At 43.9% G+C, this 72,089-nt stretch overlaps 2 protein-coding genes and 2 pseudogenes across 3 annotated transcripts; 1 reads left to right on the forward strand and 3 right to left on the reverse strand.

Annotated features, from left to right (window-relative positions):
• Positions 1 to 22,450: 22,450 nt before the first annotated feature.
• On the forward strand, positions 22,451 to 29,346 carry LOC123190755 (putative wall-associated receptor kinase-like 11; annotated as a pseudogene).
• Positions 29,347 to 31,724: 2,378 nt separating this feature from the next.
• LOC123190756 (probable inactive receptor kinase At2g26730) lies at positions 31,725 to 36,269 on the reverse strand. Of its 2 annotated transcripts, none has more exons than XM_044603465.1 (3): positions 36,078 to 36,269; positions 32,522 to 34,054; positions 31,725 to 32,430 (listed from the first exon to the last, which is right to left on the reverse strand). In XM_044603465.1, exons 2-3 carry the CDS (start codon positions 34,005 to 34,007, stop codon positions 31,868 to 31,870), a joined length of 2,049 nt encoding a protein of 682 aa, XP_044459400.1. In that variant the 5' UTR covers positions 34,008 to 34,054; positions 36,078 to 36,269; the 3' UTR covers positions 31,725 to 31,867. The 2 variants fall into 2 exon arrangements, with proteins under 2 accessions (XP_044459400.1, XP_044459401.1); XM_044603466.1 differs by having other exon boundaries at positions 32,522 to 33,861; positions 36,078 to 36,205.
• A 13,287-nt stretch (positions 36,270 to 49,556) lies between these two features.
• LOC123191961 (probable inactive receptor kinase RLK902) lies at positions 49,557 to 54,343 on the reverse strand (annotated as a pseudogene).
• A 12,183-nt stretch (positions 54,344 to 66,526) lies between these two features.
• LOC123190758 (probable isoaspartyl peptidase/L-asparaginase 2) lies at positions 66,527 to 69,383 on the reverse strand. The gene is made up of 2 exons (XM_044603467.1): positions 68,846 to 69,383; positions 66,527 to 67,343 (listed from the first exon to the last, which is right to left on the reverse strand). Exons 1-2 carry the CDS (start codon positions 69,239 to 69,241, stop codon positions 66,738 to 66,740), a joined length of 1,002 nt encoding a protein of 333 aa, XP_044459402.1. The 5' UTR covers positions 69,242 to 69,383; the 3' UTR covers positions 66,527 to 66,737.
• Between the last annotated feature and the right edge of the window lie 2,706 nt (positions 69,384 to 72,089).

Raw genomic sequence — 72,089 nt, forward strand, 5'->3', positions numbered from 1 at the left:
ACTAAAATAACACTTCCTTTTTTTAGGTACACGTGTCTTATGTGACAAGTTTAAGTTTGATAACAATGAAAAACATGTAAAACCTTGCCACATTGCCTTTCTTGGACATGTGTAAAAAGTTTAAGTTTGAAAACAATTGAAAAACATGTAAAACCTTGCATCATTGAATTTTAATTTTAAAATAAATTTGAAATATTGCAGTGAATTTGTAGACCATCTCCAAATCAACCATCTTCAACAAATTTTGGAAGTTTCATCACATGCGTGTTTTTTGGTCATTAGTACAATGTGGACCATTTTCAACATTTATTGCAAGTTTTGTCACGTATGGCATTTTTCGGGCATATGCGACACGAAGAAACAATTGTTAATACTTAAAAAGCAAGGACAATATTTTCTAGATCTTTTGGGATATCATTGTGATATCATTGTGATATTATTGAAATCTCACATAACTCACGCGGCCCACCCCTCCCTAAATCCCGCGATTACAGCGCCTCATTCTAACCACCCGGCCGTGCCATCCGCAGCTCCCACGACCGCTGCAAGATCAGATCGGAGACGCCGGGCTCACACAGATTACAGGAGTCGCCGGCCACCACCCACCGCCATGAGGGGGCGGACTTCAGTGTTCTTCTCGCCGCCCCCTCCTCGCGTGAATGCACCGTTTATCCTTGCTGCCATCTACCGCGCTATAGGGGCACTACTAGTTTGCCACGCACTATCCGCGGCCATCAACTCGGCGCCGCCGTCTCCGAGAGAAGGTATTTCCTGATCATAGTTTTTTTAATCGTTGTCGGCCGCTCTTTTAGTAGTTGAACCCTCATAGGGTTTGCAACGTGGTTAAGCAATTGGATACCCTTGTTAAACTATGCTTGTTTTATGCACGACCAAATAGGTTGACTCCTAATTTTGTTATACATCTTTGAATTATTGTCTTCAGATTAATTGACCCGGTTTGCATCATTGCATACGAGCCAGCAATGTCAGTTTCAGATAAAAGTCTTCGTAACGAAGAAAAGCCTCGTAGAACTCAAACTTAAATTTGACAGCAAGACCATAGCCAAACAAATGTTGAGCCCATTCAAACACAAATAGGTAGCATCAATTGATACATGATCTTGCTCATGCTCTACTTTTAGCATCATTTGATACATGTTCAGTTCTTATCATAAAGTGGATATATGAACTTTTGGCAATCATGAGCATCCTCTACTTACTGTTATAACTAATGCATCCCTAGTACAAAAATTGAATTGGCAATACGGTTGTATTGGCAATCATTTGCATGCTTTACTTTTGGCAAGAACTAATGCATAGTTGAGTTATAATTGGTCATAGATATGGCTGGAACATCTTGAGTTATCATCACGGTCACATAGAGACTCTAAACCATCACCAGATATGTTGAGCCCATTCAAACACAAATAGAAAGCAACAATTGATACATGTTCATGCTCATGCTCTACTTTTAGCATAATTTGATACATGTTCAGTTCTTACCAGAAAGTGGAAGAAGGCACTTTTGGGAAACATGAGCATCCTCTACTTATTGCAATAACTAATGCATCCTCAGTACAAAGCTTAAATTGGCAATAGGTAGAATTGGCAATCATTTGCATGATTTACTTTTGGAAAAAAACTAATGCATAGTTCAGTTGTAACTGGTCATAGATATGGCTGGAACATCCTGAGTTATAAACTAAACATAATCATGCCAAGCTATAAATACCATAGTCATAGTAGTAGAGTTCCTAGCATGCATCACCGTACGATTCTAGAATGCCAGAATAACACAACAAACATAACATAGACCACCGTACGATACTTGAGTTGCTATGGCCTTGTACAATGCAAGGTGATTAGGGGAGGTGTTTAGAGAGATAAACCAGGCTTTTCTTAAGCACCGGTGCTTATTTGTATAGGATAGACGCTTAACTAGGCGTCTGTCCTGTAGAAATAAGCAATGGTGCTTCAGAAAAACCCGGTTTATTTTTCTAAGCACCACCCTTAGCATCTACCATTGTACAATGCCTAACATGCATCAGCAAAATAGTACTAATAACAACTTAGACCACTTAAGAATATTAGCAGCAAACACTTAGATAAACGGCAGATCACACCCACCATAGACCATACGACATAAGTTCTTACACACCATAGCCCATAAGTTTTAGAGTCGACCAGCGAATATAGATAACATAACAGGACACGGCGGTCCTAGGGCAGCAGCAACACTCTAGCAGCACATCACTTGTCTCTCTTGTTCAGCAGCGGCGCGGCGGGATGTAGTAGGGCTCATTGACAATGACAATCTTGAGGAAGCGCCCGTAGGCCACATGTTTAGCCAGAGTACTGGCCTTATGCTTCCTACTGTAGGAGTTACCAGTGGTGACGGCATGATGCATCAAGCCATCTATGCCGCCCTTGATCGCCTTGCCACAGAAGGGGCAGCCAAGCTTGCCATAGAAACGGTACTTGAATTTTCCAGCAATCAGCTGCCTCATGATGTAGCGGCTCTTGCTGCGCCTGATGTCCATGTCATACCCCACAAATTGTCATCCTCCTGTGAATTAGTACACAAAAAAGAACTCAATTAATCTATTCTGCTAGATTGCTCTTAATTAGAATGTTTAAAAAGTATAGACGTGTAACATGACAACTATCTACTTGCTGGAAATAAGGCGTATATGCACATACATAATTGAGCCAAATAATTTGATATGCATAAATATGGACGATGGAATAGTTGCATTGATAGATTAGTGCACAAGAAGTACATAATTAACACATGAAAGAATCCATGATGTGGCTTGGTTTAATGATACTTGATACTTGTTACAGGTGTAATTCTGATTGGAATCAGAAAAAAGGCTTCATTATACTCCTCCATGTTACACACAAGGGGTGTTTCTTCTATCTACTAGAATCAAGAAACCATAATTATTTCTGAGAGCAGCAATACTAATTCTCCAACATTGTTAGCCCCTGATAAGTTTCAGAAGGAAATTGATAAAGGAGCTATGGGCTACTATCTTTATCCCTTATCTTGTGACTATGATGATACCGGTGAGGAAAATACTTTGGAGGAACTTAACTTGGAAAAGGAAATGTTGTCATGCAAAACAAAGTGTTTTTTGTCTATTTGTTGGAATCAGAAATTGAATTCTAGTTTAACAAATATATGCTAAGATTAGCAAATGCAGTTTTCCTGTCCCTCAAGTAGAGTGTTTAGGGCATGTTGTCTAAAAAATGATTCATTCTAGTGGTCAGATGCTCAAATTGAGTCCTTCACAACGTTGAAGAATTGTCTGGTCACTGCTCTTGTTATGGCTTTGCCTTATTTGACCCTACCATTTACTTTTTAAACAGATGCATCAGGTCAAGGTATTGGTTCTGTCCTCATGCAACAAGGCAGACCAATTGCCAGAAAAGGAAATGTTGTCATGCAAAACAAGGGTTGTCAAAGAAATAATCAAGTGGTCAAAACAGGATTCTTACCAATTAAAACTGAATGTAGATATGATAGTTAAGAAGGAGATGAGTCGACGGGTGGTGTTTTAAGAGATCAGTATGGCAACTTTGTGTCAATTCAGTAAATTGCCATTATATTCCAAATGCATCATCTGCCTGCTTGATGGAGTCGGTGGCAATGAAAGAAGGCCTATCTTTGGTAGCATTTGTAGGGTATCATCAAATTATTGTAGAATGGGATTGCTTACAAGTTGTTCAAGCTTTTACTGGAGGTAACACATGGTGGAACGAAGGATCAAGTATTATTGCTGATTGTTTTGATCTAGTTCTGGAGATAGGAACTGCCGCATTTTCTCACTGTCCTCGGGAAGCCAATGGTGTCGCACATGAGATCGCTAGAAATAGCTATGAGAATCATCTATCTTGTATTTAGGTTGATTACCCCACTTCTTTCATTCATGTATCTCTTGTGAACGATGTAAGTTTGCTTAACCAATAAAGCATGCGGTGATGGAATCAGATAATGAATCTTTGTTTTAGCTATACTAGTGGGTTTTTTCTTCTGTCTATTCGAATCAGAAAATGAATTAGATTCTAAAACCACCATCCAACAAGAAAATCTATGATAGATCCCTACAATCCTACATGTACGCAAACATTATGACTGGGCTAGTACATGGGTAGAAATACCTCATCAATACGTGAAGAAAATGATTCGGATTCAAAAACCACCATTCAAGATGCAAGAAAATCTATGCTAGATCCTTTCAACTAGCACACCCATATGAAATTGATGCTCATGTACTTAACAAGAAAAACCCCAATGCCATGAAAAAATAGAATACTTGAAGGAAAAGTAAATCTGAAAAACTAGAGTAGTACCTCCGAGAGCTCGTCGATAACATCCTCGTCGAATTTGCTGCCCTTCCTGGGATCCACAGCCATCTCAAACTCTATCTCGTCCACGTCGCGCCCCCCTAGAACTCCTCCTCTATTTTGTCATGGAGCCTCGCCTTCTCCTCGTCCAGATCTTACCCCACCTTCTCATGCATAGGCTCTCCGACCGGTAGCTCGACGGCTGGGATGGCAGCGGGAGGAGGCACAGCAGTTGCTGCACCGCCAGCCGTCGCCGCTACGGCGGACTCAGCCGCTGCTACTGCGGCGATAGCCACGACAGCTGACTGCTCTCCACCGATGGTTGCCTCTGGCTCATCCGCCGCATCTTCACGGCCGCGCTTCATCGATTGTCGACGAGAGGAGGAGGGACATGTTGGAAGGGAGGAGAGGAGTGGAGTGGTGAGGAAGGGAGGAGGGTTTGGGAGAGGACGAGGTGGTATGGCTGGAGTGGGAGAGGACGAGGGTTTTCTACCCGATTTGGGGAAGAAAATGAATGAGCTGCCTCTTGGAGTTACTGAGGGGTCGAGGTGGGTGATTTGTCTCACCTACCAGGGCCTTGCACAGTGAGGACGCGTGGGGTTTGCCCCGCGCCGTGCACCTCGCGTGCGGTTTGCCCCGCACCGCCCTTCAAACTGCTGACACGTGAACACCAGCAATGGTTACACATGATAAATATGGATGAATTTCTTAAATCCGAGGGCACGTAATTTGTATCAAAATGCATCATCAGCCCAGCGGTAACACCCTGCCGATCACATACTAATGCCCTTGGTTCGAAACTTAGTCGGGCAGTTTAGTTCCCTCTTTTTTGCCTATGGGGTTTTGACATGTGGATCCCACATGTCATTCACACACACGGAGAACACGTACAAACAATCTTGCCGGACATGATTTAAATGGACGCAAAAAAATTCTACTTCTTTGTATCAACATGAGAAGGAAGCATGACTAGTTTGGTAAGGTTGTCGGCATTTGTATGGATTTTCTAATACGATTAAATGCTTAAAATACTTCTCGGAGGTGACCCGACAAGCGCACGTTGTCGATCCTCTGGGGTGGCCATGCCCACAACAAGGAAAATTTTGGTGTCATTCTTAACATGGCCAAAAATTCACCTCCTTCACCGGCGGCCGTTCGGGTAGAAGGTAAGGGTCCGTGTGGAAGGATAGGTTTTTCTCGACATACTTCAAATGGACCTATATTATTTCTACACCCTTGTACCAACATGAGAAGCATCCATGACTAGTTCCATTGATTTTCGATGTTTTTATTAATTTTCTAGGGTTATCACGACGATAAAACCCTAAAATATTTCCCACCGCGTACTTTCGAGTACTTTCATCCGCGTACTTTCATTAGTACTTTCGAGTACTTTCATCCGCGTACTTTCGAGTACTACATATGTATGCGCCATTAGATCAAGACAAACGAACGGCACCAAAAAATTCCAACTACTGTAAAAGTTGTACTCTTAATTACACCACAAAATTTGATCCGTATACTCGGAAATTGTCGTTTTCCATACTTAAAATTTTGTTTTCTTCTTTAATGGAGAAACATGTTCGTGTCTTTGCTATCGATATGTGCATGTTACGTGAAATTTCCGAACAACATTTTTCAATTTATCCTGCCAGCTTAGAATTGTACTCCCTCCGTTCCTAAATACTTGTCTTTCTAGGCATTTCAACAAGTGACTACATACGGAGCAAAATGAGTGAATCTACACTCTAAAATATATCTACATACATCCGTATGTAGTAGTCATTTGAAATGTCTAGAAAGACAAGTATTTAGGAACGGAGGGAGTAATTGAGAAATCTACTCAGCTTACCAATTTGTAAAGGAAATATTGATTTACCTGCTCTAAGTGGGCCGTGGGCTGCGAATGACCACCTGGGAGTTGTTCTCTAAAGAAAAAGGAAAGAAAGAGCAGCGCCTGGGAGAGAAAAATGGAGTTCTTCTCAAATAAAAAAAATGGGAGAGAAAAATGGAGCGGCGGATGGCAGAACATCCATTTGCTAGTGCGGCGGTTGGCCGGTTGCGCTAGTCGTCGGCTGGGGGTTCTGCTCGGCAGCACGATGTCTGGCGGCCGGCGTGGCGGTTGGCCGGTTGCGCTGGTCGTCGGCTGGGGGTTCTGCTCGGCAGCATGATGCCTGGCGGCCGGCGCGGCGGTTGGCCGGTTGCGCTGGTCGTCGGCTGGGGGTTCTGCTCGGCAGCACGATGCCTGGCGGCCGGTGCGGCGGTTGGCCGGTTGCGCTGGTCATCGGCTGGGGGTTCTGCTCGGCAGCACGATGCCTGGCGGCCGGCGGGGCGAGGGTTGTGGGTATGCAGGAGGCCGGCATTCTGGTGGCCGTGACCTCCCGCGGTTGCAGGTCAGTCCGCCTCTTCTCATTTCTTCCCGAGGTTGGTTGGAGGCTTGGTGCTCATTGCTCATTTAGCGGCGGGGATCGGAATCAATGGTAGTGATAAGCAACTCGTCAAAAATGATGCTTTTTCATGAATACTCCCTTTGTAAATTTTTATAAGAGCGATTAGATCACTAAAATAGTGATCTAAAAGCTCTTTATATTTTATATTTGCTTACAGAGGGAGTACTAGATAGAAGATTGATGCCCCGAGTTCCTTTGGTTCGATCTTGAGTTCCCAACCGTGCACTCGTGCAGTGCAGGGGAGGGGGGGGGGGGGGTTGATGGCGAGCAACTTTCTTCTTTCGCTCTCGGCCGGTTGGTGACCAAAATTGCCATTGCCTGGGAACCTTCAGCGAGGTCTTCAACCTACCTACCTACCGAACACACTCCATCCACGGAAACAACAGTAGCCAAGTTGGACACGAGTTTGAGTTTCCACATAAAACACAAGATTGTCACGTCACTGATTATTATGTCGCATTCATTCCCCTTATTACCTTTCTTACTACGACATGGACTTTTCGTTGTACCAAAGAGACATCCATATTGGAGCTCAAGTTTATAACGAAATAAGACGGTAATTCAGCTACTAGACAGGAAAGATACTTATATTGACTAGTCTATAACTCTATATCTGTGTAGTACTCGTTGGCGTTTAAAGTCAACTAAGAAGACCAACAATTTTGTCTACAAAATAATTAAAGAAGACATCGATGGGTTACTAGTACGACTATAAGACTGCATCTCCATTGCAACAACAACAACACATCCCTGTTTGGATACTCAACTTAGCTAGAGGTTAGAGTTAGTTTCTAGCTCATTACTAACCCTGAACTAACTCCATCCAAAGAGTTGTTTGGATGGCAGGGTTAGATTGACAATAAATACACTAGGAGAACTAGCTCCAATTAGCACCTCTTGGGTTGGATACTATTTTTTTGTGGTGGGTTATAGATGCAACTAGCTCAAACTAGCCCTCATGTTTAGATATACTTTAGGGCTATTTGAGCCCGAACTAGCTCAAACTAACTGTAACCCGTGGATACAGCAGCAGATAATTTGTAAGAATGAATTAAACTCCTTCTGGCCCATAATATAAGATATTAATTCATCTAATATGTGAGTATATTGGATGTTATAAGATACTCCCTCCGTTTCTAAATATTTGTCTTTTTAGAGATTTCAAATGGACTACCACATACGGATGTATATAGACATATTTAAAAGAGTGTTGTACTACATCATTGTGCAATTGTTGTTTAGCTTCTAATATTAACTTGGTGCTTTTAGGTACATATGTCATTGGTAAAGATCTGCGTTTCGACCCCTTCTGTGTATGGGGCAATGAGATATCGATGAACCAGCATCAAGTGAGGAAGCTAATAAAGATTGTTAGCAAAATGGGTCCAAAGATGACAATTAAACTATTTGTTTACACTTTATCCAAGACAACAGCGAACTGCAGGATGGTAAGTAAGAACTCTGCAGCCTTCTTTTTACTGCCCATAATGAGTTGTGTTAGATGACAATGTCTGAATCTTTTTCCTTTGCAGTGGTTGCCAAAGCAGTTTACTCAAGATTACTTCTCAAACTACATGATTAGTGGGCATATGCAAAGGTTAAAGTATTTCTATCAGAACACGATGATTATCTAGATGTTTTCATGAAGACCGTGAAGGATGGGCGGTCGGCCATCACAAGGGGTTGGACTAGAGTCGTGCGTGCCTTCTGCATGGAGGAGGGCACAATATGGGCATTCCGCATCACCTTGTTCAACAACCAGAATATATTTCACCTCTTTCTTTACCGTCTTTAATAGTACAAGTATACAATTGTGGTTCATCATTCTTTATTTGGTTTTTATGTAATTCTTGAACAAATGTACCTATGAATCGAATAATGCATTGGTTGTTTGAACCTGATGGATATGAATAAAACTATAGCATACATTCAAATTCAAATCCAAATCCGGTACAATTTGGAAAAGCAGCAATTAAATTATGGTGAAATTACGCTCTCTAGGTTGTTACGGCACACATGGTTGGTAAAATACAAACGTTTGTGATATGCACCTTAATCGGAGACGGTTCACAAAGAAGAAACGTGTGCAAGCATGCACACAGTTGCCGTTTGCAAAGCATGTGCGATATTAGACAATATCACAAACGGTGCAGGTAAAATAAACGTTTGTGTTAGTTGCCTTATCGTACACGATTCGCAACCATGAATTGTTTTTGATGAAGTATGCATCGTAAATGTTGCACAACAGAATAGCGTGTGCGATAGTTATCATGTACGACGATGTTACGACGGTCCGACGTTTCGTAATCCTGTCCGACACTCGTACGACGATTAGCTAATCTTCTTAACGGTGAACCGTTTGTGATGGGTCGCGCATCATACACGTTCTATAATAGTGAACCATTTGTGATGGGCGGCGCATCGTAAACGTAGCACCACAGAATACCGACTGCGATGGCAATGCGAGCAGAAATGAGTAGGAGTACTGTAGGGGCCCTATCCCTGACGGTTTCTGGGTCATGTGGGAAGGACCCCCCCCCTATCGCCCACACTCACTTGGCGACGGTTCCAAATGCCGTCGCGGAAAGGGGTTAAAAACTGTTTGTTTAGGACCGATGCGCACCAGTGATAGTTGCAGAACTTTCGGGGAAATCTTGTTGTTAGAAAATATGTGAACTTTGCCTCGAGACAATTAGTCAGGCTTCTGAATTTGCTTGTATTCTATACAAGTTTGGGCAGTTCATTATTGTTGATGCCTCATCCCTCTTCCTCACATGATAGGAACTTCTGCCTGTACATCTCAGATTGAATTTATAGGGCACCAATCCATGGAAGCAGTTTTCGTGTCGGTCAACATGGTTGGGGGCGTGCCATGATCTCCCATTGCGATGCAGCTGCTGTGTAGGTCAGTGATCTTGTGGGACAAATAAGGTAACATCATACTTCTAATGGATCTGTATCTGCTATAGATCGTTAGTCCTTTGCAACAATTTAATAAGATAACAAAATCAAAGGTGTGGCCTCTATTTGATGAGCATGGTCTGCTATAAAATCGAGAAGAAGATAAGGATTAGTACAGGTCTGCACCTACCTGCAAGAAGATAGCTTGAGGTGATTCTTTTATGTTTTCATGATATAGAAGTGTAGGCTCTGTTGGTACCAAATTTTGTTGATGTTGTGGTATAAAATTTTGTTCTAGTGATTTGTCTCGTGTGTCCTACAAGTTGGTTCCTACAATCAGTTGCATTTTTCTTATATGAAATTAATGTGCCGTAGTTTATCAATAGCACCTGAATTGGGCCATCTCACTTTTCATAAGCTTTACTAGCACAAAAGGCACACTAGATTTTCGTCTGAGTTGGTTTTTTATATTGTGATATATTTACACAATGCATTCACCATGTAAATCACAGGCATGCGTCTATATTGGAAAGGAAGCGCTCAAATCTGATGTGCATCAAATACTTAGGTCAATTGGTGTCTGTTTTTTGTTGCCCTCAATGTGTTTTAGTTATGATTTGCATCCTGGCGTGTTTGACAATCTGGGTAGATTAATTATGCTCTCGGTCATGGTATGCCTGATTGTACATTCTTCATGGTTTATGGATTAATTCCTTTGGAAATATCAAACTTGTTGTGTGAATTTGGATCCGTCAATGTAACTGATGAACATAGACTACAAAGAAAGTAGTTTGATATTTGTCATCTTGTCGATCCATGCCATGTATGTTATAAACATGTTTTACAAATAGTCTTGGTGTAAAGTGCAAATTGGTTTCCATCTAATGGCAGCTCTCTCTCTCTCTCTCTCTCTCTCTCTCTCTCTCTCTCTCTCTCTCTCTCTCTCTCTCTTCCATGTCTCTGTTTTATAGATGGTAGAGCAACCTATCATACATACACACTGAAATTGATTCTGTTGAAATCTTATTCACATTTTCTTTCTTTCTTATTGAGCCATCAAGCAATGGTTGTAATGAATAATTTATACTGGCTACATCCAGGAGATAAAGAGATTCTAATGTTATAGCATACATCCATATTGATTTACATGAATGAGTCTGAGGACAAGATCGCTGATGCATCTCGCCCAAAACTAGTAATCCCCCTCCCTAAACACCCCAATTGACCACAAATCTTATTAAAAAAGGTCTTATTTAAGTATATGTGTTATTCCAAGGTTGGTATGGTTGTTAGATAGTGAAATGTGGTTTACAAAATGTCGATTCCATTGGTGGTTCTGTACATAACATGGGCTAATATCGTTTGGTGCAATGTCCTGATTCATTATGGCACTCTGAACATTGAAATTTTCCTTCAATTGCTTATCCGGTGGTGACTCCTGCTGCGCTTGCATTGTTACTGAAAATAGCAATTCAGAGTGTATAAGACAGCCATAGATAGCAGTATTTTTTTCCTGAGCAGAGCCTTAGATAGCAGTTGATTCAGGAAATCATGCATAGTGATTCACCAGTGTAGACCACCAATTTACAAACAACACTAAATATGGAGCACGCTGCCACAATGTTGTTCATTGTCCAATGAAAGTTTTTTCTTATATGAAAGACAACTTTAAAATTTACTCGGATGTGCTCTGTATTCATTTGTTGGGCAGTGAACACAAATTCTTGTTCTGTAACTCGACTACATTATAGAATAAACAGAGGAAACATAAGGGGAAAAGTTCAATGCCTCGTATCTGGTTATTGTATTTGTTTATTTGAACCTTGCCTGCTTATAGTATATACAATTCCAATGATTTTTCTGTTGGGGAACGTAGTAATTTTAAAAATTTCCTACGCACACGCAAGATCATGGTGATGCATAGCAACGAGAGGGGAGAGTGATGTCTACGTACCCACGCAGACCGACTGCGGAAGCGTTGACGCAACATAGAGGAAGTAGTCGTACGTCTTCCCGATCCGACCGATCCAAGCACCGTTACTCCGGCACCTCCGAGTTCTTAGCACACGTACAGCTCGATGACGCTCCCCGGGCTCCGATCCAGCAAAGCTTCGGGGATGAGTTCCGTCAGCACAACGGCGTGGTGACGATGATGATGTTCTACCGACGCAGGGCTTCGCCTAAGCACTACAATGATATGATCGAGGTGGAATATGGTGGCAGGGGGCACCGCACACGGCTAAGGAACGATCACGTGGATCAACTTGTGTGTCTATGGGGTGCCCCCTGCCCCTGTATATAAAGGATGGAGGAGGAGGAGGCCGGCCAAGGCTAGGTGCGGCCAGGATGTGGAGTCCTACTAGGACTCCAAGTCCTAGTAGGAGTCCACCAAGAGGGGAGGAAGGGAAAAGGAAGTGGAGGAGAAGGAAAGGTGGCGGGCCCCCTTTTCCCTAGTCCAATTCGGACTAGAGGGGAGGGGGGCGCAGCAGGCCCTTTCTCCTCTTCCCATTAAAGCCCATCAAGGCCCAATACTTTTCCCGGCGAATTCCCGTAACTCTCCGGTACTCCGAAAAATATCCGAATCACTCGGAACCTTTCCGAAGTCCGAATATAGTCGTCCAATATATCGATCTTTACGTCTCGACCATTTTGAGACTCCTCGTCATGTCCCCGATCTCATCCGGGACTCCGAACTCCTTCGGTACATCAAAACTCATAATATAACTGTCATCGAAACCTTAAGCGTGCGGACCCTACGGTTCGAGAACAATATAGACATGACCGAGACACGTCTCCGGTCAATAACCAATAGCGGGACCTGGATGCCCATATTGGCTCCTACATATTCTACGAAGATCTTTATCGGTCAGACCGCGTAACAACATACGTTGTTCCCTTTGTTATCGGTATGTTACTTGCCCGAGATTCGATCGTCGGTATCCAATACCTAGTTCAATCTCGTTACCGGCAAGTCTCTTTACTCGTTCTGTAATACATCATCCCGCAACTAACTCATTAGTTGCAATGCTTGCAAGGCTTAAGTGATGTGCATTACCGAGAGGGCCCAGAGATACCTCTCCGACAATCGGAGTGACAAATCCTAATCTCGAAATACGCCAACCCAACATGTACCTTTGGAGACACCTGTAGAGCTCCTTTATAATCACCCAGTTACGTTGTGACGTTTGGTAGCACACAAAGTGTTCCTCCGGCAAACGGGAGTTGCATAATCTCATAGTCATAGGAACATGTATAAGTCATGAAGAAAGCAATAGCAACATACTAAACAATCGGGTGCTAAGCTAATGGAATGGGTCATGTCAATCAGATCATTCATCTAATGATGTGATCCCGTTAATCAAATAACAACTCTTTTGTCCATGGTTAGGAAACATAACCATCTTTGATTAACAAGCTAGTCAAGTAGAGGCATACTAGTGACACTCTGTTTGTCTATGTATTCACACATGTATTATGTTTCCGGTTAATACAATTCTAGCATGAATAATAAACATTTATCATGATATAAGGAAAAAAATAATAACTTTATTATTGCCTCTAGGGCATATTTCCTTCATTTTCTCCTGTGTGTCAAGTACATGACCAAACTCACATTCTGTGCATGTCCTTTACTATCTTGGAGCTGCTTCATGTATAAAAGCTTGTGGCATACTTCAAGGAGAAATTGTCAAATCCACGACCGTGAGGGACGAGGGAACGAAGAGCGAACACATACTCGTGCAGCAGCCATGCTCCGCTGGACTAAGACCCTCAAGTACACCACTGCAACAAAACAGGTGATGAGGAAACCTTTGGAGAAGACTCCATGCTTCCTGATGGAGTAGAATTGGCCTAGGAATATTGACAACTGTTGTATCAGTGTAGAGCTGATTGCTCCCCTTGACAATGTAGAATAACTTGTCTACAATGTAACTTTTCATCTGAAATACATATGGATGATTTGAAATCTTCAACTTGATGGATGTGTTTCCGAAATGTGAGTGTTTCTCTAATTTCTCTAATTTGCTATACAGTGTAGCAAATATGTTACTTTTGTTTGCCTTGTCATTTAGTGGACTAAACTTCAGTTAAAGTTAGACAACACAATATGTCTAGTCTACAAATTCAGACATTTAATTCTTCCTTTTTTTAGGTTCTAGACCACAAGAACATAATTTGTGAAATTCCACTGGAGCAAGGATCTTTTCATCCTAACTCTGTAAAAAAAGTTGTCTCGAAGAAACCTCATTAAGATGGCCAACAACAAAACTCAATTTTGACTATGAATGTGACATCCTTTTAGGACCGCCAATTTTGATAATAATTATATTTTAAATAAGCAATCCAGAAGTTCTGAAACCCTTAGAGCTGTTCTAACTATAGATTGTAATTGATGATTAGTGTAGGGAAATGTATGTAGCTCAACCAAAACCTCTACAACAGGCACGCTACACAATTTGATCAAGATGTAACACTGTACATTCGGTCACACGATCAATGTAATTTGTCAGAAATCCATTTGGGTCACTGTTGCACCCATTTTCCTATCCTTGCGGCTGTCTCATCAAGTCATCCTCCTGGCCTCCTCCTTGTTCTCCTCCTCCAGGCATCATGTGCGGCGCCGGAAAGTCCATGGAGCATGTGATCAGGTTTATGTGATCCAAGCCAACGGCAGAGCCACCATGGTCGTCCTTGTAAGAGACAATATCAGATTCAGGCATGGCCACTCCCATCCTTCTGGGCGATCCTACCCGCGGCAGTCCGCGGCGGCCATGGATGTCCTTCCGACCCGATGTGGCCATGGGAAGGAATGGACGGCGTTTGGGCGCGCGACGGACATGGCTGTAGTTTCGCTCGGTGCAGTGAACGCTCGACCAGGAACGTGGCCACCAATCACATCACGGACGGGGAGAGTGCTCCGGCTGCTTGGTCATGATAAAATTTGATCGGATCACCGCTGGACGGGGAAGCAGCAGCTAGCACGATGAGCCTGGATCGGATCACCGCTCGGAAGCGATCGCAGATGCATAATTGACGGGAGCCGGGATCGCATGTTGATTGGAGCTGAGCGTTCGCTTCCAATCCAAGCCGAGAGAAGCCACGAAGGGAGCGCAGGAGCAGATACCGTTAGATGAGGAGGTGGGACACGTGGGAGTATCTGGGAGAGGGTATGCACGAGATTGAGTTTGCAACCGGTATGCATAGAATTTTTTTTTCCAAAAATAGCATTCTCACACATATTTGCATGCAATGATTAGTTACTATATGTGCAACCCCTCAAAAAAAAGTTACTGTATGTGCAATCTCACACATGTATATTTATTTATATAGAAATGCAGACAATACACGTATACACACATATGTACATATACATATACAAACGTATATATCATTTTGAGGGAAGAGAAGAGGGTATTTAAACCCATATTTCTAACTCATTTGTGTCTAGTAAAATCATCACACTAGGTAACTTAATATTAGAATTATTCCGATAAGTTATACGGGCCATAAATGTTCAAAATATACTTATAAAAGCAACGGAACTTTGGACTCGAATTGGGGATCAATCGTTCTGATAAAGGCACCGCACAAACATTGTTCACTCATAAGCTGCTACCGACAACAATAATAAAATATGTTTGACAAAATATTAGATTAGAGATGAAGAAAATTGCACTATTATTAGAAATACGCAAGAATAAGCATATAAAAGTGGATATTTCGCAGAAAAGTGAAGCGTCCTAAGAAGAAATGAATAAGTGGCTTTAGTGTTACAATTAAAGAATAAAGAAAATAAAAATAAAATAAATTTAAAATAACAAAGTTTTCTAAGTAAGAATGAATTAGTGGAATTGGTAATACCGTTTCAGAAGAAAGAAAAATGAAATAAAAACTAAAATCAAAACAAAATATTGAACTTTTCTAAAAAAGAATGAATTAGTGGCATTGTTATTACCCTTTCAGAAGAAACAAAATGAAATAAATAAATAAATGGCAAAATAATGAAGTTCTCTAAGCAACAATAAATTAGTGGCATTGGTACTGCCCTTTCAGAAGAAAAAATGAAAAAAATAAACATGTTTTTTATGAAAGGGTGACCTAGTTGCATTGATATTACCCTTAAAAGAGAAACAAAATGACCAAACACTAAATCCAAAATGAAAAAACCTACACACAATTCACACCGGAATTGCGCTTTGTTATAATATGCAAATATAAACATATAATAGTGGATTGTTTTACAAAAAATGAAGTTTTCTATAGAAATAATGAATTAGTGGCATTGGTATTCAATCCATCGCGTCTCTACTTGTCCAAATGAGAATAATGAAGTTTTAAAAAAATCAATTACTAGTAATGGAACTACCCTTTAAGAAAGAAAAAATGACAAATTTACACAGAACTTACCACAAAATTGTGTTTTTTACAATATGAAAGAGTAAGCGGATAATTGTAGAATATTCATAGAAAGGAAGTTTCATAAGAACGAATGAATTAATGGCATTGTTATTACCCTTCAAAAAAAGCAAATAAAAATAAAACAAAATCAAAATAATGAAGTTTTCTAAGGAAGATTGAATTAGCTGCATCGGTATTACCATCTAAGAAGAAAGAATGAAAAAAAACAAATAATGACAAAATTTGCACACAATTTGCACTTTTAAATAACATGCAAAATAAGCATATAATAGTAAGTTTTCCAAAAAGATTTCTAATTGGGAATGAATTAGTTTTATTGGTATTACCCTTAAAGAATAAATAAAACTTAAAAACAATCAAAATATTGAAGTTCTCAAAGAAAGAATGAATTAGTGTAATTTTTTACCCTTTAAATAATGAAAAAATTTGTGAACAATTAATATAGAAATTGCATATGTTTATAATATGCAAAAATAAGAATATAATAGTGCATTTTCTAATAAAAGGGAAGTATCCTAAAAGATATGAATTTGTGACATGTGTGTTATGATTAGAAATGAAACAAAATAAAACAAAAAGAATTTAAATACCAAAGTTTCGAAGAAATAGTGCATTGGTGGCATTGGTATTACTCTTTAAGGAAAAAGTAAATAAATGAAAACAATAAGGTTTTCTAAGGAAGAATGAATGAGTGACATTGATATTACCCTTTAAGAAGAAAGATAATAAAATAAAATCAAAATCAAAATAATTAGCTTTTCTAAGGAAGAATGAATTAGTGCCATTGGTATTACCTTATAAGAAACAATAAACTAAAAAATCAAACAATGAAAAAATTTACACATAATGTATACAAAATTTGCGGTTTTTTATAATATGCAAAAATAAGCATATGATTGTGGATTTATCAAAAAATGAATTTCCTATGAAAGAATGAAGTAGTGGCATTGGTATTACCCTTAAAATGAAAGAAAATAAAATAATAACCAAATCAAAATCAAAATCAAAATAATGAAGTTTTATAAATAAAATAGAATTAGTGACAATGGCAATACCCTTTAAGGAAAAGATAAAGAAATTAAACTAAATAAAAATTAAATAACAAAGTTATATAATAAACATTGAATTAGTACCATTGGTATTTCACTTTACGAATAAATATAATGAAAAAAAAATTACACAACCTTACACTAAAATTGCACTTTTTTAGTATGCAAACAACAATCATGAAATAGTGTAATTTTCGCACATATTACATAGTATTGTGTGTATACATTTACTTGCACTCACCCAACATCCAATAAATATGTACAAAAGAAGAAGAAAATGAAGAAAAATAAATAACAAAAGAAGAACACATAAAAACAGAAAAAAAATTAACAAAGGAAAAGAGATTTTGGTGCTGGGTGGTACACGTAATGGGCTTCAACCCAGTAGAATATCAACTGAGCCGAATATGTGGTCAGTCCAAACAAAAACAGCCCAAACAGCTCACAAAACAGTCTAGGGAAAAAACAGCATGAATCTCAGAGCAAGAATCAACGGCCAAGAAATTGACTGACCCAAATTCAAAATTCAGGCGACTTACGTATAGCTAAGTGATGTGAAAAACATCCGCGTGAGACACTTTCTCTATGGACCATCGGATCAGCATCCAACGGTTAGGAGCACGCCGCCAATTATTTATATTCTCCTCCTCCTCTTCCCCAGCCCTAACCGGCTACCTCCCCCCCCCCCCCCCCCCCCACACCACCACCACCACCATCACCACCACGTCATGCGGCCGCTGCCCTGGCCATCCCTCTAAGCCCCGTATGAACAACTCCGACGCCCCCCCCCCCTCCCCCAAACATAGGTTTAAGTTTTGGACTCGCTCTTGTAGGCTATCTCACTGGCTCCCGCTCCTACACAGCTTGGCCTTGCAGTGGCCGGTGCCTCACACCGTCCCCATCTTTGGCCTCCCGATGCGCTTTGCAAAGAGTGACTGGTGCCACACACAAAATTAGCTACACCTGACGTCTAGCAAAATCGAACATATTTTTATACTGAGAGTACTCTATTCCATATATAATACTCTCTCCGTTTTTCTTTACTCCGCATACTAGGTTTGTCTAAAGCCAAACTTTATATACTTTCAACAAGTTTGTAAAAAAAATATTAACATATACACCATCAAATAAATATATATCATTGGATTCATCATTGCATATATTTTCACATCTGATAAATTTGTTACTGTAGATGTTCGTATTATTTTCTACAAACTTGGTCAAACTTTATAAAGTTGGACTTCGGTCAAAGTTAATATTCGAAATAAATAAAAATGGAGGAAATATTAGTATATAGTGGGTATACATCCTTTTGAATGTTGAGCTTCCTAAACTGACTAGGTTTACAGAGAGAAAAAAAATCTTCAACTGCAAGAGTAAATAAATACCATTATATATATACCACGAGACATCTTTTTATAGGGATGTTTGGTATTGCAGGCATAGATATTTTCTGTAAATTTGATCAGAGTTTAGGTAGTTTCACTTTTTGAAAAAAAATGTGTGCAGTATATTATGGAACCTAGAGAATATATATTAGAATTTCGAAAATACAATTATTAGTTTATTTCTAATAGTCGAGTGCCCGCAATGCATGTCACCACTAACGTGTGATAATTTATCAAGCGTGATATATATGCACGCCCGAGCACCATGCACGCACGCATTTGCATGTATCACACAATATACAAACAACACTTTCTCTTCTCTTGTTCCCCTTGCCGTTGTTCTCATACCCTCTTTATGCGGAGCATCCTACGAACATCATTATGTTAAGAGTTCCATTGCGAAGAGACACGCCCAACTTCTACTTCAATCATACTAAGGTGAATTTCATCCTTAATACGTGCCCTCTTAGTTCCCTCGAGGATGGTATAGTACTTGACCGTCCTATCATGTGCCCATATAGGTTTGATCCCAATGATGAACGTGCCATGGAGGAGGTTATCCACAAGCGAGCACCTACACCATCAACGAGAGAAACCTGAAAACGGAGAAGGAACCGCCAAGGAGAAGGCGAGGTTCCACCTGCACCGGCGAGTGTCCACGAGAAGAAGACAGGTTGCGAGCTTCAGGACACCCCGTGCGCACGGGCTCCTGGACCCGGCCCGTGCACACAGTACAAGCCCGTGCGCACGGGCTACTGTGTTAGGTCGCTGGAGATCCCGTGCGCACGCGCTCCACTTACCCCATGCACACGGGGCCCCTGTATGTTGTTGTGGGCTTTCATGTAATCCCCATTTCGTCCCTCCTTACCCCCTCATGCTTTGGACCTATGTATACTCCACTTCCTTCTCCATTTAGCTAAGAATATATCTAGACATTAGAGCTTAACTCATGTATCTCCCCTTGTGGGATTCCTCTTATGATTTTCCTTTGTGTTCTTCGTGTTCTTCGCGTTCTTCGGGGAATCCCTCTCCAATTCGTGAAAGATCTCCACTTACAGTCTCCACCCTACAGTACTCTCCTTTCCTCTTGGCTCTAGTATCATACTGTCTCCTCCATGATATTGGCACCGTTATCGACCACCTTCTCATTCTACCATTTGAAGACCCTATTCATTACCCTCTTTTACAATGCCTCCCCATCCGGCCACTGCGCCGACCTCGTTTGGCCATGCCCATATATTTGATTTCTTTTTTGCAGGGGTGTAAATGGACCTGTCATGTTCAAATCAGGCGATATTGTTCCAATCTACACCGATGATTCCTATCGCCTTCGTTAGCCATTTCGGCTGCGGGAGGTGAGGGGAGCCACATATCAATGTGTGACATATAGTTAAGCCCCTCTTTTGTGAGATTTGTGTCCTGTTGTGGCAGCATCCCGGTGGTAGAAGCGCCATCATAGGGAATAAAAGTACATGGACCCATCATCCCCTTCATGGTACCGGTGTGCCCATCATGATCCACTCCATGGAACTAGTGGTTCTTAGTGTTTGCCTTTCATACTTTCGGTCTTCTTTGTTGTCAGTCCATCTACAAAGTATCAGTCTAACGATGTCCGGCCTTGCAAGAAGTGTGTTTCCGATTATGGTGAGTCCAACGGTTTGAGATTCTCACTTTTTCGGGTGGGCGACTCCTCTGTAGTTTTGGCGACAACAACATAAAAAGATTGGTTATGCTAGCTAGGGAACTCTGGTAGTTCTTCTGACCATTTCAATATATAAACTTTCTTTACCAAATCAATCAAGCTAAGTCGTTGTTCTAAGAAAATGGAACAAAACAGTCGCACAACATTCAACCTACCCATTTGAGCTTTTACTTTTTGGGTGCGCCTAGCACGCAAAGGATATACTCGCAGCGATAAGGAGCGCTTGCCCGCAGCTGCAGTCGTTCCCACATGGCTAGTACGAATACGACATTTCTTTTGCTAGTTTTGTGTGCTTTTTCTCAGAGCAATGATACACAGAGGTGGTTTTTTTGGATTGGGTGGAAATCAGGGTGAGGGGCCCCACCCCAGCTAAAATTCAGGCGGGGGGGGGGGGTGATTAGTTGGAAAGAGCCCATAATAGCCAGTAAGAGCCCGTGAGTCTACCATTTTCGTTTTTCTCAATATCCTTTCTAGTGTGGTATTTTTGTCGATCCAGTTTTGTTACCGGTTTCAATAGTTTATTCAATTTTGTCAGTTTATTTAACTTTTTCTCTTTTTTGTGTGTTTCCTTTGGAAAAACATTGTGCACCAGGTACAGGCTGGCCCAAGCCCAGGATGGGCCCAATTAAAATTTTTAAGGTCCCCCGCAAAGAAATATAATATTTTTAAGGTATATGTACAATAATACTTAGCTATATTGCAATGTGTTCTAATTTTTTATTTTATTTTTAGAATAAAAATATTTTTATATCAAAAAATATAATTTTCAAAAAGGTTTGTGTACAAAAACAATTTTTTGAATAGATAAAAATGTCTTCTATGTGATTTTTTTTAAAGTATGCTCCACCAACTATGAAAATGTCAATATCAATGTAAACCATTTTTAATCATATTTAATGTCCCTTTATTACACCACAAAATTTAATCCGTATACATGGAAATTGTCGTTTTCCATACTTAAAATTTTCTTTTCTTCTTTAATGGAAAAACATGTTCGTGTCTTTGCTATCGATATGTGCATGTTACCTGAAATTTTCAAACAACATTTTTCAATTTATCCTGTCAGCTTAGCATTTTATATGTGCATGTTCGTGTCTTTGCTATCGATATGTGCATGTTACCTGAAATTTTCAAACAACATTTTTCAATTTATCCTGTCAGCTTAGCATTTTATATGTGCATGTTCGTGTCTTGGTGCTCATTGCTCATTTAGCGGTGGGGATCGGAATCAATGGTAGTACTAAGAGCATCTCCAATAGCATGTGTATATTTGGATGTCTATATATTCATATAGACAATGGTCTAAAAAGATTCCCTCATATACACATTCAGTTTTGCATCAGAACGTCTATATACAGGGACTATGATAGGTGAGCCGTCGCTGGGGAGAGCAAGAAATCATGACTGCAGCTGAGTTTAGACAACGCATTCACATTGTTCAGGCGTGGACATTGTCAGGTCGATTTAGAGGATGTGTATATTTGGACGACCATATAGACAAGCTGTTGGACGCCTATTTTGGGTTCACGTTGTGAAAAACGAGTATAGACATCCATATAGACAAGCTATTGAAGATGCTCTAAGCAACTCGTTAAAAACGATGCTTTTTCGTGAATAGTTAGAAGATTGGAGCCACGAGTTCCTTTGGTTCGATTTTGAGTTCCCGACCGTGCAGGCGACGTGTTCGACGTGTTCGACGGCGAGTTGCATCGAGGTACTTTCTTCCTTCGCTCTCGGCCGACTGGTCACCAAAATTGCCATTGCCTGGTAGCCTGGGAACCTTCAACCTACCTACCGAACACACTCCATCCACCGAAACACCAGTAGCCAAGTCGGACACGAGTTTGAGTTTCCACACATGAACACAAGATTGTCACATCACTGATTATTATGCCGCACTCGTTCCCCTTATTACCTTTCTTACTACGGCATGGACTTTTCGTTGTACCAAAGAGACATCCATGTCGGAGCTGAAGTTTACAACGAAATAGGACGGTGATTCAGCTACTAGACAGGCAAGATACTTATATGGACTAGTCTATATCCGTGTAGTACTCCTGGGCGTTTGAAGTCAACTAAGAAGACCAACAATTTTGTCAACAAAATAATTAAAGAAGACATCGATGGGTTACTAGTACAACCATAAGACTGCATCTCCATTGCCACATCGGAACTGGCACATACATAACTCGTCGAGCGGACTGCTAGTAATCTAAGTTGCTGGAGATGACGATTCTTCTCCTTCCGTCCGCTCCTTCCCCACACGCAAATCTCCTCATTCCAACAGTAGTAGTAGTTCTGATGGTCGTTCATCTCCTCGTGGCAACAACAGTCGCCGGTGTCCCAGTAGCCTTGCCTGGGTGCCCGGAGGCCTGCGGCAACGTCACCGTTCCATACCCTTTTGGCTTCCAGCAAGGCTGCTTCCACGCGGGCTTCAAGCTGACCTGCGACCCCACGCGCCATCCGCCCAAGCTGCTGCTAGGCGACGGCGTGGAGGTGGACTCCATCTCCCTGGCGGACGGCACGGCACGGTACGTGACTAGCGTGCCCACCGTGCTGGAATGGTGGCTTAATGTAGAAAGTGACCGTGACTTGGCCTGGTTGGATCTCCATTCTGCATCTGGTTTGAGATGCAAAAGCTTGAATAGCTTCGCTTCCAGCGTTGGCGCAAAGAACAAAGTAAGGTGCAACTGCTCCGATGGATACGAAGGCAATCCTTACATCGTCCAGGGATGCCAAGGTACCACCACTCTGCCGACTTCACTCTGTTTTCCATCTTTTAGAATTTAGTTAAATCTTCTTATTATGTAGTACTCCCCCCGTTTCTTTTTAGTCTACATATAAGATTTGGTCAAAGTCAAACTTTGTATCACAATGTAAATAAGAATACGACCCTTCAGATTGCATCACAACATAGCAGCCACCGCCACCCAAACCTATTAGCCGCCGCCTTCTACCTCCCTGTCCTCCCTGTCCTCCTTTCCCCTTGTCGCCACTAGAGACTAGTGGCCGGCTTAAGCTCCAACAGTAGTCAATGAAGGTAGCGGCCGGAGATTTTCTGCTCCGGTTGCCTTTGGTGGTGAGCTGTGTTTGAGGCTGAGACTATGTCCATGCAGCGGTGGCATTTTCTGTCGGGCCGGAGGTAGCAACAAGTCAGTGGCTGCGATCCCGTTTGTAGATATGCCGCGAGAGCGGGAGCCTTGTGCGTCCCAATGAGGTGGTCTTCCCCTCGGGCAGGCGGGTGCCACCGTAGTCATGTGCTGCTAGGCATTTCTCCTGATGGGCTGTAGGGTCTTTGTTCTTCAGATCCGACGACAACGACAAATATGTTAGTCGGCCCATTATGCTGCCACAGGCGAGGAACATGAAGCAATTTGATAGAGCGGGACCGTTGGAGCATCCCAATTGGACTTTCCGCAGTGCCGTTAACATTCCTCTCTCGTCAATCTTCTTCGCATGTGTGATGATGCCATACGTTGTTTGGAGCCTTTAGTGGAGACCTACATGTGTGGCCCGACTGGCTACTTATGCGGGCATTTATCTTCATTTCTGTGGCATCTAACGTCAAGACCGTGTGACACATGCAGCTCATTGGATCACGAAAAGTGATGGCAATATTAGAGGATGATTTTGATTTGGTGGTGCTTCTTGAGTATCCACCATCCAGTCTCGAGCTCTAGGATGAAAGATCTAAGTCACACTCTAGTTGGTGATACCTGGCAATGATAGTGTGTTTGCATTGTTACCTTGTTGAAGGCATTGCTTGAATTTGCTCAGACTTGATCTTCAGGATGAAAATCAGGATCTGCCCTTCGATTGTTGGATCCAATGTCGTTAGTTCATGAGCGCCGTTCCCTTTCTGGAGGCGTTGTTGCCGGAGAACGTTTCTTGTAGTCTTTGTGATGCCAAGAGACTTAGTGCATATGATCGTTGTTGTAGTGCGGTCACTGCTATTTTGATCGCTTCAAATTTCTTTCATCACCTACGACATTTATGGTTTTGTATTACTTCGCTATTTGTTGGCGTGATTATTTGAGTGCATGCATTGGTTTTGGTTGTATGCATCCTAATTATGCAGAGGCCGGATATGTGCTCATTATGTTTGTATTCCCTTAATGCTTCATTTTGATTCAATAAAATCCACTCTTTATAAAAAAAACATAAGAATGTGTTTATGCTAATTATCAATTGCTCGAAAAAAAATCATAAGTTTCAATCACCAAAAGATTATCAGCTACTAAGATTAAAATCACACTCTAATCTTTGCAATTTAGAGAATTTATCAAGGCCTTTTTAGTTTATATGTTATATATGGAGTGATGATGACTATGATTGAATATAGATCTGAAGTCTTAAATTGTAACTGGCATTTAAGTAAAATGCATGCAACTCAAGAATAAACAACCTTGTACTAATGATCTTAGAAGCGTCGATGAGGGTGGGGGCTTGAGCAACCTACCACCGTAGTATCTTCCATCTTGTTCTTCCTTGCTTGGCGTGGCGGACGGGGGACTGGGGCTCAAGAAACCCTAGCCGATGTCACCCCGTCTCCTTTTTCACCGTTCTCCCTTGCTTTCACTACATCTCGGTGGATAGCGGTAGCGCTCTCGCTTCCTCGCTCAGCGTGGGGGCAAGGGGCTCTGGCTAGCATGGCTTTGAGGACATCGTGGAGGCTGGTTATGAAGTCCAGCGACAATGGTTGTGGGGAACATCTGCCTGAGCGTGGCCTATGATGGGGACGAGGCACCAATGGGTGGGTGCTATCGTAGCGACAACACCAGGTGCTGACTAGGTGCGGTAGTAAGAACAGAGTGGCAATACGGTGGTGTGTGGCCATGTCTGGGCATCGGGCTCAAGTGGTTCCTCTAGAGATCAACCAACACTAGTCGTGGTGGAGGACCAATGTTTCTTGGACTATTGTGTGACCATGACATGGGTTCCGACTACCTTGCCTAGTGAGCCGACCTCGGAACCAAAGGTGGGGTGTGTCGACGTTTCTTGGACTATTGCTTGACCATGACATGGGCTCCGACTACCTTGCCTAGTGAGCCGGCCTCGGGATGGAAGGATGGGGGTGTGTCGACGATATGTTTGCAGTTGTCCGGACGAAAGTCAACTTCTGTTGGTTTTGGCAACATATGCATTGTTCCCTCCTTGGAGGTGTTGATGAGGAACTCCGGCATATCCTTCACCTCGGGGTATACTCCCACTAAAACCAAATTGGGCTTCTCGAATCGGCAATGGCGGTGTCCTAATCGCCCTTCCTTCGTTGGAAGCATCGTTTTAGTGTTAGGACTTCTCAAGTTTGATGTGGCACTTGGGTTGCAGTGGAACAGCTGGCAGTTGGCGAGTGGTAGTTATGTTTCGGTTTGATGATGATGTTGCTGATGCTTAAGGCACGAGTCTATGAGGCGCAATGTACGTCGCCACAGGTACATCCTAGGCGATGCGTCAGCCGGGTCCTATTATGTACTAGCTGAATCTTCTAGGTACATAGGGTGGTGTGTGTGTGTGGGGGGGGGGGGGGGGGGGGGGGGTTAATTGACACCGTGGCAGCCCTCCATATTGTGCCTAGTATCGGTCCAGATGTGACCTTGTTACTTTGGTTGGGCAAGTCGTTTCCTTGCTGTTTTTGGCGTGGCATGTGTGGTGGCTAATTTGGATTAGCATTTTAAGTCGAGAGGTGTTGTACTTGCCTGCTTGGCTCTTTTTCTATGAAAAATGATACCGTATCCATAGTTTATTCTAGAAAGAAAGTAAAATTTCCACTGAAAATTGAAGAGCCATTGTAACACGACACGCAAGCTACCAGTGTCGCAGCTGCACAGAAGGGTCGTGTACTCTAGAGGCAAAACAGTCCACCTCTTCGAACTTCTTCCAGAGGTGGTTGGTGTTGGGTTAGGAATCAATGGTAAGCGACTTGTTAAAAGACTTAATCTCTTTCGTGAGTACATTAGAGTCACGAAATATTTACTAGTTCAGTGAGGGTTGTTGGCCCTGCAGGCGACCTATTCGACGAAATGCCTAAGTGAGTTCCTTTAAAGCAGAGGTACATGGCGCATGCACAAGCGAGGCTGAGCATCATTTAGGTAAAAAATATCTATTTTTCCCATGGTCAACAAAATTTTGACAGCCTGGTTGGACTTGAACCATCAAATCAATTCATGGGCAACGGGGAATCTCCTTGCTCAAGACAGCTCCTGTCCACGAAGATCACTATAGGCATAGACAAAAGTTTGACATGGTTTCCAAATAAAACAGTACATTTTCACATCATCACTGGTAAGTGTATCACCTTCCTATCCCCTTCCATCGATTAGCGAGGGCGTCACAGAGACATATTTTCTACTTTGTACTAAAACTATACGTTTGCAAGATTGTGTTGTTTTGCTCCACTCCTTCCACAAATTTCAGTTCTTGACAGCGCTTTGCGTCGGACAGGGAATTTCCCTTTAAGCAGTTCAGTCACCTGATCCCGTGTTCTAAGCGGGTTGGCACAAGACTTTGTCACGGCTCCGTCAGATCGGACGTCACCGGACGACAGACTGGTGGACCCAGGGTCCACCGGTCAGACTAGCACCGCGCATGGGTGACTGCCAGTGGGCCTGGTTAGGTGTGTGTGGGCGTGGTGTGTGTGTGGACTACTTAGTCCCAGACTGTAACTGAAACAGGATAAAAAGAGAAATAGAAAGAAACGTCTGAATCTCTCTCTCGTTCTCTGAACTCTCTCTCATTCCTCTGTTCCCCATCCTCTTCTCCCTTTTCAATCTACCAGAAAACTGTGAGATCTCTTCCAAGGGCCTCACAGACTTCCCTTTGAGATTCCCTCTTCCCTGTAGAATACGCTATCATGCTTGCAAATTCAATCTATGTGTCACTTCTTGATCCGTCATGTTCTAATCACGTGGATTTACTGGTGGTTTCGTCGCTTGCTGATAGTGGTATCTTGGAAGGAGAAAAGGGGACCAGCCAACCAATAAGAACCGAAGTGATTCTCAGTTGTATCTTTATCCCCCTTTTAGATTTTTGTTTTATCGTGCACCATGCATTTTAGCAATTTTGTTCATTGTTTTGAGGCTTCAAAATGCACTTTCAACTTACTAGATAAACGTTGTTGCATTTTGTATTGGCATCGCCCGGCTTTTGAGCCAGTCTTTCTTCTCTCTCCCTTTCAGATATCGACGAGTGCCAACGGCCAGTTTATCCATGTCTGCACGGGACCTGCATCAATATGCGTGGGACATACCGATGCTCAGCAAAGAAAAATATCATCGGCCTCCCAGGTAGAAATACAACTCATTCACTTTGTACAAGGAGTTTCTTATGGGCAATTAAGGACCGTAGAAATATGATAATTATGTATTAATAAGTTACGTATTACATCAGTAGAATGACCAGAAATAATTCTACTGCATCTTGCGGTTTTAAATTCAGTTGTCCTAATACATTAACTCTCAAATCATCGGTCGGTTGACCATTTAGAAATGAAATACAAAACAAAAGAAAATAACAAATATAGGATATCACGTTGTTCATAAACTACTAAACCGTGTGGTCAAGGACCTGAAATTTATTTTACTTTTAATATGATTGCTCTAATAAATATTCCAAGACAATCTTTATCATGCTATAGTTGAGTAGTTTCAAACGTTCAGTTCAAAGTATTGAAATGCATGTGACATATACTATACCATCGATTCTTGTTTTCATTCTCTGCAGGTTTAATTACCATAATTGCAGTTAGTGCTGGTTTTGGGTTGCTCTTTTCACTTCTAGGTGTTACCAAAATTACCAATAAAATTAAGCAACAAAGAGCCAAGAAGTTGAGAACAAAATTCTTCAAGAAAAACCATGGGTTGCTTCTACAACAGTTAATCTCTTCAAACAAAGATATAGCTGAACGAACAAGAATTTTCAGCTTGGAAGAGTTGGACCAAGCAACCAACAAATTTGATCATAATCGCATTCTTGGCGGCGGTGGCCATGGCACGGTGTATAAAGGCATCTTATCTGATCAACACGTCGTGGCCATCAAGAAGGCTAAAATTTTGGTCGAAAGGGAAACCAACCAGTTCATCAACGAGGTTGTTATACTTTCACAAATAATCATAGAAATGTGGTGAAGCTCTTTGGTTGCTGCCTCGAGACAGAAGTTCCTCTACTTGTTTACGAGTTCATATCAAATGGAACTCTGTTTTTTCATCTCCATGCCCAAAGTGAGAACTCTTTGTCATGGAACAATAGATTGAGGATTGCACTGGAAATAGCAAGGGCCATTGCATATCTACACTCTGCTGCTTCAATATCAGTATACCATAGAGATATCAAATGTGCAAATATACTACTTACTGATACCTTAACATCAAAAGTATCAGATTTTGGAGCTTCAAGGTCTATTGCAATAGATGAGACAGGAATACTTACAGCTGTCCAAGGAACCCATGGTTACCTTGATCCTGAATACTACTACACTAGTCGACTCACGGAGAAAAGCGATGTTTACAGCTTTGGTGTCATCCTAGCAGAGCTACTGACAAGGGTGACACCAGTTTTTTCTTCTCATTCATCAGAAGGGACAAGCCTAGCATCACATTTTGTATCACATATAAGAGACAATCGATTCTCAGATATTCTAGATGCACAAATTGTTGAGGAGGGAGGGGCTGAAGATGCTGAGGTGGTTGCAAGACTCGCAGAAGCATGCTTAAGTTTAAAAGGTGAAGAAAGGCCTACAATGAGACAAGTGGAGACAGTACTTGAAGATGTTCAGAACTCAAGAGTCAATCTTAGTTCTCAGATCACAAGAGTGAACCGAAATGCTATAAATGATCAACCATACAAGGGAAGTAAAGGCGGAGAAGAAACTAGACTGTACAACTTGGAAAAGGATTTTATAGAGTCGTCTGAAATTCCAAGATGATTTTACTTACATGGTGAAGTGTTACATTTGCTTTTATTAGTTTGGGTGCCAATTTGGAACTATGAATTGTAACATGTATGTAGCGGTAACCCAGAGGTGAGCATAGGCTCATCGAGGACATAGTGCACCCGAGGCTTTTGTGCTACCGGTGCGCCCCCAGTTTAAAACTCATGCAATATTTTATAAAAACTTATAAAAATAATTGAGTACACAGAGACAAGATACATGGACTTTATCTTGGTGCATGTATGCGTGTTTACTGTACTGGATACATAAAACTGCAACTACTCTTTTGTATCATCTAGCAACCCAAGTTGAACCCATGCACGTACACATACAAAAACTAGATACGTATCAGGATAATCATGCAATGTGAAAAAGAGAAGCTATATGATGATTTTGAGAGTGAATTTCCACGGTTGAGACTTTTGCATAACTACAGAGCACTACTACTGCTACATGTTCCAACGGGACGAGATACATATACTGCTACTGAAGCTTTTATAACTGAATTTTCGCTGTGTATGAATAATTGAAGTCAGTTGCCTGGGGGCTCCCTAAATGAGTAGAGTATTCAGGACACCCCCATTGCAGAAACGGAAGGTAGAGGTGGCGCTAAGCATGCCGCAAGTAGCTGTGCCGTCCATCTCCAAGCGGGGTCGGCTCGTCTGACAGACGGCAGAACGGCCATAATCGGTCGCTAATCAACATTTCAGTAAAACTAGGTTCAGTATAATTCTTGGTGGTAAGCTTCGTCTAAAATTGGGTTCTGCTAGTATGTTCAGCAATGCAGTTGTGCATTGCGATTCCTTTTTATTTTTTTGTAGTGCAGACTTCTACGCTTGAAGACAATGAAGCCCATTGCTCGGAAGACTTATTTTGATCATTATCACGAAGTGCTCATGATTTTGATGGGGTTGTGATTGGTGAAGTACATATAGAAGTTGTAGTTCTTTGAAATACACTTGTGTCGTATGGCTTCAGTGTTTGGTCCTTTTGAGTTCTAGAGTTGTACTGATAGTATTCAGAGAGTGTCCGTTCATTCCTTTGATCCGAAACATGTCCTGATTGACCAGGAATCAGTACACACATCCTTGGCCCCTTTTATGAAAGCAGTATTCTTCAGGTGGATGAATGAGACTGGCCTGAAGAAGGAGCAGATGCATTACGAGATGCTGCGGCTAGGTACCATGGCCTTGTACAGCTTGGTCGTTCCTCCATGACTGCGTGCTCAATCGCGATGCAGCGGCACTCGAAAATTTGTTAGCACTCCCTTTTGTCGCTGAGAAGTAGGAGTGGGTCTTGGTAGCCTCATGGCTGGCACTGCAGAAAAAATCAGTGTCCCTTGCCTTCCCTGTTTTGTTTGTTCAACATGCACGCACTTGTGCCTTTTCAGTTCGATGTCTGAACCAGCAACATAGGCGCGCGATGCCTGTTCTGTTTGTTCAGTTGCCTTTCTCTGAACCGCGACACAAGCGCACGTCGGCAGGTCGACGGAGACGCAGCGGTGGCAGCTCGACGACGGGACTCAGACATTCGTTTTAGGGAATCTCGTTGGATTTTTTATTTTTATTTTTAAGAAAGGGAGCTTCGTTGAATAAGCTGTAGCAGTATCATAAAGTAGACCTTCAAAAAAAAAGTATCATAAAGTTGGCAAAAGCCCACTCATGACTAAGCCCAGACATTCCAGCCCATTACCCACGTCTGCCTCTCTGTCGTCTAGGTCGTCCAGGCCACTCGAGCTCGAAGCCGCCGCCGCCGCCGCCGCTGAATGCCTGAATCCCAATCCCTAATTCCTTCCGAGCTCCGACTGCTCTCGGCTCCAGTACGGAGCTGCCGCGCCCACCTTGCCAGCAAGCTCCTCCACCTCCACCGACTGGCGCCCGATGCGTCATCTCCCATTCTCCCTGACTCCCTCCCCGCACCCTGCAGTGCAGTGCACCGTCTGCTCCAGCTCGGCAGCGCCTAAGCCGGCACCGGTGGAGCTGCTACACGAGGCACGGAGGCGTAAGCGAGAGTACTGGGACAGCGTGCGTGGACTTCGTTCGGAGAGGTGGTCGGTTGTCGCTGCTCCTGCTCGAGCAAGGTACTGAACACTGTAATTCTTGGCTTGTTGTGTTCTGTTCATCCCTAATCTGTAGAATTTATGCTTTATTTATGTTGAATGAATGAAAAAAGTCGGCAGTTATTAATTTTTATTGTAATTGTAATTGGACACGAAGAAGAATGGGACAGTCTCTTTTCCGGAAATACGAGTCTAAAAGCAAACATGATTACATCTTTTCATTAGTTTTTCTTCGTTGGCCATAATTCTGTAAAGCAAACATTTAGCAGGTTTTTAGTCTTCACATATGTCTAAGCATCCCAGCTTAGCTCGTAGAATCATGAACCCAATGTTTAATTTGGAAAAGTGCAGAGCATATATGCCAATTTTTATTTTTATTTGGAAAAGTGCAGGGTATATATGCCAATAACATGTAGGACAATTGATCGATTACAATTTACAAACTAGCAGTGAAAGTCTTTTTCAGGATAGTAGTTCTCTGAGATAACTTCATCGTCAAAATTTATTTATCGTTCTCTGGGATAACCAGTTGAAAGGTGGTACTGAAAATATATGACATTTGAATGCAACTGTGACCCGGCAACTTTCACTCACTATGATGTGTGAGGTTCTTTGTCAGCAATTAGGACTGTCCGATCTCCTCAATCCGCTGCACGACATCAGACATTGTAGGCCTCGAGTCAGCATCTTGACTGCAACACTTTAGCCCGAGCTGCATAAGTCGCACCATGCACTCCTCTTTCCCATCCTTCTGCCCCCATGCTAGGAGCTCCACGTCGAATACCTCCGCCGTCCACTCCTCAGGTATAATGGAACACACCCACCGTGGCAAATCTACTCCCTTGTCATCCTGAAATCTCTTCCTCAGTGGAGACTTGCGGGTGAGAAGCTCCAGCAATAGGATGCCGAAGCTGTAGACGTCAGATTTCTGGGAGACCCACCTATTGCGGGTGACCTCGGGTGCACAGTAGCCGGAGGCATTGTAATAAATACCAAGTGTTATCAGGCCATGCTCCGACACACATGCGTTGTGAGTTCCGGTGAGCAGGATGTTGGAAGACTTGATGTTGCCATGGCAGCTTGATGGCCCAGCTAAGTGGATAGCCTGCACACCACGCGCAGCAGCTAGTGAGATAGCCAACCGCTGCTCCCAGTCCAGTTGAGCTGGGCCAGAACCTTGGTCGCCTATATTCACATATCATGAAATTAGTGATGCATCAAACACTTCAGGAAATGTAAAGGCAGGCATATGATCATTGTACAGTGTATACATTACCGTGGAGTACTTTTGCTAGGCTACCCATGGGGACTACATTATGCACTAGCAACTTCTCATCCTTGCTGCAGTAATACCATAGAAGTGGCACTATGTGTTTGTTCTGGATGGCACCAAACAGCGTAACAAGCCGCTTAAAGACCGCCTCCTCCAAGTCCACATCTTTCAGCCTCTTGACCACCAGCTCATATCCACTATCTAGTGTTGCTCTGTATGTTGTCCCGATTGTACCCTTGCCCAGAACTTCAGTCGATGCCCCAAGCAGGTCTTTCAGGTCGAACAATTGGCCTGTCATTGTCGACCCAATGATAGAAGTTCCCACATTTTGTGTACTATCATGGCTTACCTGTGATAGTGCCGCTTTGAGTGCAGCCACAATTCCCGTTTTGGGGGTACTGCCACTGCTTTCTTGTGATGGCATCTTTTCAGCTGGAGCTACAGTTCTCGCGTTTTGGCTACTGCTGCTGCTTTCTAGTGGTGGTGTTTTGGCTGGAGCTTGTTTATTTTTCCATATCCAAGAAAACAGAGTTGGTCTTTCTTGTACCTGACGTGCAGCTTTCTTAAGTTTGCGAAGACGTTCTGCAACTTCTAACATGTGAGGACGTTTGGTAAGTTCCATCTTCAAGCATTTACCTGCCAACTTAGCAATCTCTTCAATAGTCTTCATGTCGCTCGATGTTGCAATTTCAGAATCAAACATCTCCCTCACCCTCCTAATCCCTTTTGAAAGAGATTGACTAAAACTTTCAACCAAGCCAATCTCCCCATCCTCTGTTCTTGCTTTTTTTCTGGTTATCAGTTCCAGGAGCACAACTCCAAAACTGTAAACATCACTCTTTGCTGTGAGGCGGCCACTCTGAGCAAACAGAGGGTCCATGTAGCCTATACTTCCTATCACATTTAGAGTATATAGAGTATTTTCAGTGTTGATTAGTCTTGATATTCCAAAGTCTGATATTTTTGCACCGAGTCCATCATCCAGAAGTATATTAGCAGGCTTGATATCACCATGAATGATCTGAGTATACATTTGTGAATGCATATAGTCCAATGCTTTTGCACATTCAATTGCAATTCTTAGCCGTGTATCCAAAGTGATGGGAATACTATCCTGGTGAAGGATGTTACTCAGATTTCCTTTAGGAATATACTCCGTGACCACCATTAGGGCACTTTCATCTACACAATAGCCAATTAATCTGACTACGTTCTTGTGATTGATTTCACGGTGGACGATCAACTCTTTGGCAAAACTTTCTCTTACATTGTAGATAAACCTCTTGACTGCAATCATACTTTTGTCCTCAAGGACTCCTTGATAAACTTCTCCAAAGGCACCTCTACCGAGTAAAGTCTTATAGTTGTCAGTAAATCTTTTTATCTCATCTTCTGTAAAACATTTCACATTATGATTGCTACGTGCTATCCATTTTGATCTGTGCTCTTCATGGATAAGTTGTGTTACTATATTTTCTGGATGATCCATCTTTGGAAGTAGTAGGGAACTTATTCAACGTTGGAAGACAATTTGACCTAGAAACAGTTTTGGTAGTGGTAAAAGTCAAATTTAATCCAACATAAGAGCAACTCCAATGGGGCGACCCAAACGGACGGCGATTTCGTCCGCTTTTTGTCCTTTTGGGTCGGCCGCCCGCCCGGCGTCCGCCCTCTTTTATATTTGGGTCGGCAGCGCGCCCAACACGCCGACCCATATGTGTCGGCGTGGCCGACTGGCCGCCCAATATTACATTGATTTGCATTCAAACATATTGTCAAATAACATAGTTTACCGAATAATAGTATAGTTTTATAAGCCGGGTACAAATAAAAATGTTTCACATAGTTTTGCAAACGAATAAAAGAAGATGCATCTATTGGTTGCCAACATGAGCCCACATATACTCAACCAAATCATTTTGCAGCTGCACATGAGTTTCCCAATCACGCTCATGCGGACGTACTCGTCAATGAGATCACCGGGCACTTCGTATGCAAGCATTCGGACGGCGACAGTGCATTTTTGATAAGAGGAGAAACCAATCTTGCCGACGGCATCCTCTTTGCACTCAAAATAGTCATCATAGCCGACCACTCCCTTTCTAATACGGTTGAAAACATGCCTACTCATACGGAAACGCAGCGGAATTTATGATGTTTGAACAACGGGTTTGTTGTATCAAAGTAGTCCTTCCAGAGAAGGAAATGCCCACTCTCTCGGTTGCAATTCAACGCCGGAAGGTGGCCCGAAATGAAGCCACAGAACAACGGGCACTGACTGTTTAGGTGGTGATGGACCAACACGGCAGCCAATATCTCCTCCTCATCGTCAGACGACGAATCATCGGAGTCGTAAAGGAAATTGTGGAAGAACTCGTCGGCGGAGTCCATTTCGTACCTTGGCAAACTGTCGAACAGCTTGCGGGCGTCGAAGAAGGAGACGGCCGACGAGGGGAGTCACGGCGTGCACGGATCAGCTAGTTGCCCTGCCGGCATTCGATGAGTGGGCTAGCGTCCGACGAGTGTGCCGGTCATATCTGACTGGGGCGGCGAGGCGGCTTCTTGGTCGCGGGCGGCTGTGCGGTGAGGGGAGCGGCGGTGGGAAGCAGTTTGCTCCCCCGGCGGCAAAACGACAGTGGCGGGCGACGGGGGAGTGGGCGGCGGCAGCTGGCAGAGTCGCCGGCAAAAAATGGGCGGTGGCGTCGGCGACGAAAGAGGCGGGCGAGGGTTGTTGTTGGCTGGGGCGAGAGGGAAGGCCAATGTGCCACCGACCAGCGGGCCCGGAAGGGGAGAGGGCGAGCACGCGCGTCCGTCTTGTGTCTGCGCCGACGCAAATCCGGCTCAAAAATAGGTCGGGAATGGGTAGCCCGCGGACGAAAAGTAGATGCGTGTCCGTTTGGGTCGGCGCGTTGGGCTGACTTTTGTGTCCGCGCCGACCCAAATGGATGGCGGCGGACGAAATGGGTCGCCCCATTAGAGTTGCTCTAATAATCAAGGAAACAAAATAAACAAAGCACGTAAGAGTGCTTAATTTCCTTGGATTAATCATCCTCTTGGTGCCGAAGATAAGCAATTTGGATTTCTAGTTTACATATTTACACAACGATGCAGAGAATCACGTGTGTTTGTTTATGACTAGAGGAAGTACAACGTAGGAAAGAGTATAACTTATAGTTTAATACGTTATGTATTGTTAATTTGTAGCTTGTTGCGGTCTGGTTGTTTTGCTGGCTGGGTGTTGTATGATCTGAATGTTGTAAGGTGGTGAGTTTGGATTTTTGCAAAATTTCAGGCCCCGAGCAAAAATTCTCACCCGGGGCCATGGGCCTATTCTCTAACAATTTTTATTGTTCATTTCTGCCATGGATTTTGAATAACAGCACCATGATATGATCTGGGTAATTCTACATAATTGCTTCCTAGCCGAAAAAATGAAACAAAGTTTTAAAAATGAAGAGAACATGCTGAAATCGATTGAACAAAGAAGTGAAGAATTCAAAACCGAAAGTGCTAATATCTAGGGGTAAAAACAGAGAGAAGTAAAGACATGGAGACATACCACTTGAGGAGAATGGACACCGTAACATAGCTGAGTCAATGGAGCCTTCTTTCGTTAGTGGTCGCGCCGATCGCCATGGAATGGATCTGTAGAAGAAAGAGCAGACCTATGTATGGCTAACCCTTCAGCCCGCAGGATACGGAACACTCTCAGGCCACTCCCTCTTGAGATTATCTTGACCGTCGGATCTCGGCTGCGAGTCGTATGGACCGTTTATTTTGACTGGTGGTTTGGCTTTTGTTTGACTCTACTCAAGCTAAGTCCATACTTTGGCTGCCACTGGGCCATACCTGAAACTGCGACCGTATCGTAGACGGGCGACTTTCAGTTGGTGAGAAAAATGGCACGCTGTGCCTCGTTCTTTTTCTCATCTCGCGCGGGCGCCGTCGCCGTCGCCTCGGGTTGCCACTTTCAGAGGCTGTTTAGTTTTTAGTCACATCTCGTCACACTTTATCACATCTCATTTTAGACAAACTTGACCAAGTTAGGTGTGTGTTTGGTTCTAGCCACATCTAAGACAAGAATTTTTTTATGAGCAGTAAACCCCACATGTCATAAACACAAAAAGTGTAGTAAGATTCTCTTAGGCAAGCCAAAGTTTGGCTAACAATTTAAGCAACTTAAGTTAGGCAAGTGTGGAAAATGTGACAAAAATAATATGGCAATGTATGACAACCATAGTCACAATCCAAACAACCCTTCAATCTTTCACCGTCGAGCCCCCATGTTCCTGTCTCCTACGCGTGCGCAGGCGCGATTTCCACATTATTATCCCCCGCTTCCGCTCAAGCAAAAAGCAAGTTGTATAAAACTATACTTGGGGCATCTATAACCGCGGTCATCTAATTTGAGCCACTATACGCCCGACATGTCCGGCACACCGGCTGGGGTGACCTGACAGACCCTATTTCCTGCATTTCACAGACACATCCTGATGTGCCTTACGCTGCGTTTGGATGTCTGTATTGAAGGACTCCGTATTGAATTAGTTTCAATACCAATTTAGTGAGGAAACTGTAATGGGCATGAATACGATTTCACTTGTTTGGATGTCATGGAATTGGCCCATGGACTCCCAGTGAGGTTTCAATACCAAATCTTGCTTGAATGACACACTATGGAATTGCATAATGCCTTGTTCTATATGCATCAAATCAAAATTTATACAATATGTGACTATAATCAACGTCCTTGTTGCTCTTGTTGTCAAGTAAGACGGGTTGTCGATGATCATTTTATATCGCTGGCTCTTGCTGACAGTACGCTCCTGCTGACCTCCCTATCTTCTTTTGAAAAGCAATCAGCCAAAGCAGAGACATAAGTTCCACACTGCACACATAATCATGCAAAGGACGCTTCTACGTAGATCAACACACGGACATAGCAATCTGGCATAGATGCATTACGAGACGCGGCTGCCAAGTACCATGGCCTTGTACAGTTTGGTCGTTCCTCCATGACTGCGTGCTCGATCGGTCGAGATGCAGCTGCGCTCGGCGGGATGTTAGCACTCCCTTTTGTCGCTGAGAAGTACGTAGGTCTTGATAGCTCATGGCTGGTGCTGCAGAAAAATCAGTGTGCCTTGCCTAGTTGCCTTCCTTGTTTCTTCAGTTTCAGTAGAATGTCTGAACCAGCAACTTAGACGCGCGAGGGCTGTTCTGTTTGTTCAGTACTAGTAAGCGTGCACGTGCAAATGCACATCTCGATTAATATCCAAGTATATATGAGAATAACATGCATATAAAGATAGTTTGGTTGCACCGGAAAATATTACAAATCAAGAAAAGACAAACAAGCCTGCCTTTGCATATATAGCCTTTTTTATTTAGAGATAGAAGACAAACACGTCAATTTTTGTGGCCATTTCCTTGTCCAGACCCGTACAACGTGAATTGCACATGCATTATTAAGTAGCATGCAAATCCATATAGGTAGGGTTTGACAGCAATGGGTCGGTGGATACCGACCGAAGAGTTTTATGACAGCCGGAAGACTATATATTCTACATGCCTTTGCACATATTTGTTACCAACCCAAAGAGCATAATAAAATTGAAAAGAAGATAATGACTGCATCTGTGCTGTGCCGGAGCTTAATTTTTTCAGTCTCCAAAACATATTGCATCGCAAAATTCATGTCTATAAATAAATAGCCACAACATATGGCAAATACAGTAAACAAATCCATGGAGATGAAAAATAAATTTTGATAAAAAATACTACAGTGTGACTACCAATGCGTAGATATCAAGTCCAGTTTATCATCTCTTATTAACTTCCTACTTGAGGCACTTGAGAATTTCTCGTACATCATATGGGATATTGTCTTCAGCTACATTTGCATCATACTCGAGCAAGTGTATCAAAATATTCTTTCTCAACTCATAACCATCCTACATGAGCAATGCATGATGTTAGGATGCAATTTTGCTTCAAATTTTTTATGAATGTGTGATATAGAACACTCACCGTGCAAATTGGACGAACAAATTTGTTACCATCCTGTCTCCCCAACCGGGTACAATAATGGGTACGCTAAAGGATCATAGCATCCATAGTAGGCTCTGATGTACAAAGGACGGTCCCCTTTTGCATGCACAATAACACTTCTATCAAAAGTGTGTTGGGGGTCAGTACCCTCAACCCACATTGCAGCCACCTGTGAAGCTGTAGGGGCATTGTACCTCCGCTGGTCCAATTTTATATTTTTGTTGAGTGTAATTTTATATTCCGCTAGGTCTGGAACTGAACCAAGGCTCTTAAAAGTCTTGACATATGAGTTGTTCTCCGGTATACGCAGAATCTTCCGTATGAGGTTGATATCTAGATCTGGAGAGCGTTTCACCCTATGTTCTAAGGCTTCATCTGCATCATAAATGTACAGTTGCAAATGTCTGGGTCCGTGATCACCAGGTAGAAGATGGTCTAGACGGTGGTACAACTGACCATGAGCACGGAAGGTGTATACACCGGTTCTTGCCGCGGTGTTGACCCGTTTGTCCAGTGTAACTCCAAGGCTTGTGAAGGAGAAGTGGGAGTTGAAATATCGAATGTGCTGCCTAAAGTACTTTGCATCCCCATCTACCTGACTTGAAAACAATCGTTGCAGTTCTTGAGGAACCTCTGTGATAAATACCTTGACCTTACCTTTTCTGCCAGAAGGCTGGACCTTCATACTGGAACCTAATTGCTCCACAATGGATACAGTCTTTTACTAGCTTCAAAACATGATGCTTGGTGGGTAGATTGTGGTAGACGTGGTCGTAAGGATCATGAGTCTCATAAGCATACGAACCATCAGTTGTCACTCTGTACGATTCGAAGTTATTACCTGGAAAGTCACGAGCAAGAATTAAATCCGGGGTCGCAAAGAATAGTGACTCACAACAGTAATGAATTATAATCTCATGGTATAAGTAACCTTGTGCGCTGAAGCGCCTACTCTCCTCCTCATCATCATCATCATACACAGTCTCTCCCTCCTGGGAGGTGTCCATGTTTTCTATGGGAACACAATGATTGAATCAGCTAAATATAATGAATGTGGGTACCATCATGGAAGGGAAGAGAACACACCTTCAATTTCAACATCCGGTCTCATTGGCTCAAAAATTCCGGCTACATCAGAGTCATCGTCAATGTTGCAGACTCGTGGAAGACATAGGAAAACCAACCCAAGAGAGCAGACAAGGTTGTCAAATGTATAATAGCATTCTCAGTGCGAATATCAAGTGGCTTATGCGTTTAAGATCTCCATCAAACCATACTATGCATTTCAATCAGACAATTAAATACATATATGGTTGTTTTGTATGGCAGGTGTGCATGGTGTCTGGCATACGGATCCAGATGACTTACCAGCATGGTTGTTTTGGTCGGAATCGGCACAAGTCGTCCGCTTTCCTTTCTTGTACTCGCGAACCCGATATAATAAGGCATCTCTCTGGTCCGTGCTCATTTCTGAGTATTTCGTTCTCTTACAAATGCGCTCCTTCTCGTAGCGTGCAGCTGAATCTATATAACGTAAGGTAGAAGTCTCCATATCATGTCGAAAGGACATTGTGCTGTAATATAACAGGATGAATAATTGCACATGGATCCAGATGTCTTACCAGCATGGTCGTTCTGGTCGGATGAGGCACAAGTCGTCCGCTTTCCTTTCTTGTACTCGCGAACCCGATATAATAAGGCATCTCTCTGGTCCGAGCTCATTTTTGAGTATTTCGTTCTCTTACGAATGCGCTCCTTCTCGTAGCGTGCAGCTGAATCTATATAAGGTAAGGTAGAAGTCTCCATGTCATGTCCAAAGGACATTGTGTTGTAATATAATAGGATGAATAATTGTTGGTAAGTTTCAGCATACCTTGTGGTTCAATGGACGGACTAAAGATAAAACTCGTTGGCACAAAGTCATTGTGTTCAGCCGACCTCGCTCTCCGTGCATAAGTTGGATTCCTATGCAGCCAATCATCAGAATCGTTGTCCTCTGTATTTGGCTCTCCAACCAGCGTGTGTCCCACACGGGTGATACTGGATTGTGCCGATCCATAATGTGTGATACCTACAGTTGATGTAGAAAAACATGGGATGTTAAGCATTCCGGCTTCAGTCGACAATTTACGTGACATTGCAAGTTTGAACTGAAAACAAATGGTGGTGCTCTGACCAGGTGGTGCGCCGGTTGCAGTTGTCGATATGTGTCGTGCCACGGGAAGACAAGTACTCTCGGAGGTTGGTACCGTAATGGTTGAACCTGTTTTGAAGAAGAGCAGACAAACTCATAAACCCAGAGCAAGATGTGTCATTAATATAGTGGTATTTGAAGGTGGTATTACCAGGTGAAGATTGCGAGTACGAGCTGTGAGGCACTTCGACCGTAACACTGTCATGTACAGCTTTTTTTTGCAGCCGAGCCAACCGCAGCTTATGCAAGTGTTCTGCTCTTTGTTCGTCTGTTAGTCGAGCATACCAATTATTGGCAGTCCTTTTTCGCCCGACATTAGCATCTCCGGAATGTCGAACAGTAGCCGTGGAGTCCCCTGTACATCTTGCATCTGACATAAGGCAGGAGTCAGACGAACAAGCAAAATGAGAAAATGGTCATTCAATAATTATGATATGCGGAGTATGAACATACCATTTATGTGTGTGTTGGTTATGTTGCTTAAAGGGGTACATTCCTTGGATCCTAACGAAGCATGTGCCTCAGGTGTTAGTTGACCAGTAATAATATTCAGAGACTGAGCCTTCTTTTCTTGTCGGGACATACGACGTTTTTCGAGGAATGCTGCTCTCTTCTCATCAGACAGTCGGGCATACCATGTATTCTTTTTTGCTTGCTGACTATTAGTAGTGACATTTGCGTTCTCAATGGTAGACGAGTTCGTTATGTCTGTAAATGGGGAACGATGCGTAGTTGTTCGTGGAACTTTGTCTGGATTACTCTTCGTCATCTTATAGGAAAAACACAAATGTTAAGAAGAACCAACAAAGTACAGAAAGAGGTGAAGAAGCAAATGCAATATCCAGACATGCAGGATTTGAACATAGATAAAGTGCAGGATTGGAACAGCATGTGCAATGTGGGACTACAGAGTTCAGAGCAAGCAACATAGATAAAGTGCAGGATTGAAATTAGAGCAATACATAAATTTGCATCTGTTTTAACTGTGACACTGTAAATTGATTTATTAGAAGAAGATATAAACAGAGCTTGAATTAACAGCAAGGCTATTGGATGTGGATACCAAAATAATGAATTAAATAAGTAGAACTTTAGAGAAACTACCACTATTTTAAAAGCGAGATCTGTTCTATTGATCAAATCAATAGGTTATTTTAAACTGAAAAGGCCCACAAAGATGCTAATAATCCTAGAAAGTTAGAAGACCAAAAATTATTTAACCCACTATGATAATACAGAGTAGTTAGCAAGAAGTATATACATACTATTTTACAAATAAGGTATATACAACAATTATCAGAGTATATACTACCATATGGAGTATATACATATAATACTGGCAATACGGTTAGTAGATTCTTGATTGTCACAAAGGAGTATACTACTACTACTACAAAAATAAGCAACTGAAGCAAAATCATGGTCCAAGTAAAGAACAGATCGATTCTCCATAATTTACTTAGCTCATGTACGTATATGATTAATCTGACCAGGCTGAAACAATGCCTAGAACTGACAGCAGCAGAAACACCAGCGGAATTTAGAAGCGTAGAATCAAACCAAAAACCCAAAAATTGTGACAGCAAGCAGTAAGAATGTGAGGGCAAAGCACCTGGAGCGTGGAGGTCCGGCGTGGGCTGTGTCCTGGCGGTGCGTGGACGCGGCGACCCGGTCGGCGCGGGCTGTGTCCTGGCGGCGCGGCGGTCCGGGCGGATGGAGCGTGGACGGCGCAGCGGTCCAGGCGCCTTGAGCGCGGACAGCGCGGCGGTGCGGACGGCGCGGCGGTCCAGGCGCCTTGAGCGCGGACGGCGCGGCAGTCCAGGCGCCTTGAGCGTGGACGGCGCGGCGGCGCAGACGGCGCGGCGGTGCGTGGCGCGGGAGGCACGGGCGGAGGTTCTCCGGCGGCGGTCGAGGCGGTTGGCTGGTGCGGCTGCAGCAAGAGGGCGGATGAGGGGTGGGGCGGTGCCAAAACTGCTGGTTGCGAGAGGGCAGAGGGGAGCGACGTGGTCGGGGAACGATGTTAACCCAATGGCAATGATTGGTAATTAATTAAGTAATGGCATGGTGGGTAATTAAAGCGTAAAACGCGTTTAGTATTCTGGAGGGATGTAGACCATCAAATTGCAGGTTTCGATGGATAGGATGATTTAGTTCTTCGTCCTCTCTTTCTTTTATAGTGGTAGTAGATGCACTTTTGGCTTTTCAGTTAAAGTCGGAACCACGACACAGGCGCACGTCGGCAGCTCGTCGGGACGCAGCGGCGACGGCCGGCCACCGTGGCGCGCCTCTGTTTTTGGCCCTAGAAGGTAGTTCATTGTTTATTAGTACCTGTATTTTTTTTGGCGGTGCAGTATTGTGGTTGGCTTAATGATTTTCTCATCGAGCTGTTTTGCGGCCAAACTTGCAGCTCCGTTGGACGAGTTTTTTGTTTTTAGGGAAACTCCGTTGGCAGTACTTCATATAATATGTTGGCAAAAGCCCACTCATGACAAAGCCCAGACATTCGAGCCCATTGCCCACGTCTGCCTCTCTCGTCGTCCAGGTCGCCTTGTGTTACGGACCAACCTACTACCACTGCCACAGCGGCCCGTCAAGGCGATGGAGTACAGCAACGGATCCGGAGAGCCCACGAGCCCAACAAGCGCTACACCGGCCCAGAGTGGACGACGTAACTACTTAAGCAAGCGCCGAACTGGAGAAAGGCAGGCAGAAACGAGACACTGGCGGCGGCTCTCTCTCTCCCGATCCCCTTTTCCCTCCTGTATCCAAGAACTCTAGATCGAAACTTTCCAATTCCTCTGTATTAAGCTAGTGATTGAGTTAAGGTACCTAAGGGGAGCGTAACATTTGGTATCAGCAGCCTTTTCCCCCCACCACCTTAACCCTGGCCGGTCGATTTCCTTCGACCATCCAAACTCGCCGCGGCAAGCACACAGCCATTGAGGAGACCAACAAGGCCCTGGCCGATCTGACAGCAGCGATCAGCGGCATATCTGCCCAGATCGGCGAGATCCATCCCATCGTCCTCGAGCTCCAGGGGTGGCGACCGGCCGTCGAGCGCTCGGTGGAGGACCTGCGCTTGGAGGTGGGCGAGCTGCGACAGGAACTTAAGGAGGTGCGGCCAGAGACCGCGCCGGTGCCTGATCCGGCATCTACGACAGCTACGGAGTTGGCGCAGCCAATTCGTCTCATGGATCTGCCTCCACTGCTTCCGTTGACGGCAATACCGCCACTCAAGCCTGCTCCGATCGCGGACGCACGTCTTCCTCAACTCAGCGAGCGCCTCTTGCCTCGCGGTGGCGACGGCCACGGGCCCGCTGGCCACGGCAGGACGCAAGATCACCGGGGGCTGTCGCCGGGGGAACGGACCCCGTGGGCACCTCCGGTCACGGGTATGGCCGATTTCCACCCTTTTGCTGCAGAGAGTTCGTTTATGGGAGAGCGTCAATTCGGATTCGCCCGATTTCCACCTCCCCCATGTTTTGATTTACCTCTGATCGATGGAGATGGGCCACGAGCTTGGCGTTTGAAATGTGAGGCGTATTTCAGAGTTTGTACGCTTAGTCCTGACACTTGGGTGAGCTGCGCCGCGATGTATTTCATCGATGGGGCACTGTCTTGGTTGCAATCCACCAAGGCGCACCTAATATATACAGACTGGGGTATGTTTGCAGAAGCAGTGTGTGCATAGTTTGGGAGAGAGGAATTCCAGTCCCTGTTGCGACAATTCAATCGTCTGCAGCAGAGCGGTTCGGTGACTGAATATGCAGAGAAGTTCATGCAGTTCATGCACAATTTGGTGGCACACCATGAATCATGGGAGCCATCGTATTTCATTACACACTTTATTGATGGGTGGAAAAAAGATATTAGAGTTGCAGTAGTTTTACATCGACCAAAAACGCTCGATACTGCTGTCGATCTTGCCTGTTTACAGGAGGAGGTGCTCGAAGCTATGCGCAGAGAGGACAAGAAGGACGATCGCCGGTACTCAACACCGGTATTGTCTCGAGCGGTGCCGCGCACGGCCCTGCCCTTGCCTCCACCGCCGGTTTTCGCTCCAACCAAGCCTGCAGTGCCCGTGGAGGGGCGCAGCACAGACCGTCGCGCACAGGAGGCGGCGCACTTGCAACCTGCGGAGGATAAGATCGCAGCTCTCCGCGCATATCGGCGCGCGCGGGGACTCTGTTTCACCTGCGGCGAGCGCTGGGGGCGCGACAATCGCTGTGGACCGACCGTGCAGCTGCACGTGGTGGAAGAACTGCTGGCGATGATGCACAGCGAGCCAAGTGACTCCAACGACCTGAACCAAGACGAGGCGGCAAGCGAGCAAGGGGTAGATTGCTGCGTCCTTTCCAAGGAGGCTCTCGACGGAGGGGAATCCAACACCACCATGCACCTCCACGGCTGGGTCCAAGGCCAGGAGGTGTTGATGCTCGTCGACTCGGGCTCCTCCCACAGCTTCATCTGCGAATCCCTCGCCGCTCGGCTGCAAGGTGTGGTCAAGGCCAAGCACCCATTGGCAGTGCGGGTGGCCAATGGTGGTGTCATGCGCTGTGATCAAGAACTGCCGAAGTGCCAATGGCAGACCCATGGAGTCACCTTCGACACCACCCTTAAGGTACTTCCGTTGGGGTGCTATGACGTCATTCTTGGCATCGACTGGCTAGCACAGCACAGCCCCATGAAAGTGCACTGGCTGGAGAAGACGATGGATTTTGAGTACCAAGGCTCCACCATCCACCTCCAAGGGGCGAAGGCAGATGTTAGCCAATGCAAATCCCTTTCCGGCGAGGAACTAGCTGAGTTGCTGCATTGCGCTGGGGTCGTGCACATGGTTCAGCTTTGTGCCACTATGCAAGGGGAGCAAAGCTTGATAGAAGTGCCGGTGCCTGCGGAGATTGAGTCACTGATCAGCGAGTTTGAGCACCTGTTCGCAGAGCCGAAGGGGCTACCACCGCAGCGTTCGTTCGATCATACCATCCCTCTGCTTCCGGGAGCAAAGTCGGTCAATGTCCGCCCATATCGCTACAGTCCAGCTCAAAAAGACGAGATTGAGAAGCAGGTAGCGGACATGCTTGCTCAGGGGATTATTGCGCCCAGCTCCAGCCCGTTTGCGTCGCCAGTACTGCTAGTCCAGAAGAAGGATTTGTCTTGGCGTTTCTGTGTAGACTACCGCCAGCTCAATGCCATAACAGTCAAGAACCGTTTTCCATTCCCGGTCACCGACGAGCTTCTGGATGAACTTGCGGGGTCCAGGTGGTTCACTAGCTCAGATCTCCGAGCCGGGTACCATCAAATACGTAACCCGAGGACGAGTACAAGACCGCTTTCAAGACCCACCATGGGCATTTTGAGTTCAAGGTGCTAGCGTATGGCCTAACAGGTGGACCTGCTACCTTCCAGGGGGGATGTATATTGTGCTAGCTCTAGTTAATCGCAAGGGGGTGCTGGTTTTTATCGACGACATCCTGGTGCACAGTGCCACACTAGAGCAACACCGGGATAAGCTGCGACAAGTGTTCCAGCTATTGAACGAGTATCAGTTAAAAGTCAAGAAGAGCAAATGCACGTTTGCCAGCCCGAGCTTGCTATACTTGGGGCATGAGATCAGTGGGGAGGGGGTGCGCACCGACAACAAGAACATTGCTGCCGTCGAGAAATGGCCAACACCCTCCACTGTCAAGGAAGTGCGCGGTTTCCTTGGCCTCGCGGGTTACTACCGCAAGTTTGTGAAGAACTTTGGCATCATCAGTCCTCCCTTGACAGACCTGCTTAAGAACACCGTGTTCCGCTGGACATCATTGGAGGAAGCAGCCTTCCAGGAGCTTAAAAAGGCGCTGATCACTGCACCAGTTTTGGCATTGCCAGATTTCACGGTTCAGTTTGAATTGGAAACAGATGCTTCGGACAAGGGGATTGGGGCAGTCCTCAAACAAGGCAAGCATCCAGTGGCATTTCTGAGCAAGGCTTTAGGCCCGCGCAACAGTGCCCTGTCCACCTACGAGGAGGAGGGACTGGCAATCCTGTTAGCGGTGGAGCATTGGCGCCAATACTTGCAGAGTGATGAGTTCCTCATTCATACGGATCAGCGCAGCTTGGTCCACCTTGAGGACCAACGGTTGGCAACCCCGTGGCAGCAGAAGATCATGTCAAAACTGCTTGGTCTGCGTTACAGAATTGTCTACAAACGCGGCATGGACAACCGGGTGGCTGATGCACTATCCAGGCGTCCCGGACCAGCTCAAGGAGACCTTGCGTCGATCACAGTAGCAGTGCCGGCATGGTTGGAGTCAGTTCAGCAAGGGTATAAGGACGATCCTATAGCGCGCAAATGGCTAACACGACTGGCCACAGGAACAGCCAACACGGATGGATTCACATTGGACTCTGGAATCATTAAGCAGCACGGACGAGTTTGGCTCGGCAACAATGTACAACTTCAGAAACAGGTGTTGTCTGCATTACATGCAAGTGCCATTGGTGGACATTCAGGTTTCAACGTCACCTATCACAGAGTGAGACGGCTGTTTACTTGGCCTGGGATGAAGCAACACGTGTGACTATTTGTTGAGGAATGCCAGACTTGCAAACAAGCTAAGCCAGAACGGGTCCGGTATCCTGGCCTCCTAGAACCACTGCAGGTGCCCAAACAGGCTTGGGAAGTTATCACCATGGATTTCGTGGAAGGGTTACCGCAATCAGCAAGATACAACAGTGTATTGGTGGTGGTGGACAAGTTTTCCCGGTATGCCCATTTCATTCCCTTGTCGCATCCCTTCACGGCATTTCAAGTGGCTCAGGTGTTTGTCAACAACATCTACAAACTCCATGGACTGCCAACAGCAATTGTTTCAGACCGCTACCCCATCTTCACCAGCACTATGTGGAAAGAGCTGTTCTGACTGACTCACACCGAACTCCGCATGAGCACGGCACGACACCTGCAGACAGATGGGCAGTCCGAGCGAGTCAATCAATGCCTGGAGACCTATTTGAGATGTTTCGTCCATGCTTGCCCGACCAAGTGGTCCCATTGGCTGGCCCTCGCCGAGTTCTGGTACAATACTTCTCCTCACTCTGCCCTTGGAACATCCCCATTTGAAGCCTTGTATGGGCATGCGCCACGGCATTTTGGCATCATCGACCCCATGTCGTGCGCGGTGCCGGACCTGGACGATTGGCTGCAAGACCGGGCGCAAATGGAGGCCTTGCTCCGGCAACACCTGCTTCGTGCTCGTCAGCAAATGAAGGAGTCCGCAGACAAGAAGAGATCAGTCCGCGTGTTCGCAGTGAAAGACTGGGTGTTCCTGAAGATTCAACCATACATTCAACGGTCGCTAGCTACGAGAGCTAACCAAAAACTGTCCTTCCGGTATTTTGGTCCTTTTCAGGTGGTGCAACAAGTCGGCCAAGTCGCCTACAAGCTTCAGCTTCCCGCCTCATGCAGCATCCACCCTGTCTTTCACGTGTCCCAGCTGCGCCGGGCCTTGCCGTCGGCGGAACAAGCCCTAGACGAGCTGCCAGCGGAGGCAGCGCCCAACCCCGAACCCGTGGAGATCCTCGACACTCGCCTTCACCGTCGCGGTACGGCTCTGGTTCCTCAAGTACTCATTCGCTGGACGGGGCAGCCGGCTTCTGTGGCGACTTGGGAAGATCGCGAGGAGCTCCAACACCATTACCCAGCCGCTCCAGCTTGGGGACAAGCTGATTCTCAAGAAGGGGGGAATGTTACGGACCAACCTACTACCACTGCCACAGCGGCCCGTCAAGGCGATGGAGTGCAGCAACGGATCCGGAGAGCCCACGAGCCCAACAAGCGCTACACCGGTCCAGAGTGGACGATCTAACTACTTGAGCAAGCGCCGAACTGGAGAAAGGCATGTAGAAACGAGACACTGGCGGCGGCTCTCTCTCTCCCGATCCCTTTTCCCTCCTGTATCCAAGAACTCTAGATCGAAACCTTCCAATTCCTCTGTATTAAGCTAGTGATTGAGTTAAGGTACCTAAGGGGAGCGTAACACCCTGTCTCGAGCTCGAAGCCGCCGCACGCCGCCGCTGAATACCTGAATCCCGATCCCTCCTTCCGAGCTCCGACTGCTCCCGGCTCCACTTCGGACCTGCCGCGCCCACCTTGCCAGCAAGCTCCCCCACCTCCAGCGACTGGCGCCGATGCGGCGTCTCCCTGACTCCGTCCCCGCACCACCTGCACCTTCTGCTCCAGCGCGGCAGCGCCTGGCAACCTCTTCCATGCCGGCCTCGGTGGAGCTGATACACGAGGCACGGAGGCGGAGGAGAGAGGGCTGGCAGAGAGTGCGTGGACTTCGTTCGGTGAGGTGGCCGGTTGACGCTGCTCCTGCTCGACAGCTCGACCAAGGTACTGAACATTCTAATTCTTGGCTTGATGTGCTCTATTCATCTGTAATCTGTAGAATTGATGCTTATTTCTGTTGAATGAAACAAATCAATGCGTACTTCTGTCGTAATTGCAGAATTGAACATGCAGAGGAACGGGACAGTCCCTTCTCCTGAAACATATTACATGAGTCTAAACCAAACATGATTGCATCTTCTTCATTACTGTTTCTTCCCTGGCGATAACTTAGGGGGGGAAATCGTATATCTAAACATTGCAGCTTAGACTTGCAGAGTTTATATTCCAATAACATGTAGGGCGGGTGATCCGTTACAAACTTGCAATGAAAACATTCTTTTTCAAGATAGCAGTTCTTGGCCAGAACCAGCTGAAGGGGGGTCCCAAAAATATATGACATGTGAATGCAAAACTTTCACTCACTATGATGTGCAAGTTTCTTGGTCAGGAGTCAGGACTTTGTGGATTGCCTCAATCTTCTGCACAACATCGAACATCGTAGGCCTCGAGTCAGCAAATTGACTGCAACAGTTTATGGCGAGCTGCAGAAGTTGCACCATGCTCTCCTCTTCCCCGGCCTTCTGCTCCCGTCCTAGGGGCTGAGCTCCACGTCGAAGACCTCCATCGTCCACTGCTCGCATACAATAGACCATGCCCATTGTGCCAAATCTAACCCCTCCTCATTTTGTGTGCTCTTTGCTGGATCCTTGCGAGTGAGAAGCTCCAGCAGTAGGATGCCAAAGCTGTACACGTCAGCTTTCTGGGAGACTGACCTATTGCCGGAGATCTCAGGCGCGCTGTAGCCGGAGGCATTGGAATACACACCAAGTGGCATCAGGCCGTGCTCCGACACACATGCATTGTGGGTGCCGGTGAGCAGGATATTGGAAGACTTGATGTTGCCATGGCAGCTCGATGGTCCAACTAAGTGGATAGCCGCCACACCACGTGCAGCAGCGAGTGAGATGGCCGACCGCTGCTCCCAGTCCAGCGGAGTCGTGCCGGGGATTCGATAACCTAGTAGGTTCACACATCATGAGTTAGCGATGCATCAAACACTTTGGAAATTGTAAAGGCAAACATACGATAGCACTGTAAAGTATATACATTACCATGGAGTACTTTTGCTAGGCTACCCATGGGGATCATATCATACACTAGCATCTTCTCATCCGTGTTGTAGTAATACCACCGCAGTGGCACAATGTGCTTGTTCTGGATGGCGCCAATCATCCTCACATGCTGCTCAAACTCCACCTTCGGCAAGTCCACATCCCTCAGCCTCTTGAATACCATCTCATAACCACCATCAAGCGTCGTTTTGTATGTTGTCCCAACTGTACCCTCGCCTAGAACTTCAGCCGATCGTCGAAGCAGGTCATCCAGCTCGAACAATTGGCCTCTCAATGTCAACCTATCAATATAAGTTCCCACGTTTCGGGTACTGCTGCTGCTTTCAATTGGTGGTGTTTTGGCTGGAGCTAATTTATTTTTCTTTCCCCGAGAAAACAGAGCTAGTCTTCCTTGTACCTGACGAGGAGCTTTTCTAAGTTTGCGAAGAAGCTCTGCAACTTCTAACATCTCAGGACGTTTGTCAAGCTCCAGCTTCAAGCATTTACCTGCCAACTTAGCAATCCCTTCGATAGTCTTCATATCACTTGATGTTGGATTTCAGGATCAAATATCCCCCTCACCATCCTAAAGCGTTTTGAAAGAGACTTAAAATTTTCAACCAAGCCAATCTCCCCATCCTCTGGTCTTGCTTTCTTTCTAGCAACGGCGGAGCTATGTTATGACCTGAGGGGGCCGTGCCCCCCCCCCCCCCCCCCCCCCCCCAGCCCAAACGATTTTATTTCATTACTAGGTAGCAGTGGCCCCTGCTGGCTGCAGCTCGGCTCAATCCATCTTCACGCGGCTTAATCCATCTTCACGTACAGTGCAGCAACGAACTAACCCATCTTCAGGCACGTGCTTCTCAGCTCATGTGTGTGTGTGTCTATATATATATATATATATATATATATATATATATATATATATATATATATATATATAGAGAGAGAGAGAGAGAGAGAGAGAGCCTAAATGTAGGGCACGTTCGTGCATGGATAGATCAGCGGCAGCACATGACTAGCTGAAGTATTTAGGCAGCGGATGACTCGTTCAGTGTTACAATATGGTGTGGTTCATCTCAACCAGCTGCCCCCGCCGTGACGCACAGCCTAAATCTGAAGAGCGTTGCCTGTACATCAACACTGATATACAATGAGTCAAACTGGGTTTTTTTTTCTTGTATGGTTTGATCTAACTAATTGGGAAGTTTTTGGTGATGGCACTACAATTTTTTCTCTAAGTGGCAGTTGGTCAGCCGTTGACTGCACTATTGGACTGTACACATTATAAATCAGTTTTACTAAGTCTCCGTGGACTAAGACTTCGTTATGTCTCAGTCGATACTATATCCCTTAGATCTTGTATAGAGAATTGTGCATTCTTTTCTTCAGCTTCTTTCTTTTTCTTTTTATATACTATATCATTCGACTGAGGCTTGGTTAAGTCTCAGTCAACCGAGAACTAACTACACTTATTATAAATTTTCTCTCAACAACAGTTGCTCATCATGGATTTTTGTCTTTCGGCCCCCCCAAGCATTTTTGTCTAGCTCCGCCACTGCTTTCTAGTGATCAGTTCCAGGAGTACAATTCCAAAACTATAAACATCACTCTTTGCTGTGAGGCGACCATTCTGAGCAAACAGAGGGTCCATGTAGCCGATACTTCCTATATTATTTAGAGTATATAGAGTATTTTCAGTGTTGACTAGTCTTGATATTCCAAAGTCTGATATTTCTGCTCTGAGTCCATCATCCAGAAGTATATTATCAGGCTTGATATCACCATGAATGACCTGAGTATACATTTGTGAATGCATATAGGCCAATGCTTCTGCACAATCAATGGCAATTCTTAGCCGTGTATCCAAAGTGATGGGAATGCTATCCTTGTGAAGGAAGTCACTTAGATTTCCTTTGGAAATATACTCCGTGACCACCATAAGGGCATTTTCATCTACACAGTAGCCGACTAATCTGACTACATTCTTGTGATTGATCTCACGGTGGACGATCAACTCTTTGTCAAAACTTTCTTTTGCATTGTAGATAAACTTCTTGACTGCAACCATACTTTTGTCCTCAAGGACTCCTTTATAAACTTCTCCAAAGCCACCTTTACCGAGTACAGTTTCATAGTTGTTGGTAAATCTTCGTATCTCATCTTCTGTAAAATATTTTATATTATGATTGCTACGTGCAGTCCATTTCGATCTATGCTCTTCCCGGATGCATTGTGTTACTATATTTTCTGCCATCTTTGAAAGTAGCAGGGAACTTATTCAATGTTGGAAGACAGTTTGACCTAGAAAAAAATTCTGCTAGTGTTCGTCAAATTTAACCCATCATATAAATGAGGAAACAAATAAATAAAGTACGTAAGAGTGCTTAATTTCATTGGATTAATCATCAATTAATTAGTAGGGATTTCAGATGCCCATTGGGAAACATATATGGATGTTGTTTATAGAGGCCCTAGCTGTTGAAGATGACCAATCTATTTATCTATTTTACTGTTTCAGATGTTTTCACAACACTGCAGAGAATCATTTGTGTTCATGGACTGCATCGCTAGAGGAAGTACAACGTAGGTGTGCAACACTGAATTAATATTTATTGTAAGTTTTGCTGTGAATTTTGAATAACAGCTTCATATCTGGGTAATTCACTAACTCTACATAATTGCTTCCTTGCAGAGAAAATGAAGCAATTTTTTGGATTGAGCATGAAGAAAAAGGTTGGGATCAACCAAACAAAGTGAAGAGTTTAAATCCAAATTGATAATATCTCGGGAAAAAAACAAGACAGAGATGGGTGTGGTAGAGCCAAACATACCACTTTAGAGTTGACGCCGTAACATGACACAATCAGCTGAGCCTTCTTTTGTTAGTGGTCGCACAGATCGCCATGGGATGGAACTAGAAAAAAGAAGAGATCGCCATCGTTGATGGTCAACTTTCGAAACATGAATGAGGTAGCCCTATCCGTGGTTGTTGGGGTTACTTAACAACTGCTGCCGAATTAGATAAAGATTATCATGCCAAACTTTCTACTTATTATGTAAGAGCGTCCCGATCCCATGATTGCAAACGTACAAAAACATAACATTAGATAGTACCAACATGCGCTATGTCTCTATCTCCTCGTGTGAAATATAAGACCTGGTCGTCTGCAGGGTCTGGGCTGGGTTTCCCTAGTGTTTTTCTTTTTCACTCGTGATATTGTGTGTGGTGTTGCATGGTTTTACTCCGGGAGTTGGATTTTTCCTGGTTTTAGTATCTTTGTCCATTACCTTGTTTTTTTTTCTTTTTTCTTTTTCCTTTTTTTGTCTATATCTTTTTTCACTATCCTGTTTTTATTTTCCTTTTAATCAAAATACAACTATTTTTTGAAAAATGCATGAATATATTTAAATGGGTGGAAGCCTTTCTATAAATTACTTTTTAAATGTGAGAACACTATTTTAAGTAACATGAATATTCATATTTTTTTAGAATGTGAAAACACTTTAAAATTACGTGAACATTTAAAAATAATAATACTTTTAATTATTTAACATTCTACAAAAGTACATGAAATATTTTAAAATTAAGCGGGCAATTAAAAAACACATAACTTCTTCTTTAACGACATGGATATATTTTTTAATATGTGAACACTTTTAAAAAATTTATGAACATTTAAAAAAATTGTAAATAACTTTTTAAAATATACGAATATTTTCTTAAATACATGAAAACTTTAAAATACAGGAAATGTTCTCTTAGAAGTACATGATTTTATTCTTTTTATATGAGCATATTTTTTAATAACACTTAATTTTTATACTTATTTTACTATTAAATTAGTTATATATAAACTAGTGGGATAAATATTTATTTTATATATTTAAAAACATAAAAATACTTAATAATGGGCCGCACCCGAATGTTGGCCCAACACTTCTAAGAGCGAGGTATAGACGCACACAAATATATCACTAGTCCTATTTGGCCGGAACCTAGGTTTTCACCCGCAGAGCTCGACATTCAAATAGCAGAGGAGGTGAAGGGGCTCCGCAAGGACGCCTCCAAGAAGGTGAACGACGGTCGAGGCCATCGTGGTCGTCGGCATCGATCAAGGTCGGCGCAAAGCTTTCGCCTATAGCTCACCATGCCCAAGTCATAGCATCGTATCCCTTCCTTTGCTCGCGCATTGGTAACCAGGTGGGCAAGATGGCTTTGCCGCTGCCAACATCCACCACCCCCGCCAGCTCGATACGCAGCACTCCGCTACCATATTTCAGCCCTTGTGTATGCGACGATGGCGCGCATGTCAGCTTCGTCCGATGAGGACACCATTATGCGAGCGGCTTCATTGGCTCATGGCTAGTTAACTTTGATGAGTTAGTGTTGTCTAGCATCATGAGTTGTAGTGCTTAGCAATTATAGCTTGGTGCTAGAATGTAGAAGGTCGAGAGACCTCACTCTTGATTATTCACGTTCTTTTTTAAAAAACAAGGTAAAAGACTTGACAATTTTCATTGATTAAGAAGAAGGTTTAGACATAAGCCGCGAGGCGGCAAAAAAAAAGTATTCTCGTGACATAACAATACTAAGCTGCATGGCTCCCGCCAAGTTCAAAGATGGGCCTCCTCTTTGATTTTTGCGATAACAATGGAGGTCGGGCGAGGACATTTTTGAAAAATTCTTGTTTTACGCTCCTTCCAAATTTTCCATGAGACAAGCAACATCAGGGAGGCGATAGCCTTCCTGCGGTCACCTCATTAACCGCCTTAATCCATCAATCTCTAACTGAGTCTTCATGACGCCAAATCATTGGCGAGGAGTCAAGGATGCCAAGCCAAGTGCAAATTTTGGTCCAAATCCGGATAGTGAACGTACATTGGAATAGGAGGTGACCCACAGATCTTGCACTTGCTTGCAGAGGGGGTATAAATTGCAGTTTAGCCAACCTCGGCGCAGTAAACGATCGGCTGTTCAAACAAGATTTTGGAAGATCAAAGTGTGACTTGTAACTGAACATGTACAATGTACTTACTATATAAACAAACCAATATAATGATTATGACTGAAGTGTGGCGTTTTGGTGGCCGAGCTATCTGGAGGCCGAAATCTGTGCCATCTAGGATAGTGTTGTGATGTGTGCTGATCTGTTTTCTCGTGGATATACGCCGAGTATTCAATTCCAATACAATGGTGCCATGGGCTGCGGTGCTGCGATTGTACATGGGCCACGGGTACACAGCGTTATGCATGCATGTCATGTTCAAAGGTGCCGTGCCAGGCACACGAACAGCATCTAGGCATCATTACTACCCTCCCTCCCTCTCCGGCGAATAAACAAACCTGCACCATCGATGAAACTTTCTTCATGCACACTGTTGTTTGATGCCATTGATGCAAATATGTTTGTGGAGGTCCGTTCGTTCGTCCTATTTGATATTCTGGATCAAGAGATATTAGATTCATGAACCTCTCCAGATCATCATTTTTTTGGTTTGATGGGTTAAAAAAACTAGCTGAATTATGGATAATTCAAATTGTTCTCGTCATGAATAACCTTTGCCCTCATTTTTTTTCGCAATCATCATGTACACACTTTCCCCCATTATTTTTGGATCACCTTTTTTGTTTGTTCGATCGGTTAAAAAATGCCTTCAAATTGTTTGACTTTTATATCAGCGATTTATTTGAAAAATAGTCGTCCCCTAGTAAGAATTCCCTTAGCAATTGAACGATGCATCCTCGTTATGTTCTTCGATGTCATAGCATCACTGCCTCCCATGTCAACACCATGCCATTTTGAGTGTACTAATCGGTGTTTTCCAAAGATTAAAACACCAAGGAACTCTCATAGCAAAAAAAAAAAACAAATTACCGGATACTAGCGAGACACAAGATAAATCACGCATACGGAATGATGTTTTTTACCTCTTTTGTTTACCAAAGGTTGCAGTCCGTATGACTATCAGTACGCTTCAGTTCTTAAGCCAGCCACACTTCCTTGTGTTTTGATCGCTTCATTTTTTTTCTTCATCCCAAGCATAGCTTTGGTCTTGTATAACTTTGCTATCTGCCAGCAGGATTGTGTGTGCGTGCGTGCGTGTGCGTGTGCGTGTGTGTGTGTGTGTTCGTGTTCATTGTGCAGGTATTCCCTTAATGTTGCATTATGAATCAGTAAAGACCACCCTTTATCAGAAAAAAAGCCAACCACACTTAATACCGAGTGTTTCTTAATCAGCGCAAATAAGATGCACTCTAGTATATTATGATGACATTTTTGAAAGAAAAAACATGTAGAAAGGAATACTGCCCTACCGAATGCTATCCAATTATATACTTTTTATAAATCAATTACATGCATCAGCTAACTCATTGAATTTATTTTATTTTGTTTTTATGAAGCACCGTGTTATGTTGTTCAGAGATTTGCACCAAAACCCGTTTGTGTGCTTCGTATCATCACACTAGCTGTCCAAGAACATCACGTCGCTACTAGCACCAGCAATCCAGCATGCATGTCATCAGCAGTCCAGCAACCTTTCCTTGTTATCGCGCTCAGCAACTCAAGCATCTGCTTTGACACACGCCGCAGTTGTACGTGTGGGTCTATATCATGAAAGTACATGTGTGCCCGCACTGCTGCGCCGACTGTGTACATGAGCTGGCGCTGTTTATTTGCCCGCAAATACGGGCATTGTGCAACAGACTCGACTGAAAATACGGTAGCTGCATACCCGCTCAACGCTGATCACGACAAGTACCAACGGATGCGATAACGGCCTCCAGGTAGCTCGGCCCAAAGCGCATTTTCGTTATGACCGCGACAAATAACGTCTTCTGGCCTGGTTCTCCATTGAGGGACACATCTGATCTGCTTCATCTACCGACTCCATCGAGAAACTCTGCCTATGCATCTTTCAGTGCGACAGTGTTGCTGTGCTTGTCGGCCTGCGGGGCTACTCTAGCGGTTTCGCCTCACGGCAGGTAGTGTTGACATTGTTTGTCTCCGCCTTTGCTTGATGTTGCTATCACGAAAGAGCACGATGCTTGGTGGTGTTTTTTGTCTTCACTACGGTTTAGTCACCGACGGATGGACATGAGGGAGGTGTTTAAACGCCCATCAAAATTTAATGCAGAGTGCAAATTCTTTTTTCCTTTTTTTAGGAAAACCTACCAAGTTTTATTCATCAAGTGGAATAGATATAGGTATTACATTGGGATCATGTGGATGATCCATCCAAAGATGGCATCCCTGATTCAAATAAAGTGCATACTTAGCTAGGTTATGAGACTCATAGTTCGAGCTCGTGGACTCGTAAGTAAAAATACTCCCTCCGACCCTTTTTACTCTGCACATAAGACTTGTCTGAAGTCAAACTTCACAAATGTTGACCAACTTTGTTGAAAAATATTAACATTCACAATACGAAATCAATATCATTAGATGTGTCATGAATTTAATTTTCATGTTATATAACTTTAGTAGTGTAGGTGTTGATATTTTCATATAAACTAGCACAATGTCCGTGGGTTGCTACGATACGAGAAGTTCAGTCACTCGCTTAGGAAGTCATCAAAATATTCTCTCATGTCGCCTTTGTACGCAGTTTATTAAAAAAGAACAAAAATACTAGGAAAACTCATATGGCAGCTATTGGCGAATCTTAAGCGATCACAATATTTTGAATGTTGAAACATAGGACAATGGCTATCTTCACTTTGGAATTGCAATTTGTTCACTCCCGTAATTCTATGATATACTAGAACTGAGAGAAATTGGTTAGGAAGAAACTAAAAACTAAAGCATTATTTTGAGTTGAAGTTGCATTTCTACATTTATTATGTGTTCTTTTTTAAGTGTTGATCTCACATAAAAGCAATAATGTAGTTGTTTATTTGTGGTAGGACCAACATATGAGTAGGGTATATTTATTTATGTTTTGGAAGGTTGTTGGCCCCATGTGGGTAGCACTGCATTTGTTTATTGGTAAATGTTGTCTGTCTCACACATGGTAGAGGTGCTTTTCTTTATTGATGAAGGTAGTTGGTCTCACATCTGGGTATTGGTGCATTTGTTTCTTGTTTAAGGTTGATGGTCCCACATGTGAACTTATCGCCAACTCCAACCTTTATAAGTAGGAAAGATATGGTCAAACTTTACAAAGTTTGACTTCAGATAATTCTTATATGCTAAGTAAAAAAGGACCGGAGGGAGTATAAGAAGTAAAGATGTTTCTCCAAGAGCTAATCTCTTTGATCACACTACCGTAGTTTCCTCCTGATGATTCTCTTATGTGCTTCACTATCTTCTCTTATGTGCTTCACTATCATCTCACAGTCGGACGTAATAGAGAGATTTTGAAGCCCCAAGTCCTCGGCCAAAGACAATGCCTCACGACATGCAATCGCCTCTAAACTTGTCGGATCCACCATACCCCTGATGATAAAAGCCGAATATCCCAGGTAGACACCCAGATGGTCTCTGCAAACTGTTGTTGTGCCTACTCCATGAGATATCGATGATATTGGCTTGCCCCGCTGGAGGCTGAATCCATCTCTTTATCTGCGATGTTTGGGCTGTCGGTCTCACCTCGTTTCCACTCGACGTGTGAACTTCACGTAGTTATGATATAAAGTGAGTAATGAACATATGTGTTGGCAGTGGACTTTGGTTAATCCCTTCATGTATTAGTTTTCGTCTTGCAAAGTGTTATTTCTACGACTGGATCAGTGGGCATTATAATGCGACGCTCTCTATGTCGAATTGGCGCAGTTTTGCGTAGAGTGCCCCAACTCGACCAGTCGGCCCATCTATCGAGCATGCCTACTGTTGGGAGGACGGTTCTAGCGCCTTTATGTTTCCATTCCATTTTACTGAAAAAACCATGAAAAACTTATTTAAAAAGGAATAATTTTTTATAACATTTTTTGAAAGAAGTGGACTTCTTTTTAAAAAATGAATATTCTATGAAAACATGATTTCTTTTGAAATTTCAAACAATTTTGGAAAATATGGTTTTTAGTATTTTGAACACTTTTTGAAATTCCAATTTTTTCCTCAAAATGCAATAATTTTTTTAAATTGTGATCACATAAGATGATAATATTATTTTGAAAATTATAATTGTTTTAAAAACATGAGCAATTTTGAAAACACGAACATTTTTTATAATTGTCAACATTCTTTGAAAAGGCAAACATTTTTATGAAATGTGTACATAAGCATGAATGTTTTGGAATTCTAAACATTTTATGAAGCACCGTGTTATGTTGTTCAGAGATTTGCACCAAAACCCGTTTGTGTGCTTCGTATCATCACACTAGCTGTCCAAGAGCATCACGTCGCTACTAGCACCAGCAATCCAGCATGCATGTCATCAGCAGTCCAGCAACTTTCCTTGTTATCGCACTCAGCAACTCAAGCATCTGCTTTGACACACGCCGCAGTTGTACGCGTGGGTCTATATCATGAAAGTACATGTGTGCCCGCACTGCTGCGCCGACTGTGTACATGAGCTGGCGCTGTTTATTTGCCCGCAAATACGGGCATTGTGCAACAGACTCGACTGAAAATACGGTAGCTGCATACCCGCTCAACGCTGATCACGACAAGTACCAACGGATGTGATAACGGCCTCCAGGTAGCTCGGCCCAAAGCGCATTTTCGTTATGACCGCGACAAATAACGTCTTCTGGCCTGGTTCTCCATTGAGGGACACATCTGATCTGCTTCATCTACCGACTCCATCGAGAAACTCTGCCTATGCATCTTTCAGTGCGACAGTGTTGCTGTGCTTGTCGGCCTGCGGGGCTACTCTAGCGGTTTCGCCTCACGGCAGGTAGTGTTGACATTGTTTGTCTCCGCCTTTGCTTGATGTTGCTATCACGAAAGAGCACGATGCTTGGTGGTGTTTTTTGTCTTCACTACGGTTTAGTCACCGACGGATGGACATGAGGGAGGTGTTTAAACGCCCATCAAAATTTAATGCAGAGTGCAAATTCTTTTTTCCTTTTTTTAGGAAAACCTACCAAGTTTTATTCATCAAGTGGAATAGATATAGGTATTACATTGGGATCATGTGGATGATCCATCCAAAGATGGCATCCCTGATTCAAATAAAGTGCATACTTAGCTAGGTTATGAGACTCATAGTTCGAGCTCGTGGACTCGTAAGTAAAAATACTCCCTCCGACCCTTTTTACTCTGCACATAAGACTTGTCTGAAGTCAAACTTCACAAATGTTGACCAACTTTGTTGAAAAATATTAACATTCACAATACGAAATCAATATCATTAGATGTGTCATGAATTTAATTTTCATGTTATATAACTTTAGTAGTGTAGGTGTTGATATTTTCATATAAACTAGCACAATGTCCGTGGGTTGCTACGATACGAGAAGTTTAGTCACTCGCTTAGGAAGTCATCAAAATATTCTCTCATGTCGCCTTTGTACGCAGTTTATTAAAAAAGAACAAAAATACTAGGAAAACTCATATGGCAGCTATTGGCGAATCTTAAGCGATCACAATATTTTGAATGTTGAAACATAGGACAATGGCTATCTTCACTTTGGAATTGCAATTTGTTCACTCCCGTAATTCTATGATATACTAGAACTGAGAGAAATTGGTTAGGAAGAAACTAAAAACTAAAGCATTATTTTGAGTTGAAGTTGCATTTCTACATTTATTATGTGTTCTTTTTTAAGTGTTGATCTCACATAAAAGCAATAATGTAGTTGTTTATTTGTGGTAGGACCAACATATGAGTAGGGTATATTTATTTATGTTTTGGAAGGTTGTTGGCCCCATGTGGGTAGCACTGCATTTGTTTATTAGTAAATGTTGTCTGTCTCACACATGGTAGAGGTGCTTTTCTTTATTGATGAAGGTAGTTGGTCTCACATCTGGGTATTGGTGCATTTGTTTCTTGTTTAAGGTTGATGGTCCCACATGTGAACTTATCGCCAACTCCAACCTTTATAAGTAGGAAAGATATGGTCAAACTTTACAAAGTTTGACTTCAGATAATTCTTATATGCTAAGTAAAAAAGGACCGGAGGGAGTATAAGAAGTAAAGATGTTTCTCCAAGAGCTAATCTCTTTGAAAAGTGATTACAAATTCAAAAAAAGTTCATCCATTCAGAAAAAGTCGAAGAATTCAAAATCTATCACTAATTTAAAAAAATCCCGCGAATTCTAAATATATTCATGAATTCAAAAAATGTTTCAAATTGAAAAATGTGCATGATTTAAAAATATATATGATCTTAAAAAAGTTCATAAATTCAAAACATATTCGTCCATTCAAAAAATATTTGTTGATTAAAAATCCCGTGAACTCATTAAATTTTCATGAATTTCCACAAAGGTTCGTGAATAGAAAAAATGTTCATGAATTTATAAATCTTCATGAGTTCAAATATTGTTCACGAGTTTCGAAAGGTTTTACTAATTATGAAAAAATGTCCCTGAGCTGGAAAAAATTCATGACTTCAAAAAAAAGTTCACCGGTTTAAAAAATGTCCATGACATTCGAAACAATGCTCACGAGTTTAAAAATAATGTTTAGGAATTTCGGAAAATGATCATAACTTTTTTGGATTGTTCACAAATTTGAAATGTTTTGCGATTTTCAAAATGTGCTTGAATTCAAAATTTGTTTCATGATTTTTTTTGTACTTGAAAAATAAAACAGAAAGAAAAAATTAAACATAAAAGGAAAGAGAATACCCAAAAAAACGAAAATGAGAAAAAAAAACACAGAAGAAATAACAAAAGAACGATAAACATATGGGAAAACCCCCGGAATGGTCTAGCTCACTATGGGTAGTGTTGTCATCGTTTGTCTCCGATGACTAACATCATGTTCGGCAAGATCCCACATTGATGCCGGTATGGTCGATACTGTTTTTCCTGTTAGATGCCACTATCACTAATGCACATGTTGTCTGTCGGTGTATTTTTTCCCATCTCACTAACGTTTAGTCATCGATGGACACTAAGCTTGTCATTGAAGGGTTTTAAGTACCCATCCAAAGTTAATCCTTGTATTGTTCCTGCATCAAGATTGATGTTTTGTTTAATTAATCCATAAAATAAAATACATGGACAGTTTTTCTTGCACTTTTTTTAAACGAGAAAACCATAATCTTTTATCGCCAAAAAATAGAGAGGAAACCGATGTCTTACCCTTCCGTTTCATAATGTAGTGCTTATAGTTTTTTTCTTTCTTAAAGTCAAATTTTGACCAGGTTTAGAGAGAAAAATATTTACACCTACAAAACCAAATGCATATCATCAGATATCGTGAGTTGAATGTTCATACTGTATATGTTTAATATTGCAGACGGTGCTGCTAAATCTCAGTCGACTGAGACTTCGCGAAGTCTCAGTCGACCGCTGGACCGTTTGATCATTTGTTGCATTAAGATTAGCGCACTGCTGGGTATGTCGTGTAATAGGCCCGTGTAGAGAAACGTCTGGGGTTGGGCTGCTCTTTTGTTAGTTTTTCTGTGTCGGTGCAGGCTTCTATCTGTGATGGGCTGGTGCCCGGTCAGGTGAAGCAGCCCTTTTTCTTTGTTTGTCGGGATTTTACCAATAAAAAATATTGTTTTGCAGCTTTTTACACTGGGAGAAGAGGTGGGCATGTGTGACGTTGAACATTTCTTGCGTGGCCTTCGTGTTCTGCCCTCTTTCTACATTTTTATTTTCCCTTTTTCTACTTTTGTTTTTGGTTCTTTTATTTTATTTTTATTGTTTTTCTTTATTATTTTAACTTTTGTTTCAATTTTATTTTTTACCTTTTGTTCTAAATTTTATTAAACAATAAATTTAAGTTTTTAAAATGAAAATATTTTTCATCTGGTCGAACAATCACCTGACTCAGACTTCGTGGAGTCTCAGTCGACGACTCAGCCAATAAATGCTTTGTTTGCTTCAAGATTCATGTTGGGTATGTCTGTCTTTGTTTCGGCCTTTATAAAATGCGCATCAGGCCATTTTCTTTCTTCTATTTTTCGCATGGCCTTGTCGCGTGCGAACGTTGCATTGTGGGTTGGTTAGGTTGAACTTTTCCTTGTCATGGCTTGGGCCGCATTTTTTAAGGAGGCAAAAGGCTTGTTTTCCTTTGTTTATTTTGTATTTCTCTCGTGTCCAATCAGTTTGCTTTCAGTTTTTCTGGTAATAGACTGTTTTAGGATGTGTCTGGCCCGCTCTTTCCTTCTTATTTTATTTATGTGTGGGAAGGGACGTGTGATGGCTTGGCTTTTTTCGGTTTTATTTGTGTGTTCTTTTTTATTTGTTTTTCTTGCCTCTTTTTGTATCTTTTGTAAGTGATTTTTAACCCAAAAAAGGCGTCATCGTGACATTGATTTTATTTTACATTTGTATTTTTACCATTTTTAATTTTTCTTATTTTTTAATAGTTTCGTTCCTCTTATTTGCTTTTAGAAATAAATCATTGTTTCCTTATTTATTTATTTATTTATTTATATTTTATTTTTCTTGCTTTTTAAAACCTTTCTCTTGTATGCCTGCTATTAGGCACAACTGTAAGTGTCACCACTGACTGTAATTTATTAGTCTTTTGTCGGGAGAAATGCAGTTGCATGTGTGTTACTAGGCACACAATTGCAAGTGACGTCTCTAGCTGCAACTGTGTGTCTTCAATGCAACCAGTTAGTGGTGTTTCGTAGGGGGTGCAGTTGCACATCTGTCACTAGGCACGCAACTGCAAGTGTCATCCTTGATTGCAACTCTGTGATGTTTTATCAAGGAAGGGGAAGTTGCACGTCCGCCACTAGACATGCAACTGCAAGTGTTACTCCCGACTGCATCTACATGTCTTTCATATGGTTGCAACTCAGTGGTGTTTGTCGAGCGGAGGAGAGGCAATTGCATGTCCAACACTAGACATGCAATTGCAAGTGTCGCTCCCTAAATGCAACTTCATATCTTCAATGCGACTGCAATTCTGTACCGTTTTTATCGGGTGAAGGGTTAGTTGCATGTTTGTCACTAGTGGCACAACTGCAAGTGTTGCTCTCGAATGCAACTACATGTCTTCCACACGGTTCAAACTCAGTGCTGTTTTGTCGGACGGAGGAGTGGCAGTTGCATGTCCACCACTATGCATGCAACTTCAAGCGTCGTCCCCAACTGCAACTGCGTGTCTTCAACACAGGTTGCAACTTTGTGGTGTTTAGTCAAGGGGATGGGGCAGTTGCATGCCTGTCACTAGCTATGCAAGTGCAAGTGGTGTCCCAAACTACAACTCTGCGTCTTCAATGTGACCACTTAGTGATGTTTTGTAGGCGATACAGTTGCATGTCTATCAATAGGCATGCAACTACAATTGTTGTCCCTGACTGCAACTCTGTGGTGTTTTATCAGGGGGAGGGAGCAGTTGCATGCCCACCACTAGGAACGCAACTGCAAGTGTCGCCCTCGGCTGCAACTGCATGCCTTCCACGCGGTTGCAACTCAGTGGTGTTTTGTCAGGTGGAGGAGTAGCAATTGCATGTCCACCACTAGATACACAACTGCAGTTATCGCACCCTAAATGCAACTGCATGTCTTCGACGCGACTGCAACTTTGTACTTTTTTGTCAGGTGAGGGGTTAGTTGCATGTTTGTCACTATTTGCGCAACTGCATGTCTTTCATGTGGATCAAACTCAATTATGTTTTATCGGATAGAGGAGAGGCAATTTGCATGTCCACCACTATGTATGCAACTGTAACTATCATCTCCGAGTGCAACTGCATGTCTTCAACGTGGTTGTAGCTTTGTGGTGTTTAGTCAAGGGGACGGAGGCAGTTGCTTGTCTGCCACTAGGCATGCAACTGCAAGGTGTTGGCCCCAACGTCAACTACGTGGTGTTTTGTCGCGAGGGGCAGTTGCTCGTTTGTGACTAGCCATGCAACTGTAGGTGTCACCCCTGACTGTATCTTTGTGGTGTTTTATCAACCCCTCCCCCCTTCAATGCAAGTGCATCTGCTTCAATGCGGCTCCAACTTCAATTGTCTACCTTTTTCTTTTCTTCTTCTTATTTTTGTGTTTGGTTTTGTTTTTTCTTCTTTCCCACATAGAGTGTTTTTATTTATTTATTACAAATTGTGCAATCTAGTTGCATGTCTGCCTCAGCGTGCAATTGCATGTCTTGCACCTCACATGCAACTACAGATGCACCAACTTACAGGTGGAAAAGGATTAGAAGTGTGTGGCGTTCCCATATGTGCGTAATTTATTAATTTTTATCTTCCTTTCTTATTTTTACACACCCACTGGTTGCACGAAATTGCGTTATGGTTATATATGTGCAAAATATTTTTTTTGTTTCTTTGTGTTTAAATACTTGTATTTTTTTCTCCAATATAAAATCACCATAAGTAGCATGCCCATAGCTCACACGGCCACACCCAACTACAAGCAGCATATACAAGGATTTTTCGGCGGACAAAAAAAATACAAGAATTTGAACACAACAAAGCTGCATCATTTGTCGAGGCTGAAGCTACTAATTAGCAGACACTTACATGGCCAGTGGTACGTCCCAAGTACAAGAAAGAGAAAAAAAAATCCGGCAAACTGCATAACGGCGCAGAGGAGAAAAGGTAAGACAAAAGCCCAATAGAGGACCAGGCCAGCCCATCACGCAGACAACACATAGACAGTTTCAGACAAAACAAAAAAGTCTGGGCTGTACATATGCTGATGTCATCAGTCGACTTAGACTTCGCGAAGTCTCAGTCGACTGAGACCTAGATAGACCCTATTGCAGATATAGATAAAAATTTTCATAAACTTGGCTAAAGTTCGCTAAGTTTGAATTTAAAAAAAATCTATATACACCACATCCGCAAAAATAAATAATATATACACTACATTATGATACCGAGGGAGTATCATTTTCTTGGGTGATGGGCAAACGGTGGGCCTACTAAGCCTTGTTTCTTCATATGAAGAGTAGTACTCAGGCCGGAAAGTTTTTTTTTTTGCGGGACTACACAGGCCGGAAAGTTAATTTGCTAGCACATAAAGTTCAGCCAAGCTCTCACTGAAAAGAAGTAGTCTCACTCTCGTTCGTTTGCTACAGAGCAAAAGAAGAATATCATGCTTAGAATTCACTGTTTTGTTTTTAATTGTTTTTATATTAGAAAGATGATTGAAAGATGGATCTGTTTCAAGCCACTACTCCAGACTGCGTGTAACACACGTTCTAGACTGAAGAAGGATTCAGGAAGAGTGAGAACTGAACAAGACAGGTAATTCAGAAGCCATAGAACTTTTCACATTATTATTTTCCACGGCTACCACAATCGTCATCATCATCATTATTCCTCCAATCCCCAATCCTCGATCCACTACTACTGCTACTAAATCAGGATCCCAGACTAGAACCACATGGCAATCGCAGGATGGCCAGATGCAGACACACGAACGTTCAGAGCGGCCACCGCGACTCCACGCACTTGCTTGCTCACTCCCAGATGCCGACCTCCATGAAGCCGTCCTCGGTGGCGCAGCCCCGGAACATGCCGGTGCAGTTGAACCCGTACGCCACCTCGCCGGTGCCGGACACGGCGATGAGCCCCGCGAAACCCTCGTCGAGCCGCTCCTTGACGCAGAAGTCTACGGCCTCCTGCAGAGGCAGCCCCTTGTACTCCATGACGGCGGCCACGTCCCGCGCCAGCGTGGAGCGGATGATGGCCTCGCCCTCGCCGGTGCACGACACGGCGCAGTGCCCACACGCGTAGGTGCCGGCGCCGATGAGCGGCGAGTCGCCGATTCGACCCGTCATCTTGTTCATCAGACCACCGGTCGAGGTGGCGGCCGCCGTGAAGCCGTTGGAGTCCACCACCGCGCAGCCCACCGTCTCCGGCGCGTAGATGCTGATGGGCAGCCCGTTCATCACCATGCCGTTGCTGTTGTTCTTCTCTGACGCGGCCGCCAGCGCGCTGCAAGTGTCGGCGCCGGCGAGCGGGATGCGGTAGTCGAAGAGGATGGTGTTGGCGTCCTTGGCGAGCTTGAGCATGCCCACGTTCTCCTCCGTGATGAAGTAGCTGTTGTCCACAACCTCTAGGCCCTGCAAACACATCAAAATCAGATCAACGCATTGAAAAATCAATCTGTTTTTAATCCCGATTAACCCTGGATGCATATAAAGACCGCAGATTCGTTTTAATTTTGCGGCACAGTGCAGGGCCACGAGATCTGCAGGGAAAACGCGCGGGATTCTGTAGGAATCATGGAATCAGATCCAGTTGCTGTCACTTGATGGTCGGGGGTGGTGGACCATGTACGGACGACGGATTCGTCGGACGGGGAGCAAGTGGCCTGGTCCCGGCGGGTCGGCACGAGATCCGGCAAGGAATCCATGCCCACCACACGGCACGAGTGGTGCGCAGGGAGTAGGCGATGCCGTGCACAAGTTTTGGCGCCAAAAACAGAGGCTTACAGTAGCCATCCTAGGTTCATGGATCTGTCACGAGATTCCTATTGGCCGCCACTGCTTGATTTGATTAGCTAACTGTTCGTTTTGAATAATTTAACTAAAAAATGTGCCGGCCACGACAAAGAAAATCATGCACATGCATCGGCCCATTTTCTTTCCTGCATGCGACAAGATGGATTCCTTTGTGCGGCTGCTATGCACGATCTTGACTGAAAACTTTAAGGCTTAGTAGAATTTTAATAGCAGAGGACAAATTTAAGTTGGAGAGGCATGGAGATATCGTGAAGGTGCGTAGATGCATGGTTTTGGTAGGTGCGAGGCGGCTGGTGCCACCACGAGACCCATGTTTTTTCCCTTCGCTTTTCACATGTTTTCTTATCCCTTTGATTCTTACTCAAAATGAAAAGTTCATCTATTTGCATCATGATATCATGTACTCCCTTTATAGTAGCCCCTCCGTTTCAAATTACTCGTCGCAGAAATAGATGTATATAAAAGTAAAATACATCTAGATACATCAATAGTTGCGACAAGTAATTTGAAACGGAAGGAGTACCTACTAATCGGTGCACATGACTACCAATAGCAAGCCGTAGACAGACAGGTTACGTTGGTGTTGCTTTGAGCTGGATGTGAAATCAACTCGCAGTGCTACTTGGTCCACACATTTCTCCACAGAGCAGGGGACGAAAGGGATACACGCACGTGCATTTTCTTAACTTGCTGTGCTGAGCAAGCTGTATCTTAACCCCAGTGCCCCATACATACATACATGCACGAAAAGCTAGCTCAGATAAGCTACATGTATGTATGCCATGTTTACCCAAATGAAAATCCGTGTCTGGAAGGAACGGTCTTTCCCGTGCAAGTTAGCTGCATGCAGATGTGCACTCATGGTGTACCGCACCACAGTGCCCCACACGTCATCCACACGTGTCTCGAGAAAGTGCGGCTGCATGCCATACTACTCCGTCCGTTCCGTCACGTGAACTTTCAATTTAAAAATGTTAATTACCGTCCTGATATATGTTGATTAGATCGCCATGCAGGCAGTTTATGCATTCCTTCTTGAGTGGGGTGCATTTTTTTGGTAGGAACCAGAATTAACCGAGGGTAATCTTAGGATTAATTACCTGCTCGCGTGCGAAATCCTCGGCGCCGTCGAAGGCGAGGTAGGAGTGGGGCGACTTGTCCATGACGCGCCGGGCGAGGGAGACGGGGTTGCGGACCGTCGAGACCCCCGAGACGGCGCCGCAGCGGCGGCCGTGGCCGTCCATGATGCTGGCCTCCATCTCGACGGTGCCGGCGCGGGTGAGCGCGGAACCCCGGCCCGAGTTGAAGCAGGGGTCCGTCTCCAGCTCGCGCACCACGGCCTCCACGACGTCCAGCGCCGCGGCGCCGGCGCGCAGCAGGTCGACGCCGACCTGCAGGCACCGCGCCAGCACCCGCTTGGCTTCCTCCTGCCTGTGCTCCGGCAGGTTGGGGTCCACGCCCGCGCCGCCGTGGATGGCAATGGCCCAGCGCGCCATGCGTGCTGTTGGTGCTGCGGACCTGCGGTGGTGTGCTAGGTGCTAGCCTTGTAGGCACTTGGATCTCTCTCTCTCTCTCTCGCTACGGCCACGTGATGCTCTGCTCTTTCTTGTTCCTCTGTTGGCTCGGGTGTGTTGGAGATGAAGGATGGGAGGTGGGAGGGCGGGGTATTTATAGGGAGAGCGAGGGTGGGAGGGGAGGCTCTTCCGGACGTTTAAAGAATCTTGGGTCCGGTAAGGAGCGGGATTCATTCTTGGCTCCGAAACGGAACGGTATCCGGCACTGCATGCAGGGCGGGATTTGATGACCGTCGCTACTCGTACTTCCTCCGTTCAGAATTATTTATCGCAGAAATGCATATATCTAGACGTATTTTAATTCTACATACATTCATAACGTATTTTAGTTCTAGATACATCCATATCCGAAACAAGTAATTTCGAACGGAGGAAATAGATGCGTGTGGAAAAGGTGCACCTGTAAAGCTACCAAATGAGTTTCGCTAGCAAATGGAAGCAGTAAATAAATGGATTCGGCAGCTTAATGCCAGAGGCTGCGAAATCTTTGTACGGCATTGGCAGGGCATTTCGTTGGTTTCTACTGGTGCAGGTCAATTACCTTACCTAGCACCAGAGTTTGCTCCTAGGACAAAACGAGCAAGGCAAGTTCATGGTAAAAGTGAATACAAGTCAAGAGGAAGATTCAGTACCTCAGATCGATTTATCTACCTATATGTCGTTCCGGTGAATTTACTCAACCGCCACAGTCCATGGTAGAAGTGACACTGACAAGAATGTTAACAATGTTGACGGCATTCTCCTAGTGCCAAATTATTCGATGCCACAAAATGACCAGGTTAAAGTACTCCAATAAGCCCCACAAAATATGCATTCATGTACTACTAGTCCTAGAACAAACATCGGGTCAATGCTAAAGATCGACCAAGCAGCTGTTAGTTCGGCCGCCGGCCGCCGGCTGCGACCAACCACCGAGCAAGCGTTACGTTGCTGCTGTGATGGCTGCCGGCGCAGAAGATCCCGGTGGGCCGATTCCCCTTTGGAATCCAGACAAGCTAGAGCGCACAAACTGCAGGAGAATCCACCACGAGATGCGCACAGGTCACGCGACGATGGCGATGGAATCTTTGCGCCGAAATTATCACCTAATCTTGTGGGGGCGCCGTGAAGATTCTACTTACTTACTACCCTTTTTAACACCCAGGATTAACTTTCCTATTATTGACGATCCCGTAAACCAACTTCGATAGCCCGATTCATTTCCCGGGTGAAATTGCTGTCGAGATCACAACAAATCAGATGTGCAGGAATTGCCGAATTATGCAAGATCGTCAGCCCTCAAATTAAGTGCAGTGCCAAACCAGTCGTCGGACCGGGATATTTTTTACAAATTCACGTGTATTGCACTGTATATGTGGAGTCAGTTTCAGTTGCCATTTCTAAATTACCAGCTCCATTGCACCTTTCTTATTTTGACGTGACGAGGAAAGGAAGGTTTGGCATTCCATGCGCCGGTACATTTTTTGTGCCAAACATCGTTGTTCCGGGGGCCACCATCAGCCACAGGGCATATATTACCGACGGCTTGGCTTGGGAGCACCGTTCGATAGAGTACCTTCGCCGTCATCACTCGACACCTGGGCGCCGGTTTACCATTCGTCACCCGAGGCCGAGATAATATCAGACCAGAAGAATCTGTGACGCACTTGCATCACTTTCGACCCAACCGAGGAAGGTGACGCGCACGGACACGGTCACAAACCACAAACAGCACTCCCCAGCTCCCCGGAGCAATCACATGAGATGATGCATGCACCTGCCGACTGCCGGACAAAGTTAACATTGCCTCGGCTAGAAACAAAAGTTACCTCAACCAGTGAGGGCTTCCCATGGCAGTACTACTCGCTAGAAAACCAACAAGTTGTAGGCCACGATGGAATCCAAGTTACTCCAGTGCTTGCTGATCCTCCATGTTAATTACTTTTTGCAGATAGAATACTGTTGTAGTCACGGCGAGTTAGGGAGGCGAAATTGCATGCGCAGCCCTTTAGAGAAACAAAGGCGAAAGGGAGCTCCACGATGATGTTCATTTCTTTCCGCGAGTGATGTCATGCATCATACATGATACACTTATTGGCGATTGAATCTCTCGAAATCAAACGTACATACTGCAAGTCAAGTGTGCTTGAATATTCCCTTTATCTGCAGGATATGCAGTTTCCCTGCAATACGCAAAGAGTATCCTTCATAATTAAGTCTTCAAGATCCATTCAAAACAGGGGATCAAGTGCGTGCTAAAATAGCTACATATTCACCGAAAATTCATGGGCGAGGACGGGCTCGCCTACTCACGGAATCGTGAGTCGTTCCTTCGCTTCCGGATGTTAGGCCGCATGTGTATTTCAGGACGTGTACTGTGGCTTGTTTAATGCAAATAACGGACGTAAGAAACGACGGACATCTACGTAGCAGAGAAGGCGTCTACGAGCTGTACCCACATGTGCATAATGCTGGACGCATGCACGGCAGCACCCCCTCGTCGGTATGGTGGTCGGTCGGACGTCCACCACACACATTGATTTTTTTTAGCAAGATGGTCACGCTTTTTTTGACACCACAAGACGGCCACGCTGGCGATTTTATGGACCCCAAGTTTTGGCACACGAATTTTCAAGTATCTCAACTCAAAAAAGTTCTAAGTATCTAAAACTTACAGTTATAGACGTTCAAAGTTTCTGAAAAGTCAATTTTATTGTTCGCTCGCACTAACATTCAGATTTCAATGTTCGCGTTTTCTAAGCTTGCGATTTTATCGTTCACTCGCACTAAG

The sequence above is a fragment of the Triticum aestivum genome, chromosome 2A (assembly GCF_018294505.1).
Source record: "Triticum aestivum cultivar Chinese Spring chromosome 2A, IWGSC CS RefSeq v2.1, whole genome shotgun sequence".
Taxonomy (NCBI): Eukaryota; Viridiplantae; Streptophyta; class Magnoliopsida; order Poales; family Poaceae; genus Triticum; species Triticum aestivum.

Coding starts and splice junctions, on each gene's coding strand:
- LOC123190756 (XM_044603465.1), bottom strand. CDS start 34,007: ATGGATCATCCAGAAAATATAGTAACACAACTTATCCATGAAGAGCAC. Junction 32,431..32,521: donor CCTAGCAAAAGTACTCCACG/GTAATGTATACA, acceptor ATGTGAATATAG/GCGACCAAGGTTCTGGCCCA.
- LOC123190758 (XM_044603467.1), bottom strand. CDS start 69,241: ATGGCGCGCTGGGCCATTGCCATCCACGGCGGCGCGGGCGTGGACCCC. Junction 67,344..68,845: donor AGGATTTCGCACGCGAGCAG/GTAATTAATCCT, acceptor ATGTGTTTGCAG/GGCCTAGAGGTTGTGGACAA.